The following is a 72,089-nucleotide window of genomic DNA, read 5'->3' as shown; positions in this document are numbered from 1 at the left end:
TTTGTACAAGACGTGGCATCAATAATATAAGATAAGGTGCACGCACAGAGAAACACATTGGTGCACATACATTCATGCCACCTGGATGTGAGTGTGGTGTGAACTGATAAACAAGGTCATATGCTGTTAATACTGACTTTGAAAACAGACATCTCATTCAAGGCTGAGACATAAATTCCAATGTTTTTAGGAGAACATTTGTCGTCATACCTTCTCAGGCATTTCACTAATCTTCTTGCTGGATATCTGAATCGTATTTGATTCCTGCATTAATATTGGTCACATGCATTTTTTTTAAGTCTGAAAAAAAATGTTTTTCATGTTTCTTTACGTTTTGTTTTAAAAATGGACTTAGACTTAGACATTTGTAATATGATAGTTCTACACGTACTTGTCATTCAAACAATGTCTTCTGAATCAGTGATAACGTTAAAATTACTTTTTTTAAATGATGATTTTATTTTCCCTTATCTGTAATTATTATGTTTCGCTTTGTGATGCCAGTCACGACCATCAAAGTGACATCAGTGGCAGATTTCAGGGAGGTCATAGCAACAACCAAACAGTCGGCTCCACCTCAAGCTGCAAGCTGCTAAAGGTGGACTTCTTATCCAGATGAATGACACAGTCGGGGATGAAAATTGTTCAGTCGAGGTGGCCAATAGCAAAATGTTTCATAACGGATCTTCAAATGTTATGTCTCAAACCGGAATCATGGTTCCCACATGCACAATTTTCTCTGTGCAGGAAGTGAGTGATGCAGTGCAATGATCTTCTCTCTTAGAGTCCAATCTAAATCAGGCTTCTTTATCGGTTTATAAGGCTTCTCCCAGAGGTTTTCTGGCACTGCTGCAGATGAGTCAGACACATTACAAACAGCAGAGAAGAGATCCTACAGCCTAGTAGCGTTATTGGCTCTTCACAATGCATTTATCTGTCTCCCATCTCTTCCAGCAGTCTTGTTACATGCACGTCTAGTACTTCCCGTAATCGAACTGTTCTCAGAACACCTCTCTGCCGTTCGCTGCCTCCTCCTGAGAGTCCATTTTCTCTCTTCTGTGTGTGAGTGTATGTGCATTCGTATTAGCCTCTGTGTATAGCTGTCAGTACAGTTTCTCTAATACCAGTCATCTTTCAGAAACTGGCTTTCATATGATAATTTGCAAGGCAGTATTCAGTGCTGTTATTCAAGGTGTTTTGATGTATGGAAAGAGGCACGCACAGCAGATATGATGGTGAGGATGAAACATCAACAGAGGCCCAAACTAAACATGCAATGATAGAAAATTTAAATAATAGGCACATATACAGTGATGGGCAAATTGCATTTCTCTGTATCTTAAAGAGAGGATATGTCTCCTGAACAGCCTGTTCTGCACTATCTACACTTTGAATGTCATAGCTAATGCTTTTGATGATGTAGTGCTGCATCCCGTGGGACTCAATGAAGGTATTTTATCTCATGTCAAACACCTATTCACAGATCTCAACAAAGTCTCACACATAAATCTTTAAAATTCATTATTTTTTATATTTGAAATATCAGATCTCTTTAAGGACCAATCCCATTTTCCATTATTACCCTTACCCCTTGTTTTCCAGTGCCCTCTTGCCCCCCATAACAGAGTTACAAGTTGTAGTAGTTGAAGTCTCCCCCCATGAAATGGGACAAGCTTAGGTCAAATCTCAATTTACCCCATGCCCCTACCATTTAGCCCTACTCCTCCACTTGTTCACATTCATGCCAAGGGGTTGTGTGTCTGGATTCTTGTTGGGAAAGAGGGGAAGGGTGAAGTGTTCGGCCAAACAGCCCTCCAAGCGGAGGTTTTTCAGAGGCACACTGAGGGTTGTAAGAATTCTCTGTCATACGGAGCACAAAACAAAGATAAAACCACTGCTAATAGTTTGCTGATGTCTCGTTGGCTAATTGGCTAATGTTACTGCCATGCGTATCAAAGGGGGACCCAAATGCAGAACACTGAGGCTGGCAGGTTAAAAACTAAAAGGGAGCTTTAATGATAGCTGACCAAAATCCAAAGCAAAAGGCAGGCAACTAAACAGGAGTAATCCACAAGCAAAAAGGTAAACTAAGTACAAACCAAAAACAAATTACAATCCAGAATAAAAGGGGACACAGGCAGCAAATGCAGGTCAATGAGAACGGGAAGGCAGGACCCAGAAACACACGAGAGACACAGGAACCAAACAGACAAACCAACAAAGAGTGAAGAGGCTTAAATACACAGGGAGTGATTAACTAATGAGACACCGGTGTACACAGAAAAAGAGCTGGAAAACAGACAAAGCAAAGTGGCCAGGTAAGAAAGCTTTGTTCTTTTAGATTGATAGCGTGAACTAATTGCAAGTGTCCTACTTTCCATCTAATAAATGGCAAAATGCATTGTGATAGCATAACATTGCCACAATAATGCAAGAGAAATCACCAAAGCTCAAGACGACCAATTGGAAATGTCCCGTTGCATCTGTTTACATAAATGCCATCCACGTCTACCACCGAGGTATGAGGGTCTTGAATTAAGGGAGAATAAAAATATTTTCAAAATACAAAAAACCTCCCTCTCCAATACATTTTGGTGATTTTCTTCCACACACGTAAGATACAGATCTAACTTGATGTCACCTTCTACTTAAAGTTAATCCAGGTATGGGTGTCATGTGCATTTACTTTACACTGTGAATGTATGGCTTTGTGTAGATCTAAACTTTGGAATAAGGAAAGGCAGGAGAAATTTAAACATTATCACAAACAGCAGACAACAGTTATAATGTGTCTCATAGCCAAAATAACAAAGACTGTATTTCCGTTTGCGAACCATACAGCACAATCCATTGCCTCAAACCCAGACCCTCAGATATTTCATTCCCACATTCAGTTTGGTTGTTCAAGGGAGATTAGGTTTATCAGCAGAGCAATTACCATTTCTAAAAAAGAGCCCGTGGTCGTCTTTAAACATAAGGATGAAGAGAGAGAGAATTCTTCTGATACCACATTTCTGTCTGTGAATTTTACTCCAACAGTGCGGTAAACAGATTAGGGGGATTTTTAAAAGCTCTCTTCGCTCCGCGGTGCACATACACAGACTGACATAATAATCATAGCCTAATGTATTGTCTGGAAATGTGCCTGAATGTGTCATTCATTTTTGTGGTGATTAACTGTGAATTCCTGAAAGGCACAATGGCAGTGCAGTGCTGCAGCTATAGTGGGTGTTAAATTGGCAGGGCACAATGAATGATATTAGGTATAAAAAAGGGAAATGGAAGGGAAGTTAGCCTATGTAATGTGTAAAATGACTAGTTTTTTATATGCCAATGTGGAAATCCTTAAACCAGAAAATGAAAATTCAGTCGTTATCTACTCACTCTGCATGCCGATGGAAAGTCAGATGAAGTTTTGTAGTCCATAAAACATTTCTGGAGCTTCACAACAAAACAGCAATGCAGCATTCAACTGACACAGAATTGGGACTTGGATCCAATATCAAAGTCGTTCGCCCTGTATCACTCTAATTTTCAAACCACCCATAACCGATTACCCATAATTTAATATCACACAATTTTAAAGAAAGCAACAAAAATATATTCAGATCCACGCCAACAGTTAATGGGGTCTATTCTGGGTCGAGACCCATCCTCCATCCAAGCTTCATAGAAATCTGTTCAGTAGTTTTTGTGTAATGCTGTTGACAAACCAACCTACCAATCAACAAACAAACTGAGGTAACAACTGACAAATAAACATTAAATGGCTCTATACAGCTTGTAGTCCAAATCCCCAGAAGCCCTGAGATCACAAATTGACTTGAAAAGACATTATTAACACTCTTTTTAATGCTAAAATCTTCACTGTAGCTGCCAAGATAACAACATTAGCGCACCCCATTGGAAGTGGGTGCACAAGCTCGGCCATGAATTAATGGTATAAGAAACATATTTCCAAATCAGTGTGGGATCGCAGGGCTTTGAAAGACTTCAGTTACACCAGATGAGCTGTATGGAGCCATTTTTTGTTTTAATTTTGTTTTTTGTTTTATATTTAGCTGGTTGGTTTGTCAACAGGAGTACACAAAAAACTACTGAATGTATTTCCATGAAACTTGGCTGGAGGATGGGTCTAGACCCAGAATAGACCCCTTTGACTTTTGGTGCAGATCAGGATTAAACTAAATGGAGCCATTTTCTGACATCTATGCAGCACTGATGAATGGTATCAACCATGTCAGGTCAGCAGTGTTGAAAGCTCTCAGCATTTCATGGCAAATGTACCTTACTTCCTTTAACAGAGAGTAATGTGCAATAGAGCACATTTAAAAGGAGATTCCCCACCTGCTCATGCGAGCAACGTCAAGCAGTCTCGATTGTCTTGTTTGAACTTGTAAGCCAGATGCTGTAAAGTTACCTCCTTTCTTCTTTTCCCTTGTGTTTTTTCACTTCAGTTGAACGTCGAAGTTCAACATATTTGTATTCCTTCATCATCGCCACCTGTGGTTTTGAATTTTCCACTTTAAGGACCTGTCTAGACTTTCTTTTGAAGACACACTTAGGGGAAAAGTGTTGAACTAATTCCTTGGCAAAAGCACAACTGGACTTTAAATAAAACAATTCAAACAGACAGCAGCTGTTAAACAGCAAAGACCCTTACTCTGATACATATTAGGGTTGTTTTATCTTTCTACAAACACAAGCAGACAGTCCTGCTGGAGGTAGGTCATTGAGAGTGTATTCTGAATTTGTATTTGAGTCAATCGGAGGTCATTGAGTAAGCACAATGTCCTGTATAAATAATGTGTTAGGACTTAAGATGAATGATGCTCCCTACTTCATTTAATTGAGAATGTAAATAACTAGCAATTGATAATTACTGATGCTCAATTTAAACCACAGTTTTGTTTGAAACAGTCAGTCAGAAAGTCATAATATTTCAGTATATGTGAAATGTTTGTAAGCAAACTTTATTTTGAAAGTCAAACCGGACAATGAAACATTTTAAAGAAAATCTGGTTTGCTTCTTGTCAGGTAAAAAAGAAACAAGCATCCAAATGCTGGGAATTTGCCCCGACTCTGATCATCGCTGTGGCTGTATTTCAAAGCTACTGTAATGCACTATCCTTTCATACTGATACTATGAATGGACCTCAAGAGTAAAAAAAAAAAAAAAAATCAACAGAACAAATACTGCAATACTCCAGGGTCCCTCCCTCTGCGTTGGACATGTCAGCGGAGGAGGGTTTGTTGAGCAGTTTCTCCTTGGATGCACCCATCCGGTTCAGAATCTGCCAACTATGTCAGCCTCAGGATGTCAGGCATACACAGGAGTCCTCTGTGTGTGTGTGTGTGTGTGTGTGTGTGTGTGTGTGTGTGTGTGTGTGTGTGTGTGTGTGTGTGTGTGTGTGTGTGTGTGTGTGTGTGTGTGTGTGTGTGTGTTGAATCAGGACATACCCCGAGTACCTGAGTTCTCAGATGCATGTTTGCAGTCATGCTGGACTTAAAAAACCCCACATATATCTAAAAATAGCCTGGAAATGTTATATAAAGACACAAATATGAAATACTCCTTCTCAATACCTTCATGCTGCTTTAATAGAGAAGTGTAAACACTTCATATCCTCGACCGTCTTGACATTTTCAGAGGCATAAGAAGAGCTTTGGTCCTGTGGCAGGAGAAGTGATATGAAGTATTAGTCTCAAAAAATGTCTTGACCTCTGTGAGATTGTCTGTCCTCCATTTTGTGACATTTCAAGTAACATGATAAGACGTCGCACATGGTGAACTTTTGCATCAAAGTCTGACTGTAGAGAGCACATCAGGCACAGACGGAACATTTTATCTTCTATCTTCGCTTGTTGTTTTAATCACAGCAAGACAATGGACATTATTTGTTTTGTTTTGTCTTTTTGTTTGTTTGTTTATTTGTTTTATGGGCTGGTGTTTATTTGATAGCACAGGTTGAGTGATCAACATCAAGAAATGTATGAGACACTGTAACAATCCAAAAAGAAAAGAAACACATTACAGAGTAATTAAGTTATTAAAGGAAGAGGTGACCCAAAAATATAATTCAGTCATAATCAATTCACCCTCATGCAGATAGAAAGTCGGGAGAAGTTTTGTAGTCCGCAAAATATTTCTGGAGCTTCACAGCAAAACAACGCTGCAGCATTCTCCCAGACATGTAGTACATGGGGGCTTGTTTTAAAACATTACAATTTGCAAATCAAGTCTCCGCTAGCTCTGAGATTCCAGATTGATTTGAGAGGATGTTACTTGCACCTTTTTTAAGCTGAAATCTTCCCTCCAGTACATCGATGTTAAGCTAAAAGTATTAGCGCAACCCCGTCTGAAGTTGGTTCACGAGCTTGACCATGTGTTGAAGGTGTAAAGAACGTCTTTTTCAATTTCAGCTTTTTTGTTATTTGTTGTTGTTTTTACAGCGAGTCCCAATCTACTTCATTTGTTTTTAGGTGATTTTACCCTTTAATATGAGTAAATCAGAGATTTTATATTTGGATTAAAAGCCGGGACGGGTCGTGACATCAGGCCTGGGTTTGATTCATTTATTTGCACCTCATTTAATCCTTTTATTGGACTGTGGCTGTGTTTTATTTCAGTGTGGTTTTTTTCTTGTTTTTGTTTTTTAGTTTGTTTTTTCACTCCCACTTTGTCCTTGCAACATTTGCATTCTCCCACTTCAGGCCGCCCCCACAACCGTACAAGGTTGCAAGCCAGATTCCCTCCCCCTCCCCCACAGGCCTGTTCAATGTGGTTTGAGATGCAACTCTCACTGGCCAGAAGACTCGACAGCAGTCAGGTTGTCTTTCACCTGCCCATCCCAGCCGCCCTCGGCCCCCGGAGCACGATCACAAACCAAACCAAGTGTTTGTTATGGAGCGGGTGAAGGGATGAATAACATATAATAGAGGACACATGAAAATAAGTGTGCATGAAACAGTAAATGAGTAAAAATAAATGTTCAGAAGGCAAAAATAATTCCAAGTCACAGTTTGATTGATTGAGAAATGGTTAAAAAATAACAATTTGCAGGATGAAGAAAGCGTGAACATTGATTTTTCTCGTCTACTTCCCGAGGCCTCAGTCGCTTGGGCTGAGGGTTGCGTTTGTTTAAGTTTTCCCTTGGATGCACCCATCGAGCCAGTCACGTCAGCCTCGGGACTGTGAGACGGACAACAGTACCTCATGTGTGTTTTCTGTGTGTGCGTGTGTGTGTGTGTGTGTGTGTGTTAGACACGGAGACAGTCAGACAGAGAGGTTCCCGTGCTCGCTGTGTTTGTCTTGTGTGCAAATCAGAACATATCTGTATCCACTGCATGTTACTGTGGCTGTCAGGGTAAGATCTTGATTCGATGGAGCAAACCTGTCATGCAAGGAGTATGAAATCAGATGGATGGGCCACGAGAGAGAGAGAGATACTGTTCTCTGGATGTATATATGTCACGCGCATGACTGGTAAAGACATATTTAGACCTTACTGTACCCTCACATATGGTTTATGATTCAACGTAAGCTGTTATGCCATATGAACATAATGTCTGCCAACATCATAAATATATCACACCTTTTACATATGGTCACCATATGGCACAATGTTTATGCACCTTACGATCATTTTCACAGGTAGATTTCAGCTCTTCCTCTTGAAGTTGCACTGAAGCGTTTGCTTTTGGTTTTAAACTGAGTACATTTAGGCTTACTTAACGAATTAAGCAACCAGACCAAAAAAGAAAAGACAGTGCCGAGCTCCCTGAGGCAGATGTGATTAAATGCCACAAATAATTTGATATATTTAGCAGCTCTCGAACAGCAGCAGGACCAGAAATGTCAGCTCTGCTCAAGGTGCAGTTTAGCTGCTAATGCTGCATTTGACTGCTGTTGTATATATGTGAGTTTGAACCTGAATGCATACGGGATGAACATTTTTCACAGCGAGATAAACATAGTGCAAGTTTGGAATTCTAAGTGGCTAATTTAAGTTTAGCTCATGATTGATGCCAAGAAAACAATGCTAGAAGTCCTATGTGTCAGTAGTATTAATATACTATACATTTCATTTCAACAGCAACTGTTGGGTTTTAATGAAATAGCTCCAAATCATCTTTTTTTTCCTTCCCTCCTGAATGTAAATGTCAAAAACATTCGTTTCAGGTTGGAGCTGAAAAAAAAGTGTGGTCACTCAGCAGCAAAAGCAATAGGTTACCTGAGTGACAGTCAGGAGAGATAGATAACAGATAACTGTTTCAATATGGCGAATTTACATGATAAGAATGTTAAATACATGCCAGATGCACATTTTGTCTTTATTCCCTGCACTGGTTCCTTTGTCTGGAAGTCAATGTGTTTTTCAACTGGGTTTTCGGTTTAATGCCCTGAAAATAGGTCTGTGGTTAACACAAGTTTAAGAGATTTCTCCATTATGTTCTATGACATAAAATATGTCAGTAAATACCCCACATTTGAATTATTTTGAAATTACCTGTCTTTAAAAAGGCAGTTGCTAACAAGTGGCTAAATGAGACGACACAGGTTGTCGGGTGCATTAGACATCATCGCTCTGAACACAGAGACGGCGAAGTCATGAGGGCACAATCTCGTTTGTTTAAAGCCTAGCGTTAGTTTTTTATTTCTGGTGATTGCATTTATGCGTCAAAAAAACGTGTTCATTTGTGAACATTATCTTGTTGAACAAAAATTTATTTTTATTGTCTGCAATGATAACAATAATTGTCAAGGGAACCAGGGCAATGCTAACTTCTATTCCTGTCACTCTTTATGTAGCATGATATGAGCTACAAGAAGATACGAATGAAGTAGAACACACATTATGTAAAAGTATAGCATGAGTTCTTGTACAATAAAACTGACACAAAAACAACCAAACAATGACATGAATATACAACAATTTAAAAAAAAAAAAACAGAAAGAAATAAAACTTAAATTATTGCTTATAATCAGAGTCAAAGTCTGAGCTCTTCACATCTAAGAAGCTTTAATCTGGTCAAAAAACCTTTTCCATCTCTTTGTAGGATGTTAGGCTCATCTGGAGCCTGAAGAGAAGTCTGTTATAAGAGACCACTCCACTTGTAATCTGGTAACATTCAAACAAAGAAGGAGACTGAGTTGAAATTTTGATGCCATCGTCATGTATTATGCAGCTGCAGCTCCCCCATGTTGGAAAAAAAAAAAAACAGAAGTGCCCTCCAGGGTGCCCTTCAAGTGGAGAAAATGCAGAGCAGCAGCCATACAGGCTGCAATATACTATTCAATAGTTCTACTTTAAATCTGAGTCACATAATAAAACAATTTCAATCTTGACCAGGGCTTGAAACTGTTTCACCATAAATGCATCACAATTTTCTCTAAGCAGCTGCTCCTCTTTTTGTTTCTTTTCGCCCCTGTCCCTCAGACAGCCTGAGTCAGTCACCGGAATAAAATGTATGCTAATATGTTTTCTGAGGTCACTATGTCAAGTCTCAGCTGGATTTGTGAAAATTGGATGGACACTCCCCCTTTCTATATGTGTAGAGAATATCAACCACCAACTTCAGGAGAGTTCTGTTGTCTCCCCTCAGACTCTTACTTTACGTTACTTTAACAACTCTGGGAAGTTGTTATGGCCAGACCTTTAATATTGTAGAGAAATCAATATCCAAGATTATACCTGGATTGAGATTTTCCACCTGTGATTATTATTTGGTCACATCATTGTGATCATTTCTACATGTCATGGCATATTTGAAGGGTGCAGGGAATTGTGGTGGAGTTACAGGTGAGAAGCGAGGCCAGTGGCCGCAATTTCGAGACTGCACTCGAGCATTTGTAAGTGTAACCACAGGACAGTTTTATGGAGACCTCAGTACAATCTCCTGGTGTGTATATGGCGACCATGTTTTAAGCCAGAGTTTAAGTTTTCCCAACCCCATCAGTGTTTTTTCTGCCAAAACCTAACCAGACCATGAGCACAGCGTCATCGCACTATAAAACAAAAAAAAATGCAACCAAGAGAAATGTCAAGTAACAACACATCCGTGCTTTTGCAGAAATATAACTTTCAAACATTTATTGTGCCGATTGGGCTGGTGAACATGTTTACTGTACCTTTGAAATATTAGTCTGGTAATATATTCCCTCAGACTCAGTGTAGTCTTTATTTTGTTGCTTGGTTGTTTTCTATAGATAAATAAAAAACCTGCAGCTGGGCTTAGAGGAACTACTGTTTTTTAGATTTCTACACATCAATTCCTGTTTATAGGTCTTGGGGAGTTTGGGTGCCTCGTTTAAGGTCTTGGGTCTCCAGACGGAGGTGCACAAAGTCTGATAAAATGCCTCAAGAAATGTCACTTGAGTGTCAGTTAGGTCTGAAAACCACAAGTTTAAAAAGGATAGAAAATCAGATGACATTTTCACTCCTCCATAACTAACAACTGTCCACTTTCACTCCTCCTCCTCCTCCTCTGCAGTCTTCTTTAATCCTCTGAGGTGAAGAAAAAGGAAACACATCATCTCTGTCTACAGGAGGAAACTTTACCTCATCTTCATGTGATTACCCTCTCCTTTCTCCTTTTCTTCAGCTAAAACTAGAGCGCCCTCTTACTCTGTAATTGTCTCTTCCTCTGTGGTAACTCTTTGTATTTTTTATGACTCACCTTCACTCACCCAAATTCCTTCTGGCGTCTTCTTTCGACTGAATTCATTCCTGTTTCCTGCGGGGGTAGGAACAATGGTTAGTGGAAAATTTGGTCACCCCCGTTTCTAATCTAGCATCAACTTTCTTCTTTTTAAACAGAAGAGTGGAATGTATACGTTTGTTATTGAGGCTCAGCAGCAAATCAGTACAGAAGACATGGCAGACCTGGTTATTTCTGTCCTTCTCTCTTTCTCTCTGATTAGGCTTCAATGCCAGGTGATGGTGTGATGAGACAGATATGCTGGTGAATGAAGGCCCAATTACAGGATAATTAGAGAGTGAAGTAAAGAGAAAAGAGGAGAATAGAGGACAGAGGAGAGGTGAGGAAAGTTGTGAATATTAATTTGGAATGAAAAGTGCTCTATCTGACTTTTAATGAGCGCCAGAACTGTGCAAGACTCCTGATAATGACTACGGACAGATTTTGATTTATAGTGGTTGTTGCATGAATCAGTAAGTCGTGTCAAAATAAGTCCGGTGAGTTTTAGCCAACTCAAAATACAAATTGTATGATTAACCAGGTAATATTCCATTTAGCGAAAGGATTAGTTGATTAATCAATTAGTTGACTGACGGAAAAAGCAACATTTTCAACTCCAGAAATGTGAAAACATTCTGATTTTCTCTGGTTTATATAATTGTAAATTGAATATCTATGTTTTGATGTTTTAGTTTTATGTGTCCTTGTCAGTCTTCTGAGGAATACTGCTGTTATTCATTTCATCATCACCTTAACCTTGTTCTTATAAAACAGCTGCAATTTGAGGGTCTAACCTTAAATTGCAAAATATCTCTTTCCTGTATTCAAACAGACCTTCTCAGTCTCCTCGATCAGCCATTTAATACATTCTATCTCTCCGAATTTGTGTTTGAATTATGCAAAACTCTGTCTGCTCTTGGGTGAGATATGTTAACATTTAAGCCTGAAGATGATGTACTTGCACTAGATTGCATCCTATTGTACATTTTTCGGTCAAATGTTGGTTCTTAATGTTTCCGCAAACCACTGATTTGTTCACATTTGCAGATGTCATAGGCTGACATTTCATGATTACATGAAATGTCAGCCTATGATTATGATTACATGATTATGACCTAACTTTCCTGTAGGGAGCTGGATTGTGGTGCAGTAACGGGCAACAAGGCTGCCAAGCCAGTGACCACTGTTCAAGACTGTGTTTCAACATCTGTAAGCATGATGACAAAATCTGGATATTTTTACAGGAAATCGGGACATCTCCCACCGTGTTGTGGCGACCAAAGCAGGTATTTGAAGCCAAAACATGATCTTTTCCCAACCCTGACCAAGTGTCTGTGTTGCCTAAACCTAACGCCAGACCTTAAGAACAGCGTTGTCACAAATTGAACCTGAAGAATTGGTTGCAAGATCAAGAAATGTTCAGTGCATCATCGCCAACATTTATTTATTAGCTAGAGGTTTGAATAATCTATAAGATGCTAATTGGATTCATTGGACGGAAACGGTCTACCGTCTGAGCTCGTTTCATAAATTCATTGTTTGCAGGACTGTCGAGTTTTATGGACAAACCATTGGAGCAAAGTGTTCTGGTCTTATGACTACAGTTAAACAGTATCCAGCCCGTGTTGGCAGGTCTGGCCTCTTTAGAGGAAAATTAATCACAGGAGTCATTAAATGAACATACTTGTTGCCAGCAAATGTACATAAAATGCATCCAGGCTTGTGTTTAGCATCATCTCTTAGTAATCCCTGCTCTCATGGAAGCACAGTTTGTTGTCTGCCGCACACGGTGTCTTGGCATCCATTCGTAAATATGACTGACATCTGACCAGGGATTATCCCATTGCCCCAGTTTCCCTGGGACTAGTGAGTTACACAGACTGCTGTGTGTGCGTGTGTGCGGCCATATTCACTTCAGTCTGTGCGAGCATATGTTTATCTGCTTAGGAGCACACCCCCATGTCTGCTTTCAGCCTGCGTGTTTACAGTTTTAAGGTAGTTAATAAAAACACATGACAAATTTAATGAGTTTTATTTACAGCAGGCCATCGAGCCACATGCTCTGTTTTGTGCAATAACAAATGCTGCAGACAGCCAGATTATCATGCTCTGTGGCCGCTCCCTGAGAGACAGACACGACTAACATCCCTTAACTCAGACGTTTTTTCTAAATAATTGAACCGTGCTCGGTATTTTGAATATTACATGCAGCAAACTCAGCGGGAGCACCCCCGCAGCAGTATGGGTTCGTGGACTTAACTGACATCCTCCTTAATGGGTTGGAGAAACTAGGCCAGAAAGTACAAACTCACTGGGGCTCAAACACTTGGATGCATTAACCTTTGAACATTTGCATGCTAATATAGTTTAAAAAAAATTACAGTGTCATTATGGCAAAGTACATTAAACATGATATATATATATATAGTATCACATTCATTCATCACTTGAAATCAGCTTTTCAAGTGATGAGAGAGTTCATTTGGAGAGCCCAATGAATCTTGTAATGAATTGAAATGAGAAACTAAGGCTAATTGAATAGTTTCTTTGACATTTTAAAGTACTTTTGTACATTCTTAACACACCTACAGTAGTACATCACCTGTAATGTTAGTGTAGAGGAGTCCTACATTTTTAATGCAAAGTGTGGATTGTGTTGAATATTTTATGCTCTTCTTAAGTACGGTATGTTTCTTTGAGTATGTTGTGGCTGGATGTGCAAAACATACCGCTCACCAACATCATCCGTAATCCAGCAGGCAGGCCAGCACACCAGTGAGATTTGGGATCAAGAGTGGAGTGTTGTGAGAGACCATCTGGAGCTGATAAGTTATAGTATTTACCATCAGTCGTGATGAAAAGCCAGACTGTCCATCATCAAAGTGACCTTGACACCGATATGATTAAAGTTCCCTTCAATGAGTAATACACTGATGTAATGTTATTGAGTAAAATTTGCACGCAGGTATAGACAATACTAGTGGCCTGGTGACGCTACTGGAGCATTCAACATCAACCTTTCTACAATAAGTCTCATATCATGTTAACATTTGTGAATATAAGCTGACTTTCATATCAGGAGGTGGATGGGTTGTGGCGGCATAACAGCTAGTAAGCGTGAAACAGACATCTTGCATGGTTGAGCCAAAACTCAGTTAGGCAAGATGTCTGCAAAGCCAGAAACCACTGTTTGAGACAGCGTTCAGACATTTGTAAGAATGATACCACTGGATTTTTTGAATGAGATGTCTGGATGTTTTCCATTCGTGTTCGTGGTGACGGAACTTACATGCAGCTTACCAACATTTATTTTGGCGATTGGGTTGGAGCTTACGGCTATAGGCTAGCTATACAATGAAAATGCGAGCACTAGCTTTCTAAGCTTCTTTCTCATTTCTCTGTATGACTGTTTAATTCCCTCGGCTCTCTGTTCTAAGGAAGTACATCATTTCATTCAGTAAAGAGGAGTTTGCTAATGGTCGGTTTGCAAGCCTCTTAGCTCGGTCACTAACATGACATTAAGTTTTTACAGTTTATTCAAAAGATGTCCTGAGAACAAAACTGGTCTTTTACACCCCAACAAAGGAGGTTCTGATAAAATTGTTGGTGCAAAACAGCTAATAAGCCAAAAAGGATTCCTCCGTTTTGGACTCTCCAGCTCTCCATTCTCTCAAAGGTCAGCCCTGTCAAAATGTCTTGCTGCTGGTCAGCCGTGCAACTTGTGTCAAAGTTTAACAAAGTTGAAATAAAAATTCAATGATGTTGGCGAATCCTGCCCTTTCCACTCACAACGAATCATTTCATCATGTTTGTGCATTGACGGGAACACTGAACACAAAAAGGGACAAATCAATGTGCCAATGTGCAGGTCGGCCTGCAGATGCTACGATGAAACTCCTGATCGCTGCTTCTCTGCCATTTACCTGACGACTCTCTTGTTCTTTTAATTCCCCTCAGGTCTGCCCCCCCTCAACACACACCTCCTCATCTATTTCTCTCCTTCTCCTCCGTCTGTTTTCCTCCTCCACACCTACGAGGACCAACTGCTGCGAAGCAGCCTTTCTCTGACAGCAGGGGAGACGGCTGAGGGGAGAGATGGAGGTGTGGAGCACAAATTACACAGATGGCCATATGTGTGTATGTCTGAGTGCATGTGGATTGATATGTGTGTGCGTGCCTGTGTGTGGGTGTATAGGAGGGAGGGAGTCAGAGGAAAGACAGATTGGGTAAGTTCATTTTTAGTTCAGTGTTGAGGGTTTTTTTGGTCAATTTTATACAGCACTTTTAAAATTAAGATATAATAAGAATAAATGGGTGCAAAAGTGTAACTGAATGGATATTTCGGATTGCGGGCGATATTAATCAGAAGATCTGAAGAGTCTGGATGTAGAACAGGGACTAAAGATTAATTGGTAATGTACGCTAAGTTTGTTCAGTGCATGCTGTGATTTAAACACAGTTATACTACAGCCACTGGGAATCCTCTGTTCTGATTGCTCAGAAGATGTACAGTAGATGAACTTTTAGTGACTGGACTAACTGGCCTGAATTACAGACGCAGCTGTGTGTCATCAGAGTAGAAAAGATAGTGGATGTCGAATAAGTCCGATTGCAAACAGACCCCGTATTTAAAATAAAACAGAACCATGTGGTACACCACAAGACACCATGTTTTCAGTCTTACATTGTGTTGATGTTCAATGCTTATATTTGGATGCTGGAGTATTTTTGTTGTGTTTTTCCCAACAATCAGCAACAAGTGTTGCATTCGTCCTGTCAATGATTTAAAAGCTGTTATCAACCTGTCGGGAGGTAAAGCTTGCTGTCATTTATGTTCCCAAATTTTAATCCTGCCCACACTGTTATAATTTTTCACTTGTTTCTCCATCCAGGGGACGTATCTGTGAGCATGAAACCAGACCTCTTTGAATTGCTTGATCAGCCATTTTAACTTAAAGGTCTGGAGCTGGGCTCGCATAAATGATTGCTCAGCCCAGTCCCCAGGATAAAATGTTGGTTAATATTACTGCAAACCACTGACATGTTCACATTTGTACTTACCATATTGACATTTCTACAAGCATTTCATATCACGTTCACATTACATGTTCATGACCCGACTGTGGTATCAGGAGGCGGAGGTGATTGTGGTGGAGTTACGGGCAAGATGGCTGCCAAACCAGTGACTGCAGTTCAAGACTGTTTTAACATTTGTAAGCCTGACACCACTGGATATTTCAAAGAGACTTCAGGACTATTTCCAGTCATTTTTGTGGCGACATAATCGACCAAAAAAGGTGTTTTTAGCCGAAACATGATCTTTTCCTAACCCTAACCAAGTGTTTTTTGTGCCTAACCTAACCAGACCTAGACATAAAGACATACATCAGACATAAAGAGACATAACCTTGCAAATTAAGGTTTTAACGCATATTGCCAACATTTATTCTACTGATTGGGTTGACTTGCTGTACAAAAAAACAAACAGGATGCTGGGACTGTAAACTAATGATCCCTCATAATACCAGCCTTATACTATGAATTGGTCTGAGGGACATTGATGTCTGAGGAAATCTGCAAAACGTTTCAGCACAAAGCTTCATCTGTTTGTTATAGTATAAATACTTTCTTTGATTCCAACCAGTTTAATGAATGGCAGCTTTTTTTAAAGGCATTCAACAGAGAGCAAATATTTCCCTCCATTGGTTTCAGTTGTTTGAAATGAGAGCAAAAACAAAAACAGTCCAAGGTTGTTCATTAAAATACAAACAATAACAGTAGCTGATATCTTTGTCACCCTTGGTATTAAGACTTGTTCTCACCGATTCAAAAGATCAAAACAGCGTTGCCTGTTCGTAGTAGCTGAGAGCCGAGGGAGATGGGATATGACAGCAGTGAAGAGTGTGTTGAAATACAGTCAGGAAGACAGAAAGGGAGAGACAGGCAGAGAGAGAGAGAGAGAGAGAGAGAGAGCTTGAATATAAAACAAAGACGACAAAATGTGAGTGAAGAGAAGAACCCACATGAAGGCTGGAGGAGAGAGAGAGACTCAGAATACAAAGCCAAATATATATACATATATATATATATATATATATATATACATGAGACATACAGAGAAGCAGCTGTTATCATTCTGTAGTGGATACAAACACAGCACCTCCAAATCAACAGTGAATTTCCAAGCCTATCGTGTCTTTCCCTGTGTTGTGAGACAACAGGATGGACATACGTGGCTGTTCACTTCTAGATGTCAGACTTAATTTCCCTCCGTGCCAATCAACACAGAGGCTTTCTTCTCTCTCTCTCTCTCTCTCTCTCTCGCCCCCTCCACGTCTGCTTTCCCCCTTCCAACATCCCTCTTTACTTTGAGAAAACACCAATGACCTGTCTGCTACAATCAGTTCTTCTTCGCATCAATATCTAATATCCTGCACTGGCAGGAATTTAGCATGAATTATACTGCTGGAAGCTATTTGCCGTTATAATTAGAGAGCCAGAGAGAGGATTAAGCCACAGTTCATCCCATATCTGATTGCCAATTGTCCCTAGTAAGTAATCAGGGCCATAAGGTCTTTAAAATGAATGGTCTAATAAGCTTTGGGAAGATTGTAAGCTTCCGCAGTTTGAAAAGCAGAAATGGATCTTTTGCAGTTCGGCTTAAAAATCCATACATGGTACAAAGTCTTGTAGCAGTTTCAAAATGGGACGAGCGTTTGCAAGTGATGGGGGTTTAGTTGTCCTTTTTCGATGTTTTCACAAATAACTTCAACCAATTTCTCATCCGTTTAGTCATTGCTGACTTTAAACATATGCCTCGGTGTTTTTGTGGCCGTCCTTGTGAGAAAAAGACAACCGCGTACCTTCTCTTGCTCATATGAAGCCACCAGATGCTTCCGTGCACCTGACCCCTCAATACACAACATGTCAGCGTTGTGTTTATCATTGTGTAAGCACTGCATAAGCAACCATCTGTCCACTTCAGACTTTGAGTCAGTTCTGTTGTGCATCCACATGGGAGTAAAGAAAACAGCAAACAACAGGAAAATCATCTTTTATTATCAGTTATCAACATTTATGTCATGATTGTTGACTGAGCAGCTGAACTGTTTGTTCAAGAACCGCTCAGATCTTAAAAGTAACTGTGTTAGCAGCCCCGCAGTCCTGCTCATTTTCACTTCTGATGTCCATAAGAAGCTCCTTCTGACATTGTGCGTTTGACTTCAGTGAAGTTTCAGCCACACTAGTGGGCGTGGCAATAGGGATTGCGATGACCATCTGTCGGCCAGTCCATCATGTTGGTCCCGGATGAAATGTCTCAATAACTATTATAGCACTGCTATGAAATGTGATCTTTCTTGGAATGAGCTCTAATCAAATCAAATCAAAATTTTAATGACCAATAATGTGGCTTACATTTGGTTGACACTAGCATCATCCACAGCTGTACCCTGTGTTTAGTGCTAGTTAGCAAATGCTATAGCATGTTTTGCTAAATCAAGATGGCGAACGTGGAAAAAAAGTTTACGTCCAGTACAACATGAGGCTAAGCAACAGCTGACAACATGTGCAGGAGTATATACTGTAAAAAAGGAATACAATACATTATGTCGGGATCAGACCACGCGATATTTATGTCGTTCACGATAGTCACCATGTCGATAGTTGGGAGACTGGCAACACACGAGTATGACCCCGAATCACCGTCACGACCCTCCATAGGTCATCGGGGAGGCGGGACAGGAAAGTGTCAATCACGGCTACCGAAGCTCGCATAGCTAACAAGCAAGTTACTCACCAGGTTGCTGAAGTGCCTCCGCTATCTCTTACCAACATTTTTCTCTTTTGACTCTGTCATGGTAACCCCTCGAGAAAACATCAAAAAGGCAGAGGTATGGTTGCCACAGCAGCATCCCTCTTCCTCTTCGCCATGTTTACATATACGTGTCAGAGCACTCTGTCATCCCTTGGTCAACGTCAAGGAACATGTCGTAGAGATGTCAAACTAGGCAGGAAGTACAGTGCTGCTTGCTGTAGTTTCTCATGATTCCTCACTTTTTCCTCTCGGACATAGTGCAGCTTGGGTTGCTGTAAATCAGGCTACAGCAAAATAATATCCTGTAGCAACCCCTAGTGAAGGACATTGACAGGGTAGTTGCGCTTTAACTTACTTTTTTTGCCATATTTTGAGGCAGTCATATTGAATACTGATGTAACTCGACTGATGTGATAATGCCGTTGTTTGATTGACATGTTGTTGCAGCTGTGGATGTGATGCATATGGATGACTGTTACTTGTGCCGTCAATGTTGCTGTGAGTTTTATGCTAATTATTTTCATGTTGTCACTGTCAGTTTTTTCCCTCAGTAATTATCCTGACTGGCCTCACCATCCAACCGTCACATCGCCTAAAATAACATATGTTTTTCAATCTGAGTCCTTATGGCTTTTTTAGCACAAAATGGCACCTCTATGTAGGCTGTCATGCATACCATGTCATTGGAGTAAAAGGCAAATGATCAAGAGCTATCTAATTAACACCACAAGGGGCAGTTGTCTATTATGGACGACGCTGTAAATCAGTGATTAGGACTGTATTGTTTCAACATTAGATTTTTATGATCATTGTGATGGAGTACTCTCCTTTTTTTGCTGGGTTTTTGCCCAAAAACGCACATTTCTATCTCATTTCTTATCAGATTTTCTGGAAAAAGTGTATCAACATAAATTGCTTGTGAAATAAAATAACACACAGCGTAGGATTTCATCAATATCGTCCGACCCCTAGCAGCAAGAACCACATTAAAAATGTTAATGTTGAGCTAGAAAAGCAGGAAATTCTAGGAGAAGAGGAAGAGAAACCGTTTGTGAAGCTGTTATGGGCTCATTTTGAAGAAACATGGTCATGAGAAAAGAACAAAGAACGGCCCGATGTTCGTAGAGTAAATCTGTTTCCTGGCTCTAACTGTGAAAACATATAGGTTTAAAAGTAGACGATCATACTTTTGTTTTTACACGAGCTGACAACAGACTTAGTGATTGTGTGCAATGGCTGGCTTAAGGATGAACCCCAGAGCAATAAAGCAGTATCCGTTATTGAAACAGGACAACAAGACAATTAAAGAATATACAAAGCTTTGTGTTATTGCTGCTATTACGTCTTGGAGAGATAAATGACAGTAATTTGTTGTTTTTTTCACGGCAGACACTACTGGAGTTGGAACTCTGATGGGACTGAAATGCGTCAACACGAGGTTGAAACTAGGGATGCTCAGCTGATACCCATAACCGATAATTAATAAATAATGTTTCTCATGGCCGATAATTTCACACTTTTTAAAATTTCTTCTTCTTTCCTCTTCTCTGAGCCCCTGTTCAGAGCAAATGTGCTGTATTCCTCTGAAACAGTAAAAACCATCCACACCACCAACTTTTTTGACTCTCTGGTCATCTTCTTCTTCTTCTTCTTGTTTATTGGTGGATTTCCAAACTAACTTTGCACCCCACCATTTACTGTATTGCAGTGTGTGAATGCTGCACTCTTGTAAACTAATGAAAGCAATTTGGCTTCAGATTATCAGCTCGATTTACTTTCATTATAGGCCGATAACCAATCATGTACATTTGCCAGTATAATGTATTATATATTGTGGATCCCCAGTCAAAACCTCAAACTTCTGGACATTTTAAATTCTAAATTTACTGTTTATATTCTTATATAATTACATACACAGTTTATTTTTGTCTTTTTCTTTTTGAGTTTTCTTCTCTTTCTCTTAAAGCTGTTGCATTCAGCAGATGTGTTTTACTACACAGACAGCAGACAGATTCATTAAAATACAAGCCTCTAATTAGGAAAGCCAGCTATTCCTGTCACTCACACTGTGTCTTAGTGCTGCACATAAGAAAAACAAAGGCTTTATCTGCATTCACAGAGGACTCTGTTGATGAATCATATATCCAGTAGCCATTACAGATACAGGTATTCTTCTGCTGCTTCTGCTTTTTTTTTTTTTTTTTTTGCTGTCAATCACAGCTGCTCATCATCAACAAATCTGCTCTCTGCAGCTCTGGCGAGCTCTATACACAGACAGCAGCATACATATCTAATGTAGTATGAATTTGAGTAGGAGTAGGAACATGTGAATAATATAACGTGCTGAATGAAAAGCTGTCACTGTCATTCGCACTGCACCGCCTGGGGGCTGAATTAGGCGCCGTGTGAGCGCCAAAGAGACACCGCAGTAAGCAGGACTGACAGACACACTCGGCACAGGTCACAGCTTGTTTTATTTTGAATTCAAACCAAGAGACAAGGATGCACACTGATAAATTACATCAAGTATCGCTACATATCAACTAACAACATCACAATATCTCATAAAAGCGCTCTTGACAACAGATCCAACGTTACAAAATGAAAAGTGACCGTAGAGGAACAAAACTTGGCTGCAGTTGAAGCCCATCGATAAACGTACCAAAACACAGCAAAGAGTTTTGGCAAGAGACGGTGATATGCACAGTATTTCCTTTCCCATCTGCAACATCGTGTTCGAAGGAGCTACAAGACTGGCCGCAGAAGCAATATGTAACCAAAAGAGAAGAAAGAAAAGGAAGAAATCTGCTAATTAAAGCTACTACAATGCATACACACACAAAAAACTAGCCTGAACGCACAGGTGTATGTACAGCTTGGGTCACTGGGGGGGATCTCAGGATTTAAAATGTATAGCACAGCACATTGAAATGTCACTGAATATGAGCTATCAAACAGCCATGATGGAAAAGATTCGTTCAATCAACTCAGGACGTGTCGTCGATGTGGACATTGGCGTCAAACCTTCCTCAGAGAGTGAATTTTGCGTTTTGTAAATGTGTTACAGCAATACGAGAGCATACTGACATTTTCTGGATTCGAATATGAAGTGATCTGTGTGTTTGTGTGTGTGTGTGACGGACATATCTGAGGCTACGCAGGTTAGAAACAGGGCTGTGAATGACTATACAGTAACTACTAGTATACACACTTGAAAAAAAAAACGGGAAGGTTTGTCTTTGTACAAAGAGTTGCCTGGTAATCACATAAAAATCATCCGTACGTTACAGTAAAAAATAAATATATCATGACAAGTCAATAAATAATAAATAAGAGGAAGGGAGTCAACATGGTAACGAGAGAGCAGAGTGTGTGTGTGTGTGTGTTTGTGTATGTGTCAGCAAACGATTATAATCCCAAGAGAGCAATGGTTCAAATGCAGTCAAGGTAAATCAGAATATGATCTAGCATGTGCTTGTGTGGTTTAATGTCTGCATGCATGTTTTCACTCTACATTGGCATTATATATGTAGCTGTTGTGTTTATGTGCGTCTCTTTTTGTCTATATTTCTACATATTCACCTACTTGTTCTTGTGTATCTGCCTGTGTCAGTATGTCTTCATGTCTGCGTGTGTCTGTACGTGGTTTACAACACCCTTGAACCGCTCGGCCAGCTCAGTGGCCCTCGCCGCTCGGGGGCTTCGCGTCGTGCTGCTGCTGCCCCCCCGCCCCTCCAGGCAGCCAGGGGGAGACAGAGTGCGAGGTGGTCTGCTTGGCCATGCTGTAGTGGCTGATCACTGTGTAGAAACGGCCCCTCGAGTTGGCGTCCTGGGCGGCGTAGTAAGCCTCCAGAGAGGCTGGGATACATCGCTTGTGCTGAGGAGAAAGAGAACAGAGAGGTTCAGAACACTGAGCAGTTAATTCATTGTTAAAAGTTTTTTTTATTTCAGATTTTAGCCAGCCAGCCAACCTTAGATTAGTCAGCCAAAGTCTGTTTAGCCTGATAGAGAAGTATCTGCTGCCATACCAGCAGCCGACAGAGCAGCTTCATTCCTCGATTCCTCGATTCATGCTCCACATTCCACCATATAAAATATTTTTTTGTTTTTGTATTTCTTTTTCTGTGATGTAGCTACAAACTCAATTTTGTTTTGCAACTCTGATGTTGTTACATGATAAATAAATGAATTTTGTAACCTTGTAATGTAGTGGAGTAGCAGAGCGTTAGCAGGATAGCTAGGAGAATAATAGCAATTTTATGTAGGCCAGTGAAAAAATAGTGGACTATATAGTGAGCTTGCCATTTCGTACTGCTACCCGAAAGTGTAGTGGGAATTATTATCTTCTATATAGTTGACTCATCCCACAATGCATCATAAAAAGTAGTGCAGTAGTACAACTGATAATCACTAGCCAAGCATTATATAACATCATGCATTGCGCTGGGGTGCAATTTTCATTTGACAGATGAGCTCACTACACACTCCTCTATATAAAACTCCCTAGGTAGTAAGTAGTGAATGAGTGGGTGATTTCGGACACTACTATGGATTTAGGTCACTCAGCAGATTGAAGAAATTGCTCCTCACCAAGCTAAATATGTTCTGAATGTACAGCTGGGTAAAACAGCGTGCAGAGCCAGAGCAGTTTCACATCTAACTCCGTGAATTAAGGGTTTATTTCAAAGAAACTGACAGTTTTGGTGAGTGTTATTTGGCTTCTGTTGAGTTGAATGAAGTGTGTTTTATGAAAGGTAAAATTACAGTTTTTCTCAGTGGAGTCTGGTAGCTTTGAAGAAAGGGGGATTGCCTATGAGCCCATTTGTTTTGGTCTGAGATGCTGGTGCTCCAGTGCGACACCTTCAGGGTAGGACAAAATAAAATCGACTGCACCGTTTCATAGAGCTGACGGATTTGAGTAAAATCTTACTGCAATTTTTCTGAATAATTCTGAATTTAGACATTTAAAAGTGCCATGTTCAAGAAGCTGACGTTAAAATTAGCCTCACAGACTTAGACTGCTGCTTGTGTTTGAAAACATACTCATTTATATTTAGCTAAAAGTATATCGCACATTTACATTGAATAAAACATAACACTTGTTTTTACTGTTTTTGACTGTCTCACAAAAAAATGTAGAAAATGAAATATGGCTTGATTAGCTTTGATTAGAAGAACTGTGTTTATTGTCAGGGGAAAATCTGCTCGCCAACTGAAAAAACATCCAAAAGTCATACTTGTATATTTCCCAGTTTTTTATCAGAGAGGATAGGGAACAGATAAGAGAAGCTATTTTGCATTACTGAAGCTAAAAGTACAGCTCTCTTACGAGGGAGAGTGGGCTCATAATACCGCATGGAGTGCATGCTTATATTACTGCATTTTGCTCCCGTATAGCATTAAAATGTGCTTAAGTGTGCAATGCATACATTAACAGCCCTGTGTGCAGTTGCGTTGTGCATGTGCCATAGTGTGTTTTTCTATCGACACATTTGCACCTGGCGAACGTGCATGTGACACTTCTAATAATACCTCTGCAGACTGCAGTCAGAGAGCCCCTGCAGAGGCTGTGGGCCTGAAACTAGATTTATTCCACCTAAAAGACCAGATTCGTCCAGAGACACAGACTTCCAAGGTGACCTCACACAAACTGCTACGAAACTTATAAGTGCAGTGCAGTGGAAATCTATAAGTACCTGGGAGGAGAGGATGTCTGCATCCACCTCCTGGAAAAAGATTTAACACTGATACTGTGCACGTCAGGGCAGCAGATTGTCGGATAAGGATGGACGACCTCAGCCATATGGATCAGGAGTTAGTGATCATAATGTGGTAATTATTGTAAAATAGGCAGTAAGTCTAATTTTCATTTAATAGCCGACACAGTTAATTACATATCTCAATGTCTTTCTTTGGCTTGGAGAAAAAAAAGCTTGAAATTACACTTGATTACACTCGTCATAACAAAATCACTGATATCATTCATTGATGATTGCCAGTCTAATAAGCCTCGTTAGCCTCCTCCTGTAAGATGACCTCAGACATTAGTAAAAGTAGGACGGGAGTATTTTATTTTTTCCCTCTCCCATAGGAGACTGGGCAGTGCACTCACCTTTAATTCTTTATTTAGAGCAGAGGGGAAGAAGAGAGGGAGATAGTGAAGGGCAAACAGTCTTGTGTAAGGACTCTTAGGAAGAGAGAATATACGACTCCAGTTGGAATAATTAATTAATAGAGGAGTCGTTTGACATTTTGTGAAACACGCTTACTTATTTCGAGAAGATTGGTACACTCTCATATCTGTCCACTCTGAAGCCACAGCTAGGGTTGGGCTGATTTAAACATTTTCAAACTGTTTTTTACCCATCCTTAGTTACAGCCAGCAGTAGGTTAGCGTAGCACAGCATAAAGACTGGAAACAGGGGGGAACAGCTAGCCTGGCTCTGTCCAAAGGGATAACTGGGTGTTATGTGCTGGACTAGTTCTCACCTCTCTAATAATCAAATCTAATAATGGACTTGATAATAATTTATTGATAATAAATGGATAAAAAGAAAGCAAATAAATGTTCAGTACGGAGCAGCTAGTGGAACAAATCAGTCTGGAGCCATGTAGGTGGATTTTGTCTCAGTTTCCAATCTTTGCGCCAAACTCATTTCAGCTAACTGCTATCTTCTGACTGTCGCTTCATATTCAAAGGACAGTTAAGAGAGTTGTTCTCATCTCACTCTTTGCCAGAAATATTAAGTGTAACACTAGTTGTGAGTGCTGTATGTATGTGTGCTTCTATTGCCTGTAATGTGAGTTTGATTGCTCTTGTATAGTTGTATGTGCTTATACTTAATTATTATCTCAGTTTCTTCACTTAAATGTTCTTATTTCTGTCCATGTGCTGTTAAAACACCCAAATTTCCCCTCTGTGGCATCAGATGGGATTATCTTATCTGATCTCATCTTTAATTAATTTCTCAAGCAAAAGTGCCAAGAGTCTCAAACGTTCTGCTTTTCTCCATTTTTATCAGTATAAATTGAATGTTATTTTTGTGAACTGACAATGTAACCAATGAAGTTGTGGTGGGCATTTTTACCTATTTTTCGATATTTTGACGATTAATCAAATCAAAGACCTATACAAATAAAATATCAATAATGAAAACCTCCTGTGAAGGCTAATCTTAAACCCACTTCACATTTGAGCTGCCCTGTTCACCTCCTGACTATCTCTTGGGCTGAGTGATGGGTGTGTAAAATGAAATATAGGCCAATTATTGGTCTTACCTTATAAATGAATCCATCTGGGCAGGCGTGGTCGTAGGTGAAGGCTTTATAAACCACCAGGAACACGATGCAGGCGAGAAAGGCCAGGGCCAGGATGATCAGAATCGTCACCTGGAGGGAGGACAAAAACACTGGTCAGTGTGTGTGTGTCTGTGTGTGTGTGTGTGTGTGTGTGCCAGAGCAATAAAGAAGGACTGTGAATATGTGGTTTATATACGAGAGACAGGGTTAGGGTTATACAGTGAGAAAGATGGAGTGTGTGCACTGGTGTGTGTGTGTAGTCATAATAAATGGGACAGTGAGATGCTGCTGACTGAGGTCAATGGCTCCTCAAGGCAAGGTGTTCCTGTTGAGCTACGTGATGAATGACTCAGGTTGCGACACTGTGTATGGATAAATATAAGACATCAAGTCGGTGACGTTAATCAGGAGAACATGTGGATGATTTGCTGTGTTCTTTCTGTGTGCTGCGTTTTTTGTGTTGCTACAGAATTTATCTCTAAATATGCATTTTCAGCACACAGACCTTTGCCCTTTCAGCATTACAGACACAGCAGACCTCCCTGCTCTTTATGCAAATAAACACCAGGACGAACACAAACTGCTTTTTACACAAAGAGAGAAATATCCTCATGCATAACATTTACCGAATTAACAAAAAGGCTTATATAATTAAGAATTTGTTGTGGCAGAGTTTCACAAAGTTTATGAAGTTTCTCCCAACGCAACAACTCACAAAATTGAGCGTTTTTTTCAGGGAGTCTGGGGATTTTCACAAAAAAGGTTGTCTCTATTGGGTACTATTTAGTTTTTGTAAAATTTAACATGTTTACTGTCAATAAAATTTTGTCTTCTTTCCTTAGTTTTAAACATAAATGGTGAAATTTCTTGAATCGGTGTGTTCAAACAGCTACTACATGTTTGCAGGCAAGACGAACTTCAGAAACCGAAGCAGACAGGCTGGTAAAACTGCAGAATTTACAAGAAGGTGTGAATGAATTTAAATTTGTCGTAGCCGTTTCACAAACTTACACCTGTTCTTGAAGCCGTCCACTTGTGATTGGATCACTCAGGATGCATGTAGAAACATGGTGTGAACACCAGGACACTGAAAAACTAAAACTGAAGGTGCTAAATGGTCATTATTCATTCTGTTATTTACACCTGTATTTTTTTCCCCCAATTGTGAAATGCCGAAGGGCCGATTTTATATATGAACTTCTAACAAGGTTTCTTAACTCCACATTAATTTACATATGTCCTGCAACACTTACAGAACAAAGCTCAGTCAATCTAACGCTGTATTGTCTCGGCTTACACTCAATCTTCTTTTAATCCTCAAAGTTATACCTCCTGTTATGTTTTAACAAATGCACAGTACATGAAGAGCAGCTGGGCGTCCGGCTCAAGGACTTGTGAGAAACTGATTGTGTTATCATTTGACGAAAATTGAATTTTGCACGTCTCAACAATGCAACTACACTGAATATCAAATTTGATTCTTTTATCTGGGATTTAACCACACTGACTGGTGAAAATTTAAAGGGTAACTCCACCAATTTTACATATAATGTGTGTTTACAAGTCTTGGTGAGTTCTACTGCATATGTGGCAAAAAAGTAGTATGAAGCCTTTTGTAGCTCCTGAGGAAGCTGCATGTAATTTGGTAAGTTGCCACCAGTGATGTCGCTAAATGGCTAAGGTGCATTGTGGGTAATGTAGGCGCCAGGTTTTCAAAAGGAAGAAGAAAGCGTGGAGTAAAAAAGTCCAACAGTGTTATAGGAGGGCAATTTCAGACCAGACTGATTTTCAAAAACCTGGTGCCTGCATTACCCACAATGCAATTTAGCCATTGAGTGACATCACTGGAGGCAATTTATCAGATTACTTGCAGCTTCCTCTGGAGCCACAAAAGGCTTTATTCTACTTTTTTCACATATACAGTTGTACTCCCCAAGACCTGTAAACACACATTAATGTGTACAATTGGTGTAGTTACCCTTTAATGGAATTTAATTTGAGCAGTATCTTGTTTTTGAATCAGCCTCATGAATCAATCAGCATCCTTCCTGCGCTGAATGTCGGTGCACTCAAGTCAGCAACAGAAATCAATTAGCGCTTCATCTACTTTCTGAATGTCTCCAGCCATTCACAGTGAGCAGCAGAGGGCAGAATAAAGCTCGGAGGCGACAAACAAATTTATGAATCGCATTTTTCTGAAACCTCGAGCAGCTCTGAGGTGTTCAAGTGTGCAAAAGGAGAAAAACTGGAACATATTAAAATGTTCCGGTCAGTTTTTTACAACAAGCGACTGTGAAATGTTATCAGGATTTGCTTGGACAGAATCAAAATGCATCTGTAGTGTGAGAAAAGCTTAATAGCAGCAGAAAAGCAGAGCTAATCTAAAATGATGGAAATAACACATTTATTTTGCCGTGCTGATGCAAATACGAACGCCTCTGTGTAGTTTGAGGTGTGAAATATTCATTTCCCTGGCAGGCTAGACAATGTCGTAGTAAAGCAGATTAACATATAAAAGGATTTGTTTCCTCCTACTTTATAGTTGACACCCTGATTGGCTGCTTTTGACTGAGCATTTAATTAGAATTATGCAAAACAAGTGTAGCGGTGTTATAAAATGCTACTGTCTGCTAAGTCATAAATGCTGTGTGGTGCATGCGTCTGTTTTTCCCCCCACATGCTCAAAATTAAAATGTTGTCATGAAAAAGTCAGATTTATCCCAGCGGGCAAAAACAAAATGCAACCTTCCTTAATGGATGAATATTCCTAATGTCCTGCTTCCATTTCTAGAACGACATTAAAGCCATTCCCGATTTACTGCTCTCTATATGATCTGTCACAGGGATGTCGGAGCAATTACACATGGGTGTGATCATTAGTCTCCATCAGCATTGTGTGGGTGGACAGGGACACGCAAGCTAAGTGACTGTTTACTCGGTGTCAACTGGGGGACACGACTCTTAGCCTTGGTTGCCGCTGACACTCACCGTAAATTACATCTCCCACATCACACACAGCGATGCATTAAAAGGACGCATTTAAAGTCACGGCGACCCGCCTTTAGGAGCGGCGACAGACGTCGAATGACTGATTAAGACCCACCCTGACCCCCTTTTTGAATAGCGATGCGCATGAAACGGCTTATTAAGAGAAGGGATTACTTTAAAGCTCCTCGTATCATGGAGCGAGCAGTTAGTGTTTTATGCATGCGGAGACCCAACTTTGCTTGGACACTTTGAAACATGAAACGGAGACTTAAGTCTCTAAACACTTAAGAGATTTGCGCTTTTGCTCAACTAAACTGCTGGCATTTGAATTATTTGTCAACGCAGCCTAGACACGAAATTCTTCCTCATGACATTCACTAAAATACACTCATCATGGGAGGTGAACTGATCACACACAGCATTAATAAATGGTAAATTTATAGTTAATTAAACTTTATTTAGTAGTTATCAGACTGTTATCAAACAATGAAATGCTTTATACACCAGTGATTGGGCAATTATTCATTGTTAAGTTGCAACTGTCTATAAACCTTTTAATTCAAAGTTTAATTAGCTGACCGAAAAGCTAATACAGACGACAGGCTAGTATACAACAGAGAAATAGACCGTGACAGGTTCAATGACTGGTCTAAATGTAGGATATTTCCCTTAATTCACAAAGCAACTGCGAAATTATTAAAGCGGAAGAAATTACTGAGCCGTGCAGTCCATATTCAGCAATATACATTTGTAATCAAACTGCACTTTAAATGAAATAATAATGTTAATAATACAAGAGCATGGTTCTACATCTGAAATTCAGCAGCTTATTTATTGAAATAAGCGTTTCATACATATCATCAGACCCTTTAATGATGCTCAAAATGACAGATTAGTAGTCTTAACCCGGGCATGAATAGTACAGTCTACATACATTAACGCTCGATTAATCTTTCACTGTAGATTCAACAGAAGAGCCGCAGCAGCCGGAGCAACGGTTCAGAAACACACCCCGACCTTTGTAATAGAAACGATCGCTTTAGAAATCCCTGTTGATGCAGAAGCGACCATGTGGTGTATAAATCCATTAAAAATCTATCCTGACCTTTCTCCATTATTCATAATCTAGCTGAACTCCGCAGTAAACCATAGGAGGTCTTCCTACAGCTTGTGGATGAAGACTACCTCCACGCATGAAGTGGATTCATACGTTTATCTGCCTGTATCTCCTGGCCTGATGCCATATTCATTTATGACAAGATAATGCTCTTATTTATCCGATCAGCTGAATCTGTGCCAAGGCTGTGGTCATGTTAATAGCAGAGAAAAAGAGAAATATAGTAGAATACAATAAATAAAAGAATAGTGCTTATTTAGTCGACACAAGGCTATATCTTCCAGCGTGGTAGCCTCCCCCGCACACATCAACATCATCCTGTTTCCTGTGGAATACAGTCGATATGGCTGTTCTGTCATTAGCGCTCCAGTATGTGCCATCCTACACCACTATCACCTCCGCCACAACCATCATCCTGTTCGCTGTGCAGCACAGATAACAGGCAGACGTTTGTTTTTCTTGGACGCAGGTAGGTGCACAGCATGCTGCTGTAATTTGGACTAAAAGCAACGTGTCCTTAACAAGGACCAGCTCCATCAGTGAAGACTGGGCTGACTGCATGTGCTCTAATAGCCTCCAACCAGGGCCAGTAAACGTTTCAGTTCGAATGGATAATAAAAACTGTTCTGGTTGGATTTAAATCTGCACTGAGCAAAGGTTTTTATTCAGAGAAACATTTTACCAGCATCGAGGTCCTCCTGCGTTTCACACCGTTTGTCCACATGAGTTCTCTGTCCTGATTGGATAAAGTGGGCAGGGATACCAGAACATTTCTTTCTGGAGGGGAAGTAGAGACATGGGCTACTGACCAAGCACTCTATAACTGTGTTTACTGTTGGAATATGGAGATATTTAACACTTATTTTAATAAAAATGTATCGCTTACAGCAGCTTTAAAGATAAGTATAAGTATTTTGACAGATACTACAGTCACGATTTGGTTCATGATTAGTGGGAATGATCATTTTTGCATCACAATTCATGACGATGTGACATTTGTTAATGACTGATTTGTTTTTTTACCTCTGGAGAAAAAGATTTGTGGGCTGGGACATCTCTGCAGCACATTCATTATAATGCTGTTTGTCACGCATTTTAGCTTTATCAAAACACTGCAGCTTCTTGCAATCTGAATATTGCATGTGGTCATATTGTGATTTCGATCACATTTCAATTAATCTGAATCCTTAATCTAAACAAGATTAGTTTCTTGGTTAATGGATGAATAGTTTGGGCTAAAATGCCAGAAATAGTCAAGCGTGATTGTCGTGTTTTTCTTGCAGACGAAAGCTAACGTCGTCTGCTTGTTCTGTCTAATCAACGTCAGAAAACGAATGTAACTTTGAACGCTTTATTTCTCGAACGGTCCTGATATCTAATCAATTTTCATTCACTGAAATGAATAGCAGCTAATCTTTACAAGGGAGAAGTTGGAACTGGCCAACTGGAAAACAAACATTGAAGTGACTAACAAAATTGCCGGCGACTATTCTTCTGTTGTATAACTTTAATATTCTTCATATTTTGATGCACATGCTGCATATACCGTGTCTGTTGTTTTTCCTCCGTCACAGAGTCCTATCAGTGAAACAACAACACGTGCGTGCACCTGCCGACAGTCGTGTATTACGGAGGAAAAACAAACAATCAAACCAGATTATAAAAGATCCAGTAGGATTGTTCCTCTGTTCTCCAGCTTCCTCATCTCTGCCTGCAGATTAAGCATCCACAGTCTACCTATTGTTTATGTTTACCTCCATCCTTCATAACACACACACACAAACACCACCTGCTTGTTTTCCCTAAAAAAATGCCTCTGGATGGTAGAAAATAACTGATTCATGAGGCTGATTTTTTCCACAAAATCCACTTCCCTTTAATTATTCATGGCAGCGAAGTGCATCATAAGTTCAAAGGCGGTTTCCTAAGTGGATATGCTTCTTCACACCCTATTTCACCGGAGTTCAACATACGATTTCGCTCCCCCCCTTTTTTTTTAACACCACGTTATGTTCGAATGCAACACGCCGCCCACACTCTTACTGCTGGAACTTGATGAGCCATATGGGGTTGCAGAGCAGACACCTCCTCGCATTCACTCGAGGAAAAAAAAAAGGGGAGAATGTGTAAGTGAGGAAAAAGGGGAAGGTGGGTGTGACAGGAGAGAAAAAATGATGCTGATAAAAGCAGATAACAGAGTGACAGAAGGGAGCAAAGTGAGAAATAAAAGGAGGCGATGACAGAGACAATAAAGCAGCGAGCGGAAGGCAGACAGAGAGCGAGCGATAGAGATCAAGGGGCAGATGCAGGATCTCGTTCCCTCTCGTGGAGACAGACAGACAGGCAGGCAGGCAGACAGACAGACAGACAGACAGACAGAGAGGCAGAAAGGCAGCAAACACAATGGGATATCAGTTGATGCATCAATCAATACCCCACTAAAGGAGGCACACACAACTATTTTTCATTCATCTTCCTTTTTACCCCCCTGACACCGCCTGAATAGCGGCACAAAGGCGACTCCGTCCCTCTGGTTTTTAAAGATTATCATCTGCTCCGTCTACACTGAAGCCTCGCGCTGACATGCCGAGCTACATGCATTAAAAAGAGCTATTAATATCAAATGAGAAAAGTTCTAATATTAAATATATTTTATCTCGGCTGTAATAATCTGTAATGCCTTGAGGGCGGTTTGTTGATTAATGAAATTAATGAACTTGGCGACAGGGTGAGCCAGCGCGGGGAGAAAGTCTCATCAGAAAACACAGAGAGGCTTAAAGGTCACCGGTCAGATCGCTGCAAAAGCCATTATATGTCCAGCAGACTCAACGTCCAGCCGTAAAGGATCATTTAACCATCAAACGTTTACCCATCAATTCTCTCTATTATAAAAACATTTGTGCTCAAGTTAATTAAGCGGCGACACCATTAAAGGGGCTCTGTGGAACTTCTGTGTTGCGCCGGAAGCCGTTTTTTTAGTTTCTGTTAGCGACTAGATTTCTAAACTAACGTTAGCTGCTGTTGCTGTCTGTCAGAGGCACTGAGATGAGGCACATCCATTGGACTGTGGCAGAAAATACAACCTCCACAAAGAAATCCACAGTCCAGCAGCATTAAACAACTCAAACAGATGTCCACAGGCTCGTATAGCCAACCGAGAAAGACGTGGAAGTTCTTATTTTTCACATCACGTTACGATCCACTCACAAACAACAAAACATACAACAGTCAACAGTCTAAAGGGCTGCAAAAACAGGCAGAAAAAGTCATAGAAGAAATCGCAAGAATGTATTATAATGTATTAATAAGAGAAAAATGGTGAAATTAACCGTTTTACCTGGTTTGCATTTGACCTTCGCTTTTCTGCACACAGTTTTCCTGTTTGATTAGAAATTATTACCAAAAAATAACGTGAGTAATCTGATATTCAAACTGTTGGCTTGTTTACAGTCTGTCTGATCACCTGAACGAGTGAGTGTCTTTCTCAAGGACACAGCTTTTTAAGGCTGACTGAATTGAAGTTGACTAAATTGAATGAATTATCATTTAACAGTTGGCAGCACATTAGAATCAGTTTGGACAACAAGGAATGTAATTTCGAGTTTTCGTTGGCTCGCAGTGTCCTTGGCTGTAAGAGTATTCAAGATTCAAGACTAATTTAATTTTCTCGTGGGAGATTTGTCTTGGATAAAAGGCTGCCACATAAAAATACATATCATATCATATCATAGTAGGAAAGGCCATCCTTCATTTCATTATTATTTTGAGATCTTTTTTTGTTTTTGTTTTTCCCATACTGGAGGTTAGGTTGAGTACGACAGCAAAACATCAGCCTTCACATACATTTTTAATGCTTGACATTGATCATTTTAACCTATACAAGCACGGCACTCTTGTTTATCAGTGTTTAATATGACAATCATCAACTACCTGACAGAAAAAAGCTCTTTTCAGCCCTCCAGTCTTGAGAGTCTCCCTTCCTTTCACATGGGAAAGACAACTATCAAAAACAAAAAACAAACCATTCAATCTATTATTCACATCTGTACTTTTTCCTACTGTGACATGTCAAAATGTCTTCTGTGAAAAGGGCCAATTTATCAAATAAGAATGGAAAACATTCTCTGCTTACATCTTGAAGATTTGCAGCTTTTCTCTCTCTCTCTTTTTTATAAGATTGCAAATTGCATATCTGCAGGGTTCAGACGGCTGGACCAGACAAAACAAGTCATTTGAATACATCACCATGGGAGTCTGGCAACTTTTGACTTGTGGTGTGTGGGCATTGTTTTGTTTTTTTAAACCGCTTTCCTACGGAGCAAACAGCAGATAATGAATATATGTGTTGCAGCCATAAAGTCAGACATAAAATTAAAAAAAATCCATTCCCTCTGAGACCAAACAACCGAGCCTCGAGTGTAGATGGAAATGTGTCCTGCTGAAGTGTCTAATCGAGGCACGGAGCCCTCACCTATTCATCACATGTAGAGAGGCGTTGAAGTCAGGGATCAGCTAGCTACATAAAAATGTAAATGAAATATTCTCTTATCATCTTAAGGCACTTTTGTAATGATGAAATTAATGAGGTGGGTGATAGCATACCTGTTAGGGAAACTTCAACCGATAACGGAAAAGGTCACGGGTTTGATCCCTGTGTGTCCTTGAGCAAAACGTGGAGCTACTCTGTCACTGTACATGGAATATAAATGATTTTAAAGTCAAGCGCTAAAGCAAGGACAAGACAGAAGTGACCATTTGGGCTCCAGAAGATATTTCTTAAACCTTATGTTTTCCCCGTGGTGGAAGAGGTATTCAGTCCCTTTGAGAAAACATAACAACGGTAGAAAATATGACATCACAGCTCATCAAAAGAGGACCCAAACACAGATACAGAGGCAGCAGGTTGAACGACAAAAAAGCAAGCTTTAATGATGAGGTGATATCCAAAATGCAAACACCAGGAGCCGCAAGAGAACAAAGCGGGAACACACGAGGATCTGAGATCAGGCACAGGAAGACAAGAGGGGCAGGAGAAACAGATGAACCAATAAAGAGTGAGAGGAAAACAGGCTTAAATACAGAGGAATAATTAACTAATGGAGCACAGGTGTACACAGACAGAGAGCGGGAAAAAGACAAAGACAGGAAGTGGAAAGGATAACAAGAATAAGGATATAATCTACAAAGTAAAACAAGGAAATGAAGCAAGCTGATACTCCAAACCATGACAACTCAGACGTATTACAGTTAAAATGTCCGCTATGACTGATATATTCATATATTACATTACAAGATAAAGACTGGTGCATAAATAAGGATTCAACTGCTGTAACGTCTCTGACCGGAGCTTGTTTTACATTTCTGTAGTGGTTCACAACCTATTGTAGAGGCCAAGCCCCCGTTCTAAGGGGTCACAAGACAAATCTGAGGGGTCGTGAGATGATAAATGAGATAGACAAGAAGAAGTTCTGCTACATGACTTCACTGCATAATCTGGCCTCTTTCAGCCTCGTAAAATGACTTCAAAAAGCCATCATAAGAAGATTAGACGGTAAATCTCAACCCAATCGCCAGAATAAATGTTAGCCGAGTATATTTCTGCACAACCACTGATAAGTTTAAAGTTAATGTTTCTGTGTGGAGCGACTTTACGTTTGTTTAGGTTGAATTTTATTTTTCTCTCTTGTCATATCGCTGTGCTTATGTTCCGGTTAGCTTTAGGCACACTTGGTTAGGATGAGGAAAATGTCACGTTTTAGTTTAAAATACCTGTTTTTGGTCGCCGTGAAAACACCTGGAGATCATCCGCCTTCCTGTGACAAATAGTCGGCAAACAGCTGGAAATGTCCCCACATTTGGTACAAATGTCAACCTCAGACATATCTGTGGTTTGCTGAAACGTTAACGTTATATCCTGGCGACTGGGATGCCTTTTACAATATATCATCTTTTATAGGCTTAATATATGTTTTGCTCGTATATAGTCTAAATCTGAACAGTATCTATTAACTGTAGCTGTTACATAAATGTACAATACTTCCCTCTGAAATAGTACCAGGAAATAATGCCTCTTTAAAAGTGTACTTGCAGACACTAGCATGATGCCACAGTCCAAGAGAAAATCATGTTTCTTAGACTGAGATAAATTTCTGCGGTATGTCTTCTTCCTCCGAAAGCATCTCAGTGCAAAGTTCTCTCTTTTTTTTTTCGTGGAACAAAGTGAAGTCTCAGAGCAGTGATCTTTGGGGAGCAAGCTACCTCCGAGCGGAGTATCTGAGACGGGGCAGGGGGATGTCAAGGAGACTGTGTACAGGGGGATTTGGGCTCTTGAGGACTGGCTTTCCGGTTGAGACAAGCGCGGCTACAGTAGTGTGGCAACAAAGCACAAACACTCCGCTGTCGACATGCATCGTGTCTCGGATGGAAACACAAACTGTTAAAATGCCAACCTGAGATAACACAAGATTTTCCTCTCAGGTCAGCTGAGGTCTGCACACAGGAGCACGGCTCCCTCTGAGCTTTTTGCAGGAGGTTCTGTGAGGTTTCGTCTGGTGAGGTCAACAAGCGGCATTGTTCAATATTTCCCAGAAACAATGAACAGAACAAGAGGCTTAGTGGACTCTGTGCAGTGCCCATGCTGTTTTTGTTTGTGTGTGAGGAGATTTCATTATAGATCTACCATTTTATATAAAGGTCACTCGGATGCAATGAAGAGAACAACTCATTCAGGTGGTGTGTACGTTGACAACAGCAGTCTTGGATCACTGAACGCAACCCCACAAACTGTCGGCCGGTTTGAGAGGCATGGTTAATGTTCACATTTCTAATGGTCCCAGAACAAATCATTTTTTGATGATTCTGAATAGGTTTAAGTTAAGCAAGACATGTTGACGGATGAGTTGAAGTCTTCAATGTAATTTTTTATCTTCATGGTTTTCCAGATTTTATCCAAATCATTTTTTGCGAGCTCTCCTACTCTGATCTGTGGTTTCCAACGGCCCGCTTACATGACAATGGTTTTTGTATTAAATATGTCATGTAAAATATGTCTACAGTTTTTTTCCTATATTGGTATCACTTGTGGGCACTTATACGTATAGATGCCTTCTTTTTTCAATATTTTTCTGATAAACTTTCATAGAAATTCAATATATGTTGTTTTTTTTCTTTTTGTAATTTATGGTTTTATGAATGAATAACTGTAACTGAATATACCGAACCAAAGATATCCTTCAATCTTCCCTTTGTCAAGGCATGATTGTGCTGCTTCCAATAGATGTGTAGGACTTGAAAATGAGTGAAAAATTTGTCCACAGTGACTAAAAATGTGACAAGAGCAAAAAAAAACACAAAAAAACGCCCAGACACTGCTTCTAATTCAGAGGGCTGACACCAGACTTCATTATGTTCGAACTTTTATGCTGTACATACAGAAAAGAAATACAGAAATGCACAAAGAGAAAGACTAAAATCTGTCTGGTGTGAATAAATACAACCTCCCTCTCCCTTTCTGAGCACATCCAGAGGTGAATGAGTTTCAAACACTTTGTACTTGAATGTCCTCTGCAGCCTCCTCCATAAAAGCGCAGCAAGAGTTGCTGAATTTTTCTTTTCACCGGGTTGGCAATTGCACTGACTTGCAGGAACACAGTGAGGGCTCTGTGCACTAAAAGGAAGAAATACCAGCCAGAGACGAATTGCAGGACTTTTAAGTCCAAACATCACACATGTAACGACTTCATTTTACTTCAAAACAATCTTTTTTTTTTATCATCTCAAACCACGGGATCACATCCATATTAGCCGATTCGACTGGTGAAAATCAAACGTTTCCGATGTAATCGCGGCGGATCAGACTGCTCTGACGCCTAATTTGGAGACGAGAGATTTAAATCCTGCACGCTATAAGATAACGTGCGAGACTCCGTAGTGACTTGGCCTATTTTTCAGCGGCGCGGGCTTCTTACAATCAAAAAAAAACATTTTTCATGGGAAAGTTAGGATGATAATCGGCCTTCACATCATGTATTGTGTTTCCAGCTTTAGTGAAGATCAGGCCTTCTCTCAGGAATAATGCTTTTCAGAAATGTCTGGGGGGCTACATGAGGCTAATGTACAATGAGGGGCTGTGACCGTACTGTCATAATAAAGGTGTCTTCTGTGTATTTAGATAGTGTAAGCTTGAATTTTAACTCCCTCTGCTGTTTTGTAGAAATGTGATTAAATAGCATCAAAAGTCTTTCTCTTTCCCGTGCACACGCTCCGGCAGCTCAGCAGCGAGTGAGACGATGCGTGTTCAGCAGGAGATAGATGCTAATTATGCTAATGTATCCCAATTAAGGATGGTCTCTATAGAGACAAAACTTCAAAGGTTTTGTCGGAGCACGCTGTCATATTGGTTAGAGACGCCGCCCGGAGGAGAACGTGCTCTCGGGGCACAGACTCTAAGTCAAATAGCAGGTGGGTGAAATGATAGAAGCGAGAAAAATGCATAAACAGGAGCCAAATGAATAAACATCAAACGTGCTGCGACCCCGCGAAACCCGTTCCAACGACATGGAACCCGATCGGTTCGAAGGCTACAGTATACTCTCGCACCTGGCCTGAGGAAACAGACGATATCCAATCAATAAAGACGACAAATCTGAATGGATAACGCGAACACACGAGCGCACACACGCAAACACACGCAAACAGACACTCATTATGAATCAGTAATACGTCTCCGAGGAGACACTAAACATCTGGATAAGATTTGCTAATCAGCTCGTACTCTGCGAGATGAAGATGTTGCAAGAGAGGAGATATTATTAATGGTGGGACCCGCCTCTCAACACACACACACACGCACACACACACACACACACACACACAGAGTACACTTAGCACACCTCTAAACAGTTGTTTACATCACAAGACAAGGTTCATTACTCTAATGTATCCCCAGCTCTCAGTCTCCTGGGCATTCTTTATGTTCCTGCATATGTAGACAGCTGTGTGTGTGTGTGCGTGTGTGTTTGTGTGTGTCTGTGAGTAATGTGCTGTGTTGCTGCAGGTTAGCATGTCATGTTGATGGATGACTTGAAATTCGAGTCTTCTCCAATTTATTAATTTGATTTTCGTGGTTTTCCTGAACCACATTTCATCCAAATCATTTTTTGTGAGCTCTCCTACAGCGACCTGAAACACTGACCTTTGGTTCATTCACATGACAACGGCATTTTGGGAAACTGAAAGCGCAAACTTTTGAAAGCGGGTTTCCAGAGGTTAATCTTTTTGAAAATGCCACCCTTACCGTCAGATTTTTTTAAAACGCAAAGGACGAACTTTTCTGTTTTTAGCAAAACTGTTGTCATGTAAGCCTAACTGTGTGATTCCACCGGGCACGTGTTAGCTGGCATGTGCGACACTGTTTTGTTCTGTCCACCAAGCAGCTTTGTTTCCCACTGGGAGCGTTTTAGGGCCGCAGCGTCACGCCGGCCTGATGTTGCTCAGATTGGGTTTATTTAGTAATTTCTCCTTGATTTTTGTGCTTCTACTGTGTAGAGTAGGCTACGTAATGAAACTGTTTCGTCATTTGTCTGTTTTAAGTGTGTTTATATTGTTAATATTTCCGACAACATTGTTGTACTTTGTATCCCAAGTCTGCACGGGGTGTTTTATTTTGAAAAAAGACCCGATGCACTACGCTGTTCCACTGTTCTCACTTTCAGCCTGGCTCGATCTGCTCTGCGCAGACGTGTCTGCGGTCCGCTTCTGTCAAAAACAGACTCGCTTCTGGGACGCTGCTAAAACGTGGAAACACAAGCATCATCTAGAACGGCCGGGATCAGCTCCAGTGGCAATATCGCCACCGTAACACAACTGAGAAGGGCCCGATGGAGATTGAAGAAGCTTCCATTAATCGGCTGCCGATCGTTATCGGCCGATATTCATTCTGTAAATAGTTTGGTTTCGATTAAGGACCAACAGAGACGACAATGAGAAGTTTTTTTCTACACAGTGCTAAAATGCCGTAGGGTACTGCAGGGCTTGAGACTAAGTGTCCTATCGCCTCCCAGTAAGGAGTGGAAAAAATATTAATACTGAAATTTTCCCACGTAAAATGTCCATCTATCTCCTCAGCCGCAAACGACTTACTGGCAGCACCTGCTGTTACAACAGAATAATCCCAAGAGGAAGGTGTTGAGAGGAAAAATCAAAGAAACCAGAGTTGAGCAGACTGATAAGAAGGATTTTTCTACTTGAGTGAGCAGATGGGAAGATTTTGGAGAGCTATATCATTCAGTGGGGAGTAAGGAGTGTGACCGTTTGATGTCCAGAACATGTCGTTTTATCAGCATTTTTTTCCTACATATAGATGGAGAAGACGATCAATGATACTAATAGCAAATAAAAGAAGTGACACTGCTGCTGTCTGGACCGCGAACACAGCATGAGTGACACAGAGATAGGGGGATCGATAGCGAGGACAAATGTTAAAGTGAGAGGAAACAACAGAGGAGTGAGAAGTGGAGGGTCAGACTGGCCATCCGCAGTCTGTCTGTCTCCTAATTGCTCCCAGGGCTCAGCTTGTCAGAGCAACAGCAGCAAAGTGAGGAAGGACTCTGGCTGAGGACACTCACTCACTTTCTGCCTTCACTTTTTATCGTTTTGGAGACATCAAAGCGTGGCTTTTTCTCAGGGCTCCACTTCTATTGATGCAGAATGAACAGATATTTACTGGCCACATGAGATGCAGCTGCAGGAGTTAGTTTCTTTGAGTCTTATCAGTCTTAAATTGATCACATCTGCACAGGGCTTTAATTAAAAGATTACATTTCAGGGATGAAACTAAAGGTAACAACATGTCCTCCGAATTAAAACCGTTGCTGCAAAATAAAACATTTTCCAATCTGACAGTGCCATGGTTAAAGTTTGGTTTGGCTACGGATAATGAAGCATGGTTTTAACCTCACCTGACCGGTTTTCATTTATTTGTCTTCTATCAAAGGCACTTTTGTGATCTAATAAAAACCTGATTGGCTCCAGGTATGCTTTTAGTGGTGCTTTTAAAAGAAAAACTGGAAAGAGAGCACACGCGACTCAGATTAGCAGCAGTCTGCATTAATCACAAAAAATCATTTAAATATTTAAAAGAAAATCCCCTATCTTGCAATTTTTAAAAAAAACTTTGAATATTGCTTGATCAGCACCAGACACTAATTACTTTTTCCTCGGGTGATGGCCTAATTTTCCACCAAATTTTCCTGAAATATGCTTAAAAGTTTCCGAAATATCCGGCTGGCTGTGAAAACAAAAGACGTGGATGATAATTATGTTCACAGGCAGTTTTAAACCAAAAGAAGGTGTGATTTGATTAGATCCCCTCACTACAAGACCTGGTGGGCCGTTACCACTCCTGCTCTGAGATGAGGTGGATTTTTAAAGCAAATCAGCCTGCATTTGAATATGTGCGCCAAGAGATTTAATGCTGTCAGACTGTTTTGCCATCAGTCAGGCTCAGAAATGCTTTATAGCCTTGGCAAACGCCTGACAACTGACTTATTGAGTCCAACAATAGAGTTTGGATGCAGCCGCCACTGTATCATCATATAAAAAAAAACACAGGATTGTCAGTCTTTGACTTTCTTTAATCACAATTTAGTTTTTTTTCTTTGCCTAAAAGGAACAGTTCACCCAAAAAATAAAAATTCACTCATTATCTACTCGCCCCCCATGCTGATGGAGAGTTAGGTGAAGTTTTGTAGTCAACAAAACATTTCTGGAGCTTCACAGCAGAAGAAGTGTTGCAGTACTTTCACACCTTGTCTACACATACACAGGTATTTTTAAAAATGCATTTTCGTCCTCCAGTTTAAAAAAAATTCCAGTCCACACCAACGGTACAGGTTTTACGGTCGAGGGGAAAATTTCGACAAAGTCGCAACCGTAGCACACACCCTGTCTGAAGTGGCTGCACAAGTGAGTAAATAGCAATGTTTGAAACCAATTTTGGTTCTTGCGGCTTTGCAGAGACATGGATTACACCAGACGCGCTGTTTAGAGCCAGTTCATGTTTAATTTTGGTTGTTTTGTTGCTTTCTAAAACAAGTTCCCATCTACCTCAGTTGTTTAGGCGAATGATGCGACACTGTTGTGCTGTGAAGAAATGTTTTGTGGACTAAGAAACATCGCCTGACTCTCCGTCAGCATGGTGGTGAATAGATGATGACAGAATTTACTTTAAACTTTGCGCTGAAACAGATTTGTGACAAACATACTTTATTCAAGTCTCCCTCATATGCTGAATGGGTACGAGAGATGATTTATGTTTATGTATTCACATCTGCTGATATTGATAAACAGACAGTGATTGACTTCTGCTGTCCTTTGAGGTGCTGCCTGATACGGGATCTGAAAAAAGGGGTAGAGCAGAACGGGAGCCATCTGGACTCATTACAGGTATCACTCACACAGCAGCGACGTCTGTCTCCGTTGTGTCTGATAGACAGTATCAGGTCCTGAAGATTGCGTGTCTGTCTGTATGTCCAGCCTGTCTCATTGTCTGTCTGTGTGTCTCGTATGGCAGCTGACACAGGGGGACCTCTTTGCAGTGACAAATGACTCAGAATCGAGTCGGCACTGAGGCTTTTGGGACGACGGACTGACCTAACCAGGACTGTGTTTGTGGTTCAGTGGAGCGTGAAGACACACGTACGGGACCATCCAGCTGTACGCTGGTTTTGATTTTTTCGATATTCAGCCTGTTAACAGCATCCTCTCCATCTCTGTTTCACGCTGATAACTGATTATCTCGCCCATACGAAGCCAATACCACCATCATATAAGGATGAGGCCAAAACTGAACTGATTGATAATTTAACTAGCTCTAGGATCTGGGGATCACATCTGGCTCGTTCATTTTATCAGAGGCCAATTTTTGAACAATAAGATGTCTGTGACTATCGGCCAATAGGAGCTGGCACGGCTCTAACAGGAACTGTGAGTGTGTGTTAGAAGTGTTGTAAAACGCTTCCCAGAGCTGAGTTTGATGAGAGAGTGCGAACGTGCCGCCACCGATTGTTGGCCTGTTACGACACGATGGAGAGAAAGAGAAGAAGGAGAAGAGGGTGGCAAAATAAAAGCCTGTGAGCTGGACAGATGATGAGAGGAAGAGAAGGCAGGGGAGGGAAGGAATACGTGTCTATAGATGATAAGTACCCAGTACGGTTGCCAGGTTGAATCCCTGAACAGGTTAAAAAAAAAAACCTTGGTTACCAATTACTTTCGAGCTGCCTTTGGGCAAAACCACAGCTGCTGAGCTGCAGATAATAATACTGCAAGACGATTACTGCATTCAAGTCAGCTCAGGACTTTCAAATTTGTTCAATATGTGAAAAAAAGTATAGCCCACGGGCATGTACACCTTAGGTTGACTGTCCATAAATGTAGTCATGTAAATGCATCTTCTATAGAGTATTACTGAGGGATCCGCCAGAAGTTCATAGAGGTGTAAATACTTTTCACACTCCCGTAAGGAAAACGCATTTGTTTGTTTTTTTGGATGAACATTTTCTGACTAAATCCTCTGAGGTCTTTTGATTGCAGCTCATATCCACTGTTATGTGAGTGTATGAGGATAACCTCGAGCAAAAGGCGTAAAAGGTCTCGATTTTGTCTATATTTTGCGTCTGATGGCAAAAGAAAAGAGATATCTCAGTAACTTCTGGATGGATTGTCATGGAATTTCTTACAGACATTTATGGTCCCCAGGGGGGTGAATCTTAATGACTTTGGTGATGCTCTGACTATTTGCCCATTTTCTACCATTATTGAACCGGTCCTGTTCTTGTTCAAGCACCTAATTTTTAACCTTTTGGAGCATTTCTGTCAAAAATAAGTTGGGTTAGAACCTGAAAAGTTGGTTTCTCAGTTGGGACCAAAAAATAGTAGGTGTTTGTTGCAGGTGCAAATCAAAGTCGGCATGTTATCTCTAATTCTAATTTCCCTATCTTTTCTCTAATTAGTTAGTGATAGCAAGTGAACCCGCTGAGAGCAAACAAAGGTCACTCAGCGAAGATAGACTCTTCTCTCTTCTGGCGCCTCAGTGGTGGAACGAACTCCCGACCAATGTCAGGACAGCAGAGTCACTTGCCATCTTCCGCAAAAGACTCAAGACTCACTTGTTCAGACTTCACTTGTATGTTCTTATCCTTAGCACTTAAATCATAGCACCAAGGTACTTAAGGCATCCTTAATAAGTCTGCTAAAATGCGTCTGCTAAATGCCCTAAATGTAAATGTAAATGTAACTCACTAAACTAACCTGCTATTAATCAGCATGTTAGCATTGCTATTATTATTTAGCATGCTGACGTTATCATATAGCTCAAAGTATAACCTCACAAAGTCTGGAACAAGCCTCTGAAGTAAAGTAATTTTGAATTTTATATTTGATTATTAATTAGATTATTCATTATTAATTAAATGAAAATCTAATTAAAATCAATTGTGTAAAACATGTGTAAACTGGGTGCTTAAAGGTGCAACTTCGAAGAATTTCAGTTAAAAACATAATGTACACAAATAACAGTTTTGACATTACAAAGTTTATGTATTGTATTGCAGCGATATCCATTGAAGTTAGCATGCTTACCAGCTAACCCCGGACCGTCCGGGTTCAGAACTCCTTTGCTACCCTGGTGCTCCGAGCTCCCAGTCCAGACCGCAAGATGCACAGCTAACAAAGTTGACTAGCTAACGGCAGCTACAGATAGCAGTTACTCTGGTGATATGCTGCCCCCTGTTGGTTTTAAGTATGAATTCCATACTTGTCTGAATTTTACATATCGCACCTTTAAAGTAGCATTTGAAGCACAAATGGTCAGTAATTTGACTGTTAATGTTTTTGTAACTTCACTAGAGGGACTTTGTTGGTTAATCAGCAGCTTATTCATATTTCATTCACACTTCCCTTTCTTTTGCTGGACCCATATTCTGACCTGACTTTATCATAAGAGCCGCTTGATTAGCGTAAACTCATCAGAGTCTTCTTCAAACAGGAAAAACTACACTGTTTGGATGCATTTGGGCACCAAATTCAGGTGAAAATCTGTTGAAACAACTCTGTTTTTCCAAAATATGGGACAACCCCGATTCCCAAAGCTGAGGGATAATGTGTGAAATGTAAACAAAAACAGAATGCAATTCTTCAATGATATTCAAATCCATTTAGACTGCTAAAACTTAAATACACAATAATTATGAACTTGATGCCTGTAACACAAAACATTGAGAAAAGCCACAGTGTCCCAATTATTTTTTGTGGAATTGAGCTTTCTATGAAAGTCAGTAAAAAACAAAAACAATCAGAATGAAACAAACAGTAGTTTAAAAAGTATAGATTTTTTTTAAAAACCTATGACCACAGCCAAGTCGATGCTCACTTACAAACACATTATCATCTCTGTTTTCATGACACCTGCTGTAGCCTAAGTGCAGCAGAGGAGTTTGGATGCTGCTGCTCCCACATCAGCAAAACAAAGCATCCGCGCTCTCCTTTCCTTCCCTCTGATGTTCTCCCGCCTTCAGCAGCACACAAAGTTCAGAGCATAATACTAGTGCTGAAGGTAAATCGATTGTTCCCCACATTGCTCACTTGAATGTCTGTGTGTGTGTGTGTGTGTGTGTGTGTGTGTGTGTGTGTGTGTGTGTGTGTGTGTGTGTGTGTGTGTGTGTGTGTGTGTGTGTGTGTGTGTGTGTGTGCATCAGTGTGGGTGTTTAACAGAGAGCAGACGACGGCCATGAACACTCCCTACAATCAGCCTACTATTAGTCATCCGTACAAAACAAGGAAGAACAATACGTGGAACAGGAGGCTGTGCAAGGTTTTCGATTCACAGCAGTAATTACCTCCAACCTGACAAACAGAGGAGGCCTTCTGTGGAGGCGGCAGATTGCAGCAAAGCTTTTATCAGACGGGGAAGTGAAGGTAATAATGGGATAATTGTTTTGGACGATGGCTGCCTCTCCCGTTGTTACCTGCACAGGCATGCTAACTTCTGCTGGCACCAAGCGGGTTCGGCTTGGCAGCCAAGGCGCTGTCATGTAGTCAGCGTGTGTGTGTGCATGATGAGGTTTGTGTTGGCATTTTGTCCGGGAGTGTGAGAGTGTCCCTCCTGCAGGAGTGGACGCGTGCACGTGGGTTTGGAGTGCTCGTGTGGGGCGAGAGGCGGCCAAGTACACCATGTTTTCTGGATGGCGAGCGTGCCAGAAACCGAGCAGGACAACACAAATTAAATTTCACCTTTTCATCAATCTCCACACCTGCATCTCTCAATCCCGGTCCTACTGCGCCCAGACTTATCCATTTCCTTTGCATACTAGTCCTTCCTCTTCCACGTCTTCATTTCAAAGATGCTCTTTCTGCCGTTTCTTTTGATTAGGAGGTCTGCAGTTGAGCGTGGTGGTAAAAATGGAAGAGGAAGAGAACAGATTGTTTGCAGCAAAGGCCACGAGCTGAATTTAAATCTAAAACATTGCACATACCTTTCATTTCACCCTACTGCTGATATTCTGTTTTCATATTTAGATATCTGAATCAGAGCTGTTACAATTAGTCAAGAAAAAGTGACAGTGTGACACAAGCTTTCCGAGCCGGAGCCAAAGTGCTTTTGTTGCCTAAACCGAGCCACAGACAGACTCACTACGCCCACCATCCGCCCTGACCAGCTCCCCGTGACAGTGGTGCAGTAGATGAATGTGGTGCTTCCTTCAGTACAGAAACACTGCCTCTGAACATGGTCTGCGAGCAATTACCATTGCCACTACAACATAACTAAAAAAGCATATTAGTTGTGTTTAAATGACAGCATTGTTGGATTTTAAGCCACACAGAGGTCACAAGGAAGCAGTCAAGGTGGGTAGTGATCATTCAAAGGGAAGGAAATCATGATTTGCCTGCTACAAGTTGATATTGTAGGACAAAACAAACTAAATATGTTACAACTGAAGTTTGACTTTGCAGATGTATTTTTTCATTCTGTGGGGATTAAAAGTCACTTTTTTTTAAGATTTGGGTCCAATAAATCAGACAGCAGGACATTTTCCAGTTAAAAAATAACCTTGTAAAAACATAACATTAAAAGTCAATACAACAGCAACATTGTTAACAGTAAACCTGACATTAAAAAGGGACCAATAAAAAAACATTAACAGAAAAAAAAAAAAAATCAATAAAGCTGGGATGAGAAAAACATTTAACATCACATGTATGTATTAATGTATCCTTAATTCAAGGTAATACCAGCTACATGAGAGGTTTTGCAAACATTATATATGTGAACAGTCTCGCCGAGACCTGTGAAATTCAGGAGCTTTCATTCTGACTTTACTTTGGCGGGTTAATGAGGGGGGAAACGTGCGCTCCTCGGCTTGTTCATGGAACAAAACAACGACTGCTGCTCAGGTCTGCTGGGAGTAATCATAAAGACAGAGAGAGAGAGAGGGGAGGGGAGGAGGAGGGAGGGGACCGGGACACGGGAAGCGATGACACATTAACCTGGTCTGAAGGGAGGAATCTTTGGGAAATAGAGAGGGATGAAAGAAGGGATGAGAGAGGCAGGGAGAGATGACAGGAAGGTGGGAGCTCTCATGAGAAGCCATCATCGTATATGCCCTACTTACACCACATTATAACTGTATTTCATATTCTGTATGCTTTATTTTTAGGATGTGATATTGGATTTTTTGTGGATATGCAAAACGCAGATATTTTCCAACTCATTTTGCCGTGGCCGATAGCGATATGTGCACAGATTTTCAGTATTTCCATGTAAGTGAATCAACATCAAGTCTCTCCTGAAGTCAGTTTAACAAAATGATTGTTCCCACATGCAGACATACGATGTTCATATTCTGTATCCCTAATGCATTGTGGATATTAACATGTCTCCAAAGAAAATCACCCATTTTTCCTTTTCCCCATTTGCTCCCTTTCTTTCTGCTTTCTCCTTGCAGAAGGATCATTCTGTGTTCACAGTAACACCCGTCAAGGACATGTGTGTCGGATTAAAAAGCTGCAACTAAATTCCTGTCTTTTACAAAACAAGCTGCGCAGCGTTTCAAAATAAAACAGCTCGAATCAAAAAGGAAAAAAGCAATGCAGTAAGCAAAATCATGCAGGAGAGGAAGGAAGGGAAGGAGAGAGAGGTGGAGAAAAGGATGGAGAGCTGGTAAGCAGGAGCAAGGCGGTAAGGGAGGGCAGATTAGAGAGCATTTTACACTCTGAGCTCTTCATCCATCAACACAATCTGCAAAGCTTTGAAGAGAGAAGAGATATGCAAGCTTTTCATCCAGAAATGTTTGCTCTGTACTGCACAGCACTCTGCGTGTGTGTGCATGTGTGTGTGTGTGCCTGCAGAATCAGCTCTGTCAGTCAAGCAAAGCAAGCGGTTCAGTCAAGCACCCAAAACCAACCGACATCGCACAAAATCGCACAGACTGAAATGCATTTCTTTCTAACAAAAGCTGACATGGTGTGGCGAGCCGGAGATGACAGGAAAGTCAACTGCGGCAACATTTTGGGCCAACTCTGATGAGCAGCAATCTCCAGCCAGTTAGCTCAGCATTGCTGCATAGTAATGTGTACGTTTTTTTAGGCTGTGTCCTGATATGTTTTCCCTCCTGCAAGTCTCCAGAACACATGTCAAGTGTTTCCTCACTGATTTAACATCGCAATCCTACTGTATAACACTGTTACTCATAGATATGGTCTTTGCTGCATGAAATCTTCCTCTTCGTCAAAAACATGGCACCTACATTTCCCACAATGCAACTCAACCACTCGCCTCTTTTGCCCAATATATGAGAAGACTGGACAGGCTACCTGTCTATCTAACTACATACCTGCCAACCTGCACACACACTGCTCTTTGCACTGTGCACTCACTGAGTCTTTCACAGGACCGGCGGATGTATTGCTAAAGCAATTAAAGTATTGCTATTAGCGAGCTAGTCGCACAAGAGAGAAAGTGCAGCCAAAACTTCCTTCCACTAACATGCTAGCTTAACAGCAGTGATTACTAACAATAGCCATGCTCATTGTTCACATTCATTATGATAATATTACGTGTTTCCTTACATGTGATTGAGACATGAGGTAGCTGGATACAGTTAGCGATGACAACGATATGCTGCGCTCACAGTACACAGCCGCCGAGCCTGTTGTTCAGCAGCTTGCAAACTCAGTAGCACAAAGCACACAGCCCTCTGAACCAAAGAACAAGTGAGCAGAAGCAGCAGAGACGGACTGTCCTTCAGCAGCTAACCTTAGCACAAAGCACACAGCCCCTGAGCCAAGCTAACCTAATTAGCACAAAACACACACCTACAGCAGTAAGGAGTTACACCGTCATTCCAGACCTAGCCTCAAGTCAGAGGTTTGGCTGTGTTATGCTCGTAACCAAAAATGTAGCATTTCCTATTAAGCCTATTCAAAATCAATAAAATGTAAACACTTAACTTCTCTGTTCGCTTAGCATTCAAATGCAGATTTCTCATAAGTGCTAACTCTGTACAGGCGATATGATAATATTCACCATTAGAGGAAAGAATTTAGAGATTTTACTGTACAATTATACAAACAGTACTGTAGTTAGATTAGGACTTTGTGGGTACCCGTAGTCAAAAACACACATTGTCATCTGGTTATCACACGTATCATGATTTTGTATTGTGATTTAAGACAAAATTAAATCACACACCGTGGCAGAAGAGGCAGGAAAAGGAGTGGGGTCCTTGTGATTTCAGACTTAGCTCAAATAAGGCTGACGGACATCCTACTCAGGTTTTTTTCCCCCATATTCCTTAGATTCCTAAAATGTTTGTACACTATGTCTGCATTTCAAAGACACCGAGCTCGTCACATTGCTTTTGAGGCCCGAGTGATGCAGCTTTCCACTTAACCTTTATGACATGCTCTGGCACAGCTTCAGTGTAGCGGTGTGTGAATATGTGTGCGTGTAAACACAGTGTGCCATCCAGACAGATTTCACAGCCGCTTTTGGTGTCTGATATCTTATTCTGTTCTCCTTCGCTTTGAAGGATCTTTCCAGCCAGTGCTTCACTTCTCATTTACACACACAAACACACCTCTGCTTTAGCACTCTCTCTCTCTCGCTCTCTTGGTTGCCATGGACAGAGGTTTTTCTTTGCTGCCATGATGTGACTTGTGTTTGGTCTCCTCTAACACGCAGCACCTGGATGATGTCGATGTTTTTGGAAAGGTAACTCGGTGATTCACACACTCAGCTGAAGTCCTACTGTTTGCCAGGGAGGATTAGTGGTGGATGGAGAATTCAGTACTATAAAAAATACTCCAAGTCCTAGTCCTGCATTCACACTTGAGTAAGCAGACCAAGACTGGTAAGGATCCGGGACAGCTTGGTCCAATCAGTCGTAATGTGTCAAATTAGTGTCCCTGCCTTTAGACAGAGGTGGCAAGTACACACACTCTTTACTCAAGTAGAAGTAAAGATACTTGTGTGTACAAAGACATATTGATTGAAATGTACTCTGAGTATAAACGTAAAAAGTACTGAAGGACATTTCTACCGGCCATTTCTGTGCAAAGCTAACTGAACCTCCCGTCAAAGACTGTTATCTACTTGCATGCATGTGTGTTGGATGTGGAAAAGAAAACCAGACAGAGCTTGAAGTTCATGTCTGTTTGAGATGATCATACTATGACTAATTCTTCCATTTGTTTGTCTACATCTCTGCTTGCACCTCTGAGTAATTACATAGCAAACCTTGTAGGTGCATTTCTAAACCAGACTGGCAGTTCAACCTGGTCAAACTGATTTAATTTTGGTAAGCCGAGTGGAAATGTTAGATGAATAAATATCCTGCTTCTAATTGGAGCCAAGTATAACCTCAGCCCACGCACAGGAAATGTTCTGCCTGGAAAGCTGTCGTACTTTCAAACTACAGATCAAGTACAGAATGAGTCATTCTTGAGGAAAACAATGATCCAACAGAGGTCAGGTTATCAGCCGATAGCAAGTACCAATCCAGTACTAGTGCTGGAGAGAGTGCTGGACAAATTCTTACCTTAAGTCTCTCAGACACCCCGTCAGTAAAGCTGATGGTGAACTCCTCCACCTTGGGAACCTTCAGCCTCTTCTTCTCTGTCTGGTACTCTGTGCGAGTTTTCACCACCACCTGGAGGAGAGAGAAACCTGTTAAATCAGGCAAATCCTCAGGGGATCTGACGGCGATGAAGGGTAGATGGATGGCTTTTTTTTTAAAATGCCACCGTTTACTCTTAATACACCTCACAACAACAGACAGTAATGTTAAGGATCTAGAAAACAAGATGTAGAAGCATGTAAATGACAAAACACCTGTGAGAAGATGGCTGCCCTCAAATGTATGCCCATTCAAAATGAGACCCTTTACTATGTTGTAACTTGATGAATTCCAGGTAAATGATTTAAAATGCAAAGTTTAGGAGCTCTCTGCATGTCTTTTGAAGTATTTGACTGTATAGACTTATTCAGTGTGGTTTATATTTATAGACATTACACTGTGCATTGTTTTGAAGTCATGTATGTACCTTTAAGTGGCACCTCGATTGTGACCAACTGACCCTCCCTCATCTCATCCTCCCCTTCAGTGGCCGCTAAAAACACAATAAACACGAAAGGCCCTCTCTAGAGCCGGTGTTTGATTTGTCCGTTTTGGGCTACCGTAGTGGGATGGCAGTGCAACATGGTGCACTAATGAAAACATAATTACTAATATTATCCACTTCTGCCAAAAGATCCCCCTAAATCCTTCATGCTGGACCTTTAAATATGAACTCAAAATGTGTTTACAGCTTTGTCTGAAAATTCAATATGAAGAGCCAAAGAGCTCCTGAGCCATATGGGACACGGAGAGCACATCAGGAGGTCAGGCATCTTTCAACAGTATTACATTCTGATAAAGCAGACATGTCATAAAAAAAAGCAATTTCAAAACAAAGAGGTTGAAATGAGTGCTCAATACACAAAGGTATAAGTAAGTATAGCGGGATAAATGAAAATGTAGGTTTTTATTGGATGTGGAATCTGTAAACAAACAAAAAAAACAAAAGGCACTCATATAATACCAGAACTGTAAATAAACAGTATCAGTGGAGTTTATTGTAAGAGCAGTGAATTCATGGACTCCCCCTTTATTTTGGTATAAGATCAAACAAAGATAAATTACAACCAACATAGCTACAAACCATCCTGCAGCAAACACCAGTACCGGATATCTGTTAGGGCTCTACTGTACTTTAATAAGGTCTGCTGCCCAGAATCCAAGAGCCCCAATCCGAGGGGAAAACACTGTGCTTTGTGCCGGCAGCTAGATGGAAAAACAGAGGCAGGGCAGTTCGGCTCTGCCCCAGTACTGTCAGTCTAACACTCCTCAAGCAAACAGGTTTAGAGGGCAAGGAGGGACACGGGGAAAAGAGACAGAGCGAAACTCCTAAACTCTAACAAAGACTTCGAGCAGCTGTGCGTGTTCTGACCGCTGTCGGTCAGTAGCAAAGGACCAAGTCGGGGTGAACTGATGGGTCAACAGAACGTTGGACTAAGGTGAGAGATCGCTGTCTCCTACCAAATGTCAGTGTTGGTTTCTTTTAACCAAGACCAAGACTGTCCACTAACCCTTACTCAGTAGTAATTCTATCCCAAACCACGATCTTTTCTTTGTCATTATGTGCCTAAACTGCCCAAATCTTAACCATAGTGTTGCCAGATCATAAAATGGATCTAATTTTCCAACAGCGATTCATCATTTTGTTGGAAGGCATAGACAAATTATGTCGTGCTGCCGATAAGGGAGTCACGTCAGAGAAAGGCTTCAATCAATCATTCTGGATGTCAGTAACAAAAAAATGATAACTGTGTACTCCTCCAGGCTATTGCCTGAAGACCAGCTGTAGTCAAGACCACCTAAACCGAGACCAAGCCATGGCCAAGACCAGAGAGTACCGAGACCAGGTCAAGACCAAGATTTTAAGGGGTTGACACCAAGTCAAAACAAAAGACCAAGGCAGGACAAGACAGAGACAAGACCAAGACTTTGAGGGGTTGAGACAGAGGCAGGACAAGACCCAGTCAAGACCGAGACAAGTTTGAGTCCCTTACTGCATGACACACTTAAATAAAATGTGGAACATGTAAACCATAGGCTCTCATTAAATTCATCTGAAAGATCCATAATCGCACTAAAAACACCAACAGAAGAAAAATGAAAAATCCTCTCCGTTCACCTCTTTTATTGCCAATATGTGTGTCTGTATAAGTGTACCGTGAGAAATGTCTGATAAAACAATCAAACAGTTGTAGGATCTTCAATCCTACAACCTTTATTAACTCGTCTTCTCAGCTTTAGCATCATCTCCTTGTCTTTGGCCCTGACTTAACCGAACAAAATAGCTGCCGTCACCAGGTTTCACCTCATCACCGCACTTGCTTAAAGAAGAAAGTGTCCCTGCTGTTTTGTGCATTCACTGTATATTAATGCACACCAGCGGACGGGGCAGATACAGAGAAAGGTGTACAAATGACAAGGCGGAGGAGAGGTTGGATGGAGAGAAAGAGAACAATGTCTCAGTGTCCTTGTGGCTAATTGCTCTGCCTCTGAGCGGCTCTCCGTCGCTTTGAGACAAAGCCAGGAACTGCTGTGCACACAAATGGGCTCCACTATCTGAATAACAACGCTGTCAGTTGGCTGTAGAGAGCTCTTATCTAAGTGTTGAAGGCCGCAGTAGGTGTACCGACTACAGTGCATTTGATTGGACCCCTGAGGCTCCGAAAGCCTCATGGTGTTCAGTGCGGCAACACCCGGCGTCAGGCTTGTCATAGTCGTAACTAATGTCTTCATTTTGCCTCAACTTTCTTATTCTCTGTCTCATTTCACAACAACGTGCTGCCGAGGGGCCTCTAGGTTCAAACACAGCAGCACTTTATGTTGCTTCATTACTCTCCTCCCCCTTGTACCGCTCGCTCCTTTATTCCATATTACCCAATGAAGTGGCGATCAATCAACGTTGCCTCATTTACACAGCCCCTTAGCGATCAGCAGCTCATAGAAATCTAATGGACAAAGTGCCACCTTCTCTGATTAGACAGGTCCAAATACTTTCTGAGAAACCATTAATATGTGGACAATTAAATCTTGTTTAACAAAGCCTGATGTGAAAAACATCATATAAATGATGCAGCCATCAACAGTCGTGACAGGATCAATGAAAATATAATTACAACTGGCTTTATTATTCCACAGAGGTCGCACTTCATTTTTCATTTGTGATTTCTCATGACAATCTATTAGTTTGTTTTCTACGCGGCGTGATTTTAGAGATAGCAACATCAGGTAGTTCAGCCCACGACATTGGTCCAGACTGACAGCTTAACAGCTTTGGATTGACATGAGGATGAATCTGACTTTTCCGTCACCAAGAGGTTGATATTTTGGGTTTAAGTGACATATTTGAACAACTATTGGGTGCATGACTATTAATCTTGTGCAAGCATTCATGACCCCCAGAAGATCCTCCAAGAACCAAAATCTCAGTGACTGCTGTGATCCCCTGATTTGTCCTCTCACATCACCAGCAGGTTGAAAATATTGGCGTCATTTAATGATTCGATTTTGTAGATTATATCTTTGTGTCATGTTTTACTCTCCACTTCCTGTCTTTGTTTGTTTTCCTGACCTTTTTCTGTGTACACCTGTGTTTCATTTGTATTTAAATCTGTGTTTTTCCTTTACTCTTCGTTGGTTTGTCTGTGTCTCCTGTGTCCCTCTGTTTCAGCATCGTTCTCCATAACTTCCTATTTGTCTTCAGTTTTGTATTTCTCTTTCGTTTTTTCCATGACCTGCCTTCTGGCCTTTGGATATCAGCTCCATTAAAGCTTTTTGTTACTTGTTCCTGCCTGCCTCTGTGTCTGCATTTGGGTCCTCGCCATTTTGCAAACTTTAACACACTTTTGGCTCTGTGAAATTGGGATGGCCATTTTTCATACTTTTGTCTACATTTTATAGACTTCACAGATGATTACTCAATCAATCATCCATTTACTCACTAATAAAACTAATTGTCTGTTTGGCAGCTATTGGAAGGATTGTTTTGAAAATTTGTACATTTATGTCCGCCATAGGCAGCAAAGCCAGCAGTTTATAGTGTGATGTCAGTGTCTCCTATTAATTACCTCAACTATGGCAGGTCACCAAAGTCTTATTTGTCCATAGTTTCATGATCATCTGAAGATATTTTCGACTTTTCATAATTGCATTAAAGATCTCTAATGTTTTGCAGCGTTGCTTAACCAAAGAAACCCTAGATGGTCAGAGGCCCACCCACCATAGTCCCATTAAATCCCGTGAAAACACTGGATGTCATACTTACAGTTTGTACTGGTACTTCAATGTCCTCTATAACAACCAGCAGCTTTTTTCCAAATGAACATCTGATTAAGGCAAGCTTACCTAAGAACTGCCATGAGCAAAGGACAGAAGCATTTGTTTTTATTGTACTTGATCCATTACTATGAGGAACAGCACGTACACTGTAGTCAACCCAGAGAACATAATATGGTAGGCTAAATCATCTATGCAGCAGGATGGCGTTTAACCTCAGAAATCCCTTGTAAGTCCCTCATTATTCCAAGATGTGTACCACTTTTTCTTAATGCTTCTTACCCCAAAACTCCAGCGTTGGTGAGGGACCATGTTGACGAATTTCAAGACATTTTCCCAAAGCCCCTTTTGTAAACTTACTGTGTCTTTGTTCTGTATATTGAAATATGTTCAACCATAATTTCTTTCACAGAATATCAGTTTTGTTTATTTTTCATTTTCTCTAAAATGCCCAGTTTTACTACGACTTCTTACTACTTTACTATTACTACTACCTCGTAGTCTTGTTTTCTTTTACTATACTTACATTTAAGTACCAACACGAAGTAGTTTTATTTATACTGCTACCTGATAATACAACAAGATGACATGGCAGGCTGTATTATAATGTGTTACCGTGAATCGTAATAACTTTGACATTTCTTTTTGATTTCAACTTTTATCCATCTTGCAATTTGCTTTTCTTTTAACAGCCTCATATCATGACTGTTGACTTGATTAATTTAAATTTCCTCTCTCACTGTGACCTTTTAATGTCACTAAGACTAACAGGGACTTCTACATCAGTAACAGAAAGTTAAATGATTCCAGCGCACACAAAAAAACATCAGCCTCAATTTCCTGTGAGAATCTATTCACGGATATTCAATTAGCCATGTGTATTTTATTGAAACGTCTTGATTCACTGTGACCTATTGATATCTCCATGACTGACAGAGTCACTTTTAGATCTGTAATAGAGATCCACAATTTACTCCTTTGTGCTGAGATAACAGCTTTGAGCAACGTGACGCTAGATGGCTGGATTTTTAAGTCAAACGGACTCGATTTATGTTTTGTTTCTTAAAAAGCACTTTAGAGCTTTTTCAGTTTTATATTTGAGGGAATGAACAACAGTTTGAATGATGCAGAAAAGTACATTTCAGAAAAGGCCATTTTAGTTTGCTACTATCTCTCCCTCTGTCTCCAATCCCTGTAGGTTTTACTTGATATTCCCTGCGGAAGAGCTGTCAAAACTTTTCTTCTCCCCCCCTCTTCCCCACTATGTTATTCCTCAGCCCTGTTATCACTTTGATTGCTGTTTCATTTTTGAATCCCCAAAGACTGAGCTGCGAGAGAGTTGGTCTTTGGTGAAGTTTCAGTGTTGAAGGCAGCTGCAGACATTTTTTTGACACGTCTGATTCTAGTTTTTCCTTGTGAATATAACAGTGAATGAATTCCACGCAGGGGGAATCCATCTCTGTGGCAGCTCGATTGGTACAACATGAGGTCTAACAGGATGAAGCGATGATATGATCAAAGGTGAGTGCTGTTAAGTCAACCGATCTTTGAGTGCTTGGATATTTGGTTGATTTAAATCAGACACCCCTGCAGAGACTAAACAGACATGAAAATTGATTCTAAAAAAAGATAGGCACTATTTGGAAATCAGAATCCTTACACGGATCTGGTTAGAAATATAAAATGCAGACTTTTATGGATGTAATTATCCAATAACACTAGGGGTGGGAATCTCAGGGCACCTCGCGATTCAATTTTATTCTGATTCAGAGAGATTGTAAAGCAAACACAACAGAATCGCAGGTGAAAAAATCCTGAACAAACTAAAAAAACTTACTGCTGACGAAGGAAGCAGATAACGTTGTTTGGAGACTGAAACAGAAAGGAGAGGCAAGCCAGTGTGCGTGCACTAGGCTACACTCAGATCAAATCAGGTGGTGCGGCGAAAACACAGGTCTTCAGATGAAATTAAATTGAAAGTAGTCCATTTTGGCTGCGGCGAGGCTAGCCGCAGGGGGTTTCCAAAGAAAAAAGTAGCCGGCTGCTGTGAAAAAGATGAAATGGACTCAACTTTTAGAGAAACACAGCCCGACGTCACGTTGCGGTGTCCAATCACATAAGCTGGTGATCAGACTCACAGCGTGTGTATTCACTCAGTTTGACACCTTTATTTTAAATCTGTGGATGCTGACAATCGCTGTAGATCGCATCCTGGTTGTTTACTATTATTTTTAATCTGTTGATGAGGACAAATAATCAATAGTAGAACCAGCACGCAAGTAACATGACAACATAGCAGCTTTGTCTTTTCGGCAAACTGATCAGCGGAGGTTCCCAACACGTCACACACAAGGATCATGGAGTGACACGCTGCCTGTTTTGGTCTAAATGTACCCTTAAGGTGGACAATTAAAGCAACACTATGTAATGTAAGCAACCATCCACCCCTATGCCTATTTATACATCAATTAATAACTATAGCAATCATTTGGAGTTGTGCTTTCGCCCACCTGACGAACCTGATGTTCACAATATTTCTTTTGGCTCTTCTTTTGGCCTCACCAACTCAGCATATCTGGCTCTTAAGCTGCTAAATGCTCCACTGTGTTCACCAACTAGTCCCCAACTGTGTCTGTTAGAGCCTTTTATTCTAAAAGCAGCTGCTTGCTGCCTCTGAAAATGACTATTAAACCAAAATGATGAGCTGAGATATAAATATATATTTAAAAAAAACAGATGACAGGAGCTTAAAAATATAAATAAAAGCTTTATACCATTAAAAATAAACATAATCACTGGGCTCAAGCCCACTGTTGGTTCTCTCTTCATCCAGGTAAGTACGAGCATTTATTTGCATTCTCCTGACATCTGAGGTGTAGATCGATATCCATGTACACAGCCAGAATAAAAACCAGCAGGGCTCAGAGTACTGAGGAGAAGGACTGAAAACCAGCCGACAGGCAGCTCTGCAGTACTGTTGGATTACACAGTGTACTGTATACAGAGGAGCATGGAGAGTAGAAATATAAAGTAAAGACGTTATTAATTCCCACTGATGCTGTGAATTTCCTTCTATTTATGTATCCTACAAATTTACAATTGCAAACATGTTTACAAGATGTGTGCTCAGTGTAGCTGGAGACTTTATACATGAGTGGAAACAGCAGGTGATATTACATTTGCATTTTTATCACATCTACAGATCATTTTTCAGCATCCCATTTAAATAGGAATTTAGTAAAATAACAACCCTGAGCCAAAGGACTAGAGCCATTCAATCAAAACTTAATTATATTATTGGAGGGAACAAGCTGCATTTTACTTAAGTTAAATTAAATTGTTGACTTTTTGGTTTCTATTAGAAGCATTTCAGTTGTGTCTGCTTGTGATACGGTAAGAGGTTTGTGTCTATCTGCATCTGACATAGAGCTGTGAATCTTCACTGTCGTCACAATACGATTTCCATACAACTTGTTCATCATTTCATAAAAGCAGTAAGATAAACCTAAGGTCTATTTTCATTTAGAAAGTCCTAGACTAGAACAGTCTACACTATAAAAAGCTGCGTATAGGGATCTGTGTGACTCACCTCAGTACATAAACATTACTGAAACAGAACATGGATCAGTCTGCAGTGCATTACACGTGTGCTGTAACCTTCAAAGATCTTGTTTTAGGACAGGGCACCTCCTGAATGTGGGGAACATCACAAACACCTTTGGCAAATGACATCTTGGGAGCTAACAGGCTCTATCAGTGTGCAGCTTTTCCTTTCCATAAACAACATAATACTGAGTCATAACTACAATACATTTATTTTCCCTGAGAAGTCACAGCTACTCTCACCGTCTCCGTGCGCATCCAGACATATAGAACAGAAAACATTATGTATAATGTGTGATCATTTGTAAAATTAAACTTGGATTGTGATGGCTCGTCTGGTTATGAGGTCTCACTGCACACAAGAAATCATTCATCGATCCATTACTGATTTAACGCGCTGACTGAGGATTCCTGCTCCGAGGAATTCCTCCCTAATTTATGAGGATAAGAACACACAGGCGTAAAGATTGAATGAGACTTAAGAGCTCCTCCACAGGAACCGAGGAGAGGAACCAGAAAAAGGATGAGGGTGTGTGAGGAGACGTGTTGGACAGGAAACGTCGCAGCCTTTGAAGCACGGCTTTGTACCTGAGCTTTGATCTCGGAGACACGACAAAAGAAAGAAAAGATCTGTCCGTCTTTCTGTTTGGAGTCAGTCTACCTCTATGTCTCTCCACTCTCCTCTGCTTGTTGTTCGGTTGTTGTTTTTTTTTCAACCTACCAGCGATCCAATCAAGATATTGGTGACCCAGCGGTGGCTGTGTCGCGTCGCTGCCCAGATGGAATCAAATCTAATACCTCTCTAATGCCTCAGCCTCTGTGGGCCACAGCAGTATTGTTACGTGTGTGTCTGTGTGTGTGTACTTCTGTGTCGCCGGGTAACCCTGCAGTCGGGGAGGTCACACAGTCATCAGGCAGGATCAGGGTGAAAACAGCTGGGGTCGAGTTCGTAAAGCTGCTCAGAACTCAGCACGGCTGATCTGGGGTACGAGTCAGGTCACATGACCCGATAAACCCCTGCTTCAGCTTTAAAGGACTGAAAGAGCAAAACTGGTCTCAGATCAGACTCTGAGAGGTGGATGAAAGCTGATTAACAGTGGACTCCTTCTGGGTGTGGTGGCTAGCAAAAACAACAACAACCTTGAATTCAGTGAGATTATAGAGATTTTCCTCACAGAGGTATTATTGGTGTACCATATTTTTAGGTTTAGAGATCAAGCCACACAAAGGTATGGCTTCCTACAACACAGTCACTGTCCTTGAAGTGGTTTTAATCAATACTTGGTTAAAACTATTTTTCAAATTACAACGTAAAATCATTTATCACCTGTTTCTGCAGCTGCCCTCGGTTTTACGGAGCTCTGTAGACAGGTTTAGCTCATTGTTTGCTTTTCTGTTTCACTCCCACCGCTCTTACAAGGTAGTTTTGACCTGCAGATGTTTTCAGCTAAAAAGCCCACTATACCACACTACCTGCTCACCACCAAACAGAAGACAGACACATTAAGTGTCTAACTGGTGAACAATGGGGAGCGTCTAGCAGCTAATTAGCCAAAATTCTCAGAGGAGTTAGAGACCAAAAACAGTTACAGTTTCAGTGCACTAATGTAATTTCAGACAATACATTTAATTATTAAATGGTAAAACATCCCGCCTCAAGTCTCTGTCACAAGTATTTGATAACCACTTTTGAGGGATGAAGTAGAAAATGGAAATACTCAAGTAAAGTACAACTACCTAAAAATTGTACCTAAGTTCAGTAATTGAGTAAACGTACTTAGTTACATTCCACCACTGCTCACCATATCATAAAAAGTCAGTTTTTGAAGATTATACATTAAAGCGGGATTACAGTAGAGAAAACTGGCACGATGAGGCCATAAGAAATACTGCTGCGTGGTATTTTACAAGGACAGAAGAGCGTGATCATACAGTGTAAAAAAAGTCTGTTAAATACAGTGTTCAGATTTCCATTAAAAGAACCGTAATAGCCATCATCAACACTTCCCAAATGCTGACGTCTAATTACAGTTTTCATTATTATTCCTCTCGGCCTCTCTTGTGTTCATGCATCACTTGCCAGGAAGACGGATTCTCGCACTTACAGCTGGAGACACACTCACAGATTTAGCAGCAAATAGACCTTTAAAACTAAAACCACACTGTCCCATGTAAAAACAAATGGACCCATCACATTATGATATACAAGAAAGACATTTTTGCTTAATGCCCGTAAGGGTGGGGACAACTTCGACCAGCGGTTATGCAGCAGCTGGGCTGAGAATCTCTCAGAGCTGTTTACAAGTGAGCAGCATACTAAGAAAAAAAGAAAATCTGCATCAGCTGTCAGCGAGAGTATCCGAGAGCAACAAGCAACAGCAATCTTTGTGCCTGCATCTCCCGGGGCATGTAGAAATTCACTGATAGTCGACCAAACAGCCAGCCTTTTTCTCTGACCTCCTTTCCTTTCAAATGCCAACAACAAAAAACACGCCAGGATATCTGAGGAGCTCACACTCCACCAAGGCGATCCTCCCTGTCTCTCTACCTGTTCAGGTGAGCAATACAACTAAGCAATCACGCAGTGCAGTGACGACGTACAGTATGTGCGTTAGCTTTGACCACAACCAGTATGTAGCAATGTTCTCGAGTCTACTGGGACTAATTTAATCAGTGTAAAATGACTGACAGCTCTATGAATGTCATGTTCAGAACTGGTGACCGGTGACAGGAAACGACTTGTCACTCACATGTTCACGCTCGTTCAGGATGCACGTAAGCTCCATTGTGATTTAAAGTGCATTCTTCCTGTGTGTGCTGACATGTGTGAGTGAGTGCAGTGAATGACAAGTCCCTCCAGTTAACAGGTATAATATGAAATAGAAAAAGAGACATTAAAAGCTTCAAAAAGTATAGTGAAAATAAATGTAGACAGTAATCAATTTATAAAATGTGGCATAAATGCATTAATTGATATGATGTTTTAGTTTGCCTCTGTATTTATTGTGTTATTTATTACCGATGTCTATAATGCTTTATACCGCATCATGAACATACAGCGCCTATCATGCATTATAATGCACCTTCCTATAGCACTATACGAAGCCAACTGTTGCATCGTCTCAAGTTCACATCACACATCACAAAGCCAACTACTGTAACTACTGTAGCTCGTACATTCAGCACCGGCATGAGAGATAAGAAACTCTCCATACCACAAGGAGGCAGCATTCTGTATTCACGACTGTGGACACACAAACCATTGTTGTGATAAAGCTGCCCATATACCAACTTCAAATGGGTGAAATCATGGATACTACAGCAACAGACTCATGGGGCTGTACATTTCATTTTCCGTTTCTCTTCTCATGCACTGACTCACTTAGCTTAACTTCTCCCACTGATGGACTCGCCGCTGATTGTACCTGCTCAGTCGGCTGTAAAGCCACCAACAAGGGCCGACTAGAGCCACGGTGAGCGACATACCGCAACAACTAGAGCCACAGACGCTGACCAACGGGCCATACATTGCCCATCATGGCCCTTGTATTTACTGTACAGACTTGAGAATGATATCTATCCTCTCATCCAACTCTCACCAAGAAGGTACGTGAGCTTTGCTAAGATTTTTAACTATTCCTTTAAATTTACAAATAAATCTTATAATACTTAAAGGAGATATATTATACACATTTTTAGGTTCATAATTTTATTTTGGGTTACTACTAGAATAGGTTTACACACTTTAATTCTCAATAATCACATCAGTTTTTCTCATTCTGTCCAGTGCTGCAGCTCTGTATTCCCCCTCTGTCTGAAATGCTCAGTTTGAGCTCCTGTCTCTTTAAGGCTCTCCTGAATACCCAGTCTGCTCTGATTGGTCAGCTCACACACGCCTGAGCCAGCACTGTAATAACAACGGACGAGCTGTGCTAAATAAATTCTTGTGTGCCAAGTTAGCCACTAGGCATAAATTATGCAAATGTCTAACATAGTGGCGTAATGTGATGCCACAAAGTCAGGGAATTAAAGGCAGGACTGCTGATGAGGCATTTCAGGAGCAGTGTTTCATGTGGGAAAGAGTAGCTTCTGTTGGTGCAAACTTTTAACCTTTAACTGTAAACTGACTGTTTACATGCACAAAATATAATATTTAAAACAATGAAGGAAAGTTAAAAAAAAAAAAAAAAAAGCATGATAGTATGTAACTAGATGTATGTAAGTAACTAGAATCAGGGAATGTTTGGCATTTTTGCTTGAAAAATGGTCTAAATTATTAATTAATCAAAAAAAAATGCTTGGTGTACTTTTCTGGTGATGCAATTATCAATTAATTGACTATTGTGATGGTTTTGTTTATGCCTTCATGTGTAGGATGACGTGTACCCATCGATGATGTTATGTTTTCCAGAGAGTTTAAAGCTTTCCAGGAAGGAAGTCTCTATTTCATGTTCCAGATATCAAATGTCAGATCTCAGGTAAACACTGCACACATGCTGACGTGAAGGGTTTTTCATATGAAACTACAGATAATGCCGACTGTCAACCGAGGAAGTCTCACCAGCTTTTAAACAGTGCTGCTGTTTAAAACTGGTTCGAATAATGATGTCATTCTTATGATATCAAATAAGGTGAGAGATAACTGACTGGTGCAACGATTGTGGTCCTACAGTAAGTCACTGATCAGCAGCTCAAAATGACATCATCACACTGTGCCACACAATCCATGCATTACAAAGCTCTCATACGTGCCATGAGCTCGCCTGTCGACTAATTACATTCATTTCCATCACTTGCAATCAGTGCAGCTCTCTGTCCCCGAACCCTGTGGCAAACACCAATCGGCTCGCCACGTTGCTCTGCCACCATGGTAACTGGATTAACGACCGGCGGTGCAGTTACTATGGGATGTCGAGATGATAAATGACAGTCTGTCTGGCACCAAATCTGTCTCCTAATCTCAGCTGGAAAACAAAGGACATGGCTGGGAGACAGCTGAGATGAATGAACGTGTGAATGAATGAAAGGGCAAGCGTGTCTGTGTGTGTGTGTGTGTGTGTGTGTGTGTGTGTGCGTGTGTGTGTTATTCAGCATAAGAGGGTTTGAGGACAACGTAGGTCAACTGCACTGAGTTAATAGAGGCAGAAGGAGATTAAGGATGCACAAACAAGCGGTGAAACTCTCACACAAACACACAGTCGTCTGGGCTGCGCTCGTCTCTCACCTTGTCAGGTGCTTGGCTCTGGAGGCTGCCAACATCCAGTGGAGTGATGAGGGGCACGTTCTGGAAGCCGTCCTCCACACTCACAGGTTTGGCCCCTTTGTCTTGAAGATTACTCCCTAGTTTCACCATCTTTCACCGCCCGCGTGTTATATTCCCTTATTTCCCTGAAGACTTCTGCTCCTGGATGAGAAAAAGAGGATTTTTACCTCACAGCAGTTCAGGTCAATGAAAGCTGGCAGATTATGTGATGGAGATGATTTTAGATTGAGTATCGATGAGATGTTTTAACTTGATTGCAGCTTTAAAGTACATATGAATATGAGAAAAATGACTGTTCACTTAAGGGGCATGGCAATTAAATTCAAAGCATGGGATTATGGATGATCAGCAGAGCAAAACACTCAAAATAAAGCTCAGTTCAGAAGAATAAGACAAACCTGTGCGGGTAACATCACCCCTACCTGTCTCCATTACAACAATACAAAAATGTAAAACACCCCCCCTCCCAAAAAAAAAAAAAAAAAGCAGTAACTTACAGCTGCTCGTCCTTGTCCGTCCGTTCCCTCCGTGCTGCGGCAGTGCTTGTGTCTGGTGTCAGAGGCGGAGGGAGCGCAGATGATGAGGAGCAGGTGAGGCTGGAGGCTGCGCTGCGGTGTCGCTGCTGCTGCTGCTGCTGCTGCTGCTGCTGCTGATGCGGGAAAGCAACGCTGCACCGCCGGAGACAGAAGTGGATGTCTGGCGGCAGGTTTTCCTTCCAGCAGGCAGCCCAACCCCCTAATCCAAGCACAGCCTCTTCTTCTTCCTCACCGCTGCTGCTGCTGCTGCTGCTGCTACACCCAGCCGCCGGAGCTGCCACTAGGGGGGTTTTTCTGTCCTCTCAGGGAGTCTCGTTTGTTTGGGCAAAGTGGGAGACGAATTAATGATGCCTTTGAGGGCTGCTCGGAAAAGCCAAAGCTGAGCCGACAGGGCGGAAGCATATTCATTTTATCATTCTGAATAATGAAGGTTTTTGTATTGAAGTGGATTATTTTGTCACGAAGAGAGCAGTTTGATGTTGTGCGTGAGGAATGAAAAAAATAATCCACTCCCAAACAATGAAGTTAATGATTATTTCCGCCTATTGCATCACATCACAACAGAAAAGTCAAACTTTTCCAGCAGGAAGTTTGAAAGAGAAAAGGAAATCCGTGGATTCCACAGCACTTGAACGCAGCATTAACCATGTGCGAGCCAGATTGGCTCTTTTGGTCCTGCAGCTCCATCTGGTGGTTTAATCAGTGACACACGCACACTCAGATTTGAAAGTAGTGGCAGTGAAATAAAAGAAATTACATCAATAATCTGACTGTCAAAGCACAGATGCTGAGATGTTGAAATGTTTGAAACAGAGAGGTTTATTTGAATTAATTAGTGATCAGGCAAATCTGTCTGATATATAAATCATCCATAAAAGTGATTGAGGCATGCGGAAATAATAGAAATAAAGTCCCAACAGTCAAACTTAAAAGTAAAAGTAAATATATTGTGTTAAAGGGGCACTAGTTTTGCAGTTTTAGAGAAGAAATTTTAATATTTACAATATTAATGAGGTGATAATACAAACTTTTATTTTTCCATAACTGAATAAACAAGCTGTTCTCAGGGGGAAATTGAAGCTAGAAAGGTGGCAGGGTCCACCATATACAAAATAAAACAGTATGAACTTGTGTTGACTTTGAAGGTCAGTTTGTTTATTCAGTCATGAAAACAAAGAGAGTTTGTTTATTTAGTTTGTTAAGGCATAAAAAATAAACCAGTCATTAAAGACTGGGGGTTTATCTGATTGCTAGTACAAATAATTGACTTTAAAATGTATGTGCTGCTTTGGCTCTGACGCAGCATTAGTAACTAACTAACTGTATCAAATTATATTAATATTTTCCATAACATCCACTAAAATGTGGTGGAGTGGAAATACGAAGTTGCAAAAAATAGGAAATGCTCAAGTGCAAGAACCTCAAAATCATACTGAAGTACGATACTACTAGAGTAGATGTACTGCATTGAATCAGTGGAGGCGAGTAAATGTTACATTACATAAAAAGTATATTTAACCTGGACCTGATGGGGACTTGTTTTAAAACTTTCATTGGCATGAGGTTGAGTAGATAAAGACTGAATTTTCATTATTGGGTGAACTTAACCGTTCACTGAATAAGCACAAATAAATCAAACAACTTCCTCCAGGCAGCCCAATCATCTGTATCTCTGCACTGGAGAAACAAGCTCCTCTGGTTGTTTTGTACTTTATGGTAATGCACCTGATTTCCTTCATTTCCTGACACAAGCTTTTGTTTCCTCATGGACATTATGCTGATGAACCTTGAAGTGGATATTAGCATGAAGTTCTATCTTCTGGCAAGAGGTGTCATGGTTGCATTCATACTAGTGGGTGTGATATATTCAGTTTACTGTCATAGAGGAGTAAAGAAACCAGATAATATTCATATCTAAGAAGCTGGAATCAGAGAATGTTGACTCTTCTTTTTCAGAATTACTCTGACAAATTAATGTAATGCATCCCTGCCAACAACTAATGACTAATGCTGACTAATGTTTCAGTGAGTAATAATGATCACACTTTCTTCAGCTCACACTCAACAGTACAAGACGCCACCAGCTGGTGGTGTTACTGAGCCATCATGTCTGTTTGCTCAGTTTTTCCTGGAATTTGAGAAAACAACACATGACCCAGTCAGCACTCTTGCTTTTACTCAGAAGATAGCATGACATGTTTTTATGGATCCACAAAGTGAATGACTCTGCAAACTGAAAGCCCTTAAATGAAGGGCTTATCATGAGTTGTTGTGTAGAAATTCCTCCCAGGATGTCACAAGTTTTTTTTTTATCCCTTTCAGTGAGCTACACACACTCCTTTTGCACAGTAAATGTTGAAGAGTGGTGTATGTGTTATATGCTCAGCCAAAGTCAGTGTTATTTCTATAGCCCATCACAAATCACCAATTTGCCTCAAGGGGCTATATATTCTGTACGGTGCACGACACTCTCAATCCTTAGACACTCAAACCAAGAGTGTCCATTAAAGGGTCAATCCATCCCAAAGCATGCAGTCAGTGGTGTGCTATTTCCTCAATGGCCGGCATTGACAAGAGCATTTTTTAACTAATGTTGGAATACAAAGACAGAATCATACAAGAACAAGCTAAAAGTTAAGAGAACTTTATGTACCTCAACTTCATCTTGGACAATAAACTGAGCTTTAATCACCACACCACAGATATCCAGAAACACTGCTAACAAAGTCTGCCATCCACAAACTTTTGTCCCTCTCTGTCAAACCCCACCCATTGACCCCCATCCTCCTGTACTGCGCCACCTGCTGTTTAACAAAATGCTCCCACTCTGCAATAGAAACAAGCTTCTGAAAATCACTAGCATATCTTCTCAAACAGTCGACAACCCCACTCCCAACCTGGCAGCGCTCACTGACACTGCTGCCAATCGCAGAGCACTGACCATAACACATGACCCCCTGCCATCTCTTCAACCCATGCTTCACCCATCTTCCCTGTGGCCACAGATACAGACAACCAATCTGTGGAATAAAAATTAAAAAAGCACTCATTGAGATTCTGTATACATACTGCCAAAACAAGGCCATTGGCAATTCTAACTCCTCACGCCGCCAAAAGTTAATTTCTGTTATTATACGTCATGATCGAAGTGAGTGTTTATTTTCTTTTACTGCATTTTTACACCATGGAGCTATATCAGAGTTTTTTCCAAAGAATTTTCTTCAGTTCAGGAGACACATTTACAGGATTTCCTCTGTACAAATGGGATCAGAATTAATTGATTGTATGATGGAAGTGTCTGACCTTTTAATTCACTAACTCAGTAAAGTGTATTTAGTGTTAAAGAGCAACTGTGCTGTCTGAAATTCATAGTTTTGCTAGATAGACCTTTAACTTCTCACGTTACTTCTGTGATGTAGAAGTGCACTCCAGGGTGTGGCCAGTACACCACGGCATCACTGCTGGGTGTGGTCTTCCAGCCTGTTGTTAAGGTAGTCTATAATTAGTTACCAGAGACAGTAAAGGCTCTAATGGTTATCTGCTCCACCTCACATTTTTAAAGTGGCGTTAAAGTGTGTTTACAGGTCTTGGGGAGTGCTACTGCATACGTGGCTAAGTTGTATTGTGGTTTTTCTTTCTTTTCAAAACCTGTTGCCCAGATTACCCACAATGCAATTTAGCCGCTGAGTGACATCACTCAAGGCAAATCTATCAGGTCACAAGCGGCTTCTTCTGAAGCCACAAAAGGCTTCACACTACTTTTTCCACATATGCAGTAGTACAGCCAAAGACCTGTAAAATTGGTGGAGTTGCCCTTTAAGGCCAAATATGCACATTTGTCAACTGTAAAGAATGACAACAATGAACATGTGATGGGTTTAACTGACGTACAGTCAGAACTGAAGGTTCACGACCATGGTAATATAACGACAGAGTCAAACTGTGGTTACAACACAGAAGGAGTCGACTGGTGAGCAACACGACCCAATCAACGCTTCAAAGACCGAGCGTGAATAAGCACACCAACCACACATTTTCATCACAGTTAAGATTTATTTCATTCAACATTTCACATTACAAATATTTAAAAATTATGCATACTGTTATAAATAGTTGGCTGCAAACAATTAAATAACATTAGATTTTTCTTTTTCGTTTCACCAGAACTTCTACAGACCAACTCCTAGAAATATGGACATATCCGTATTACATAACTTAATTAGAAAGGAAAATACAAAAATAGGAACTTATAAAGTGAAATGACAATAAAAATTAAGGTGATATCTTAAGTAAAAAATGCTATTACTAAATACAACAACCTTCCCATACACAGTTAAAAACTATTGAAATCTTGCCATTAAGTAACATCATTAACAGACAACAATTTAAATATTTATTTTCCTTCAGAAAATGTGAACCATATATTGTGGAGCACAATATAGCAATTAGTAAAAACTAGACACTTTAACATATTAAAAGCTTCACCTCAAAAATATAACAAAAATCTGATCAAAATTATAAAAATCAATTATACATTCCAATTAAAAATATACCAATAAACAGCTAAATACATTGTTGACCTAATAATTACAATGCAATCAATCACAGTAGCTTAAAATAAATAAAATAAGCAAATGAGCACAAAACCTTTAATGTTTTAAAAATAACTTCAATTATTTATATTAGTACAAATAGTTTGATTTCTTTTCTTTTTTACAAACACCAGCATGAAAAGGATTACAATAACAGTAGAAAATGACTGTGAAAAACATATTAACATCTTCTTTAATTAAATGTCTGCAATTAAAAATGGCATTAAAGAATTACATTGCAAAGAGTCTTTATCTGGAAAAAGGTTCAAAAGAAGTATTGCACATAACAACTTGAAGTTAACTTGCAACATTTACCACATTCAAGTCTTTAAGCTCCCCTTCCTCCAGATAGGTCTATATAAGATCACCTCGACAGACAGCGGGGATGAGTTCTCAAGTCTTTTAAACAGTGTTCTAGAAGGATGCTCAAAGTCCTGCACTGCCCGAAAAAAATCGATTTAAAGTTCGTTTCTGTCTTGTTTCTCGTCTTTTTATCTCTCCGTCATGTGCATCCTGCAGAGGTCTGCGAATGGGGAAGCGAGGAGATCGACACGTGGGGGGAGGGGAGGAGCAGGGGAAACGGGGGTGAGGTGAGGTGAGAGCGGGTTTGGGGTGTCCTTAACAACTTAATAGTTGAGAAACATTTGGTGCACACCACAACAATTAATTTTAATAGCTAATTCATGTACTTGTCATTTTCTCTTTTTTTTGTCATGCATGCTAAGGATTACAATAGGTGCTAGTTGGCAAGTTCAAGAATATATATATACTTTTTTTTTTTTCAAATATTAAAATATCTAAACACCAAACATCCATTCTTGTGATACAAGATTCAGCGTTAAGCGTGAACCAAATTTTGCATTCTCCTTATAATATGTTATACTCCATCTATGGAGAGGAAACCAAGACAGAAGTTACCATTTTCCAACTAGTATAGCCATGTTTAGAGACATTAACATTAATTTTAATTTACAATCTTTTTTTCTTTTTTTTAAATTCTCGCCATGCTGTTATTGACCAGATTGACTGGAAACATCTAGTGTACGAAAAGCTAAGACCAAGAGAGCGTTACACTTTGGTCTCTCCTCTGCAGATCTGAAGTCGCATCAACACAAGTGCGCACTTAGTTGTAAAGTTTCCTCAGCACTGAAATGTATAAAAAGCATAATTGAAAATAATATATATTGAAATCACTCAACTTTTTTTTTCTTAAAATGAACATTTCCATATATGCAGATCTCTCAGTAACAAAAGTACAAAAGCTACCTTTCACAATGTGAAAAATTGAGGTATTGCAAAAAGGAGTTTCCCCATTTGTGAAAAATGTGCCTAAAATGACTGTTGGAAAAAGAAAAAATATTTAGAAAAGTAGTGCATAATAAATGTTTATATGTGCATGACAAAATAATTTAGCTAGAAAACACTGTACCAAAAATCAGCAGGCCATGTATAAAATAATCTTTTTTTTCATCTCATTTAACAGCAAATTCTTCACAAAGTGTTTTAACTTCTAAAATGCTCACCCACCGCACCAAAACTAATGTCCAGGGTGCAAAACTGGTGCAACGACACCACGCCGATATGAGGATACGTGTCTCACTAGTGTGTATAATCAAGTTTCTGTACTAACTCCCTGACATATTTAAATGCTCGGCTAGTAGGTTGCCACTGAGTGACTTAAAAACGTCAAACAAATGTGAGGATTAGTTTTACTTTCGCTGTGTGAATGTGCACGTTATGTTAAATTGTCCCCAAACGCGCAGACCTATTTGAGATTAAAAAGAACTAGTGCCTACCAGCGTGCACCTCCATTTTGAGCTATGGAGAGTGTGAGGCCTTGTGTGTATGTGTATGTGTATGTGTATGTGTGTGTGTTTGTGTGTCTGTCTGCAAGCCCTGTTGTTTTTTTTCCACTGGTGTTCTAATGGGTTTTGACTGCTCTGTCAGATATATATATATAAATATATTATGTTCAAGGCCAATCTTTGGTTCGCTGGGCTTGACAGTTAAGCAAAACTGGGTAGAAGAAGTGACAGATTTTTAAAAAAATATATATGAAAAAACGTCCTTGAAGAAATGAGAAAGAAACTAAGAATAAAAACCTAAAACAAGAAATGAGCTACAGTATGACCCACTACTGCACAGCCATCTTTGGTTCCCATAAGCCACTGCGTAGAACCGACTGCTATCAAGAGCAAACTGCATGTGGGTAACAAGTGTGCAGTAGTAGAGCACACTGCAGAGACTATCTTCATTTATGCTTCAAAAACACTGGATGCTGAGTTGGATTAGCTTGGCGGGAGAAAGGATAGAGGGTTCGCCGAAAGGGCAGATCCCTCCATGACTCAAATGTGTGCCGACGATTTTTCGTAAATCAGATAAACTTTAATTGCTTCTTTCATTAGACGTAGCTGACTCTCGGATGCAAAGTAGAACCTTTTCATTAAAGACTTGGGAGAATTGCACAAATGCGTTTAAAAAAAGAAGAAAAAAAATCTAACAAAGACAGGCATTTCCCCGTAAAAACTGCAATATAAAAAGGTGGTTGCTCGACCAGCCTTCTCTCGAGGGGCTACCTTAACCTCAGTCCTGAAAGATGTGGATCCAAGCCACGCGGGTTTAGATCCCTTAACCTCTGTTAGCTGCTAGCTTAGCAGCAGAGGCCGCAGGCAGACATGAGGAGGGGGGGAGTGGGGCTGGACTTATCTCTTGACCAGTAAGCCTGTCTGTC

The 72,089-nt window shown here is 40.5% G+C and overlaps 1 protein-coding gene across 1 annotated transcript; it reads right to left on the bottom strand.

The window, feature by feature from the left end:
- Positions 1 to 22,194: 22,194 nt before the first annotated feature.
- Positions 22,195 to 64,738, bottom strand: nsg2 (neuronal vesicle trafficking associated 2). Its single transcript, XM_073480082.1, has 5 exons — positions 64,728 to 64,738; positions 64,192 to 64,371; positions 51,015 to 51,125; positions 25,797 to 25,907; positions 22,195 to 22,395 (listed from the first exon to the last, which is right to left on the bottom strand). The coding sequence occupies exons 2-5, from the start codon at positions 64,318 to 64,320 to the stop codon at positions 22,195 to 22,197; spliced, it is 552 nt and encodes a 183-aa protein (XP_073336183.1). The 5' UTR covers positions 64,321 to 64,371; positions 64,728 to 64,738.
- Positions 64,739 to 72,089: the final 7,351 nt, after the last annotated feature.

This window comes from Pagrus major, chromosome 13, assembly GCF_040436345.1.
Source record: "Pagrus major chromosome 13, Pma_NU_1.0".
In the NCBI taxonomy this organism is placed as follows: domain Eukaryota; kingdom Metazoa; phylum Chordata; class Actinopteri; order Spariformes; family Sparidae; genus Pagrus; species Pagrus major.
Note: the sequence above shows the minus strand (reverse complement) of the source record. Positions and strands in the feature narration are given on the sequence as shown.

What these genes read in the sequence shown, in the direction of transcription:
- nsg2 (XM_073480082.1), bottom strand. Translation starts at nt 64,320, where the DNA reads ATGGTGAAACTAGGGAGTAATCTTCAAGACAAAGGGGCCAAACCTGTG. An exon ending in AGAGCCAAGCACCTGACAAG is followed by an intron (nt 51,126 to 64,191) that starts GTGAGAGACGAG and finishes TCTCTCCTCCAG; the next exon opens with GTGGTGGTGAAAACTCGCAC. An exon ending in CAGATGGATTCATTTATAAG is followed by an intron (nt 22,396 to 25,796) that starts GTAAGACCAATA and finishes CTTTCTCCTCAG; the next exon opens with CACAAGCGATGTATCCCAGC.